The sequence below is a fragment of the Lactuca saligna genome, chromosome 1, assembly GCF_052625555.1.
Source record: "Lactuca saligna cultivar CGN05327 chromosome 1, ASM5262555v1, whole genome shotgun sequence".
Classification (NCBI taxonomy): Eukaryota; Viridiplantae; Streptophyta; class Magnoliopsida; order Asterales; family Asteraceae; genus Lactuca; species Lactuca saligna.
Genome location: NC_136417.1, coordinates 114,797,281 through 114,869,369, shown reverse-complemented (window position 1 = coordinate 114,869,369; position 72,089 = coordinate 114,797,281). Strand labels below are relative to the sequence as shown.

At 37.4% G+C, this 72,089-nt stretch overlaps 4 protein-coding genes and 2 long non-coding RNA genes across 6 annotated transcripts in view; 2 read left to right on the top strand and 4 right to left on the bottom strand.

Annotated features, from left to right (window-relative positions):
• Positions 1-18,266: 18,266 nt before the first annotated feature.
• LOC145043615 (uncharacterized) lies at positions 18,267-19,298 on the bottom strand. The gene is made up of 2 exons (XR_013681081.1): positions 18,993-19,298; positions 18,267-18,768 (listed from the first exon to the last, which is right to left on the bottom strand). It is a non-coding gene; the product is annotated as an uncharacterized LOC145043615 (long non-coding RNA).
• Positions 19,299-23,540: 4,242 nt separating this feature from the next.
• LOC145000670 (2,3-bisphosphoglycerate-dependent phosphoglycerate mutase) lies at positions 23,541-24,638 on the bottom strand. The gene is made up of 3 exons (XM_078959937.1): positions 24,470-24,638; positions 24,331-24,383; positions 23,541-23,757 (listed from the first exon to the last, which is right to left on the bottom strand). The coding sequence occupies exons 1-3, from the start codon at positions 24,558-24,560 to the stop codon at positions 23,641-23,643; spliced, it is 261 nt and encodes an 86-aa protein (XP_078816063.1). The 5' UTR covers positions 24,561-24,638; the 3' UTR covers positions 23,541-23,640.
• A 23,503-nt stretch (positions 24,639-48,141) lies between these two features.
• GFAT (putative glucosamine-fructose-6-phosphate aminotransferase) lies at positions 48,142-54,076 on the top strand. Its single transcript, XM_078992312.1, has 11 exons — positions 48,142-48,560; positions 48,977-49,149; positions 49,319-49,427; positions 49,682-49,827; positions 49,936-50,100; positions 50,525-50,885; positions 51,158-51,408; positions 52,109-52,223; positions 52,305-52,560; positions 52,659-52,824; positions 53,803-54,076. Exons 1-11 carry the CDS (start codon positions 48,332-48,334, stop codon positions 53,884-53,886), a joined length of 2,055 nt encoding a protein of 684 aa, XP_078848438.1. The 5' UTR covers positions 48,142-48,331; the 3' UTR covers positions 53,887-54,076.
• Positions 54,077-55,104: 1,028 nt separating this feature from the next.
• Positions 55,105-56,717, top strand: LOC145000662 (SUN domain-containing protein 1-like). The gene is made up of 3 exons (XM_078959927.1): positions 55,105-56,033; positions 56,122-56,385; positions 56,565-56,717. The coding sequence occupies exons 1-2, from the start codon at positions 55,263-55,265 to the stop codon at positions 56,383-56,385; spliced, it is 1,035 nt and encodes a 344-aa protein (XP_078816053.1). The 5' UTR covers positions 55,105-55,262; the 3' UTR covers positions 56,565-56,717.
• Positions 56,718-70,327: 13,610 nt separating this feature from the next.
• LOC145000656 (uncharacterized) lies at positions 70,328-70,905 on the bottom strand. The gene is made up of 3 exons (XR_013661328.1): positions 70,818-70,905; positions 70,617-70,732; positions 70,328-70,530 (listed from the first exon to the last, which is right to left on the bottom strand). It is a non-coding gene; the product is annotated as an uncharacterized LOC145000656 (long non-coding RNA).
• Positions 70,906-70,924: 19 nt separating this feature from the next.
• Positions 70,925-72,089, bottom strand: part of LOC145010658 (putative receptor-like protein kinase At5g59700) — a 5,566-nt gene continuing 4,401 nt past the window's right edge. Inside the window, exons 3-4 of the mRNA XM_078969174.1 lie at positions 70,990-71,060; positions 70,925-70,948 (exon numbers count right to left, since the gene is read on the bottom strand). Coding sequence (XP_078825300.1) covers positions 70,925-70,948; positions 70,990-71,060 — 95 coding nt within the window. The remainder of the gene's footprint in view (positions 70,949-70,989; positions 71,061-72,089) is intronic.

The window sequence follows — 72,089 nt, the reverse complement described above, 5'->3', positions numbered from 1 at the left end:
TTCTGGTGCCATCCAAAGGAGTACTTTTGAATTGTTTCTGAAACTCTGGTGACTCTCAGATACGTACACTAGTTGTATTTTCGAAGTTCTGGTGACATCCAAAGGTGTGCACTAGCTGCATTTTCGAACTTCTGGTACTATCCAAAGGCGTGTTTTGTTAGTAATAATCCTAATTTACGATTAGCATGAATCCTTCACAAATTATAAAATATAACATAGATTATAACATTTTATAATGAGATCTACAATTAATCTAGAAGCTAACTCTGCAAGTTAAACGGTTGGTCAATACGGTTTCAGTGTTAAAAGCATACGAAATATGAAACATTTCAAAAGAAATAATAAGTTTGAGTACAAGATTTCCTTGTAATTTTGCTTGTATTCCCCCCTCCCCCCTGAAAACATTGAAAAACACGAAAAAAGGTGTAGGGGTATGAACTCACCGGTCGAGAAATGTGTCGGCTAGGATGCTAAGTGTCAGTTCGGGGCTTGAATACACGCGAGGTTCCTATGTAATATGAAGAGATACATAATTGTATCTAATTAGAGTTTGAACTACTATTTAGATAAGAATATACACTCTGAGGCACGAAAACACTTCATTTCAAGTGTTAGGAGTGATCCGGGTAGCATCTAAGGGGGTGTATGGCCTAAATATGGAGTTTGCTCTTTAAGAGTAAACTCCTAATGGAGATTACGGCCCTAAGACCATATCCCCATGAGTTTACAGCCGTAAACTCATGGGTGGTGGGTTCTTGGTTGCTAAATGGCCTTACAACACTTGTGGAATGATGCTAGGCTTGGTTATAAGGCATTGGAAGGGGTTTGATCAACATATGGGCCATATAAGGGAGTTTAAGGCTGTAAACTAGGAGTTTACGGACATGAACTCTCACATACTCATTCCTTATGTGTTTTGGTGTCCCTAGGTGAAGCACAAGTGTTTCTAGTCCAAAGTACAAGCCATGGAAGGAAGTTAGGGCACCATTTGACCACCTTGTAGGAGTTTACGGCCCAGGAACCATTCCTTGGGGATTTTACGGCCGTGAACTCCTAAGGGGATGGTTTCTTTCATGTTTAATGCCCTTAACACATTGGTGGATGGTTCTAGACATTTTTCCAAGGCTTAGGAGGTGTTTAAGGGGCATCTTAACACCTTAAAAAGTGTGTACGGCATAAGAAAGGGTGTTTACGGTCCAAGCATGTTCTTGGGCTGTAAACTCATTTTTACCCCTCAAATGTTAAGGTTTTGGTGTTCTAATTCCAATCTTGTAAGTCCTTAGGTCATATCCAAGCTCTAGAAGTGATTTGGGAGGGTTTTGGGGCTTCAAAACCCCATTTATGTGTGTTTACAGTTTGGGGCTGTTCCAGGGCCGTAAACACATATTGTTAGTCCTATTTCATGATTTTGCCACGAATTTGAAAGCTAAACATGTTAATCTATGAGCTAGGATGGATAACTTATCGATTTGGAGCTTGAATTGGGTGGTTTTTGGATCAAAAGCTTGGATTTGTAGAGAGAGAGTAGAGAGAGGGTGAAAAAGCTTCAAATGAAGTTCTTTCAACTTTATATATGGTTTAAGTTTGAGGCCCGGTGGAATTCTACCTGATACTGACGTTAAACAAGGCTTTTGGTCGTACCCGATTTAATTGTTTGTAACCCGACGGAATAAAACTAAAAATTTTCCAAATAATAATTTGGGGTGTTTTCACATGTTACTAATGGATTTGAACACTCACGATGTCATTATAAAAGTCTTAAATTAAATGACCTAATCCAAAATGTTATCGGAAAAATTGAAAGATAAACGGGTTTTACTGACGGGAACGGGTTACAGCGACGGAATAATTTACGGGTTGTCACATTATCCCCCCGTTAGAGGGAATTTTGTCCAGAAATTTAGAAACAAGACACAATCATTGGTTCGGAAAGGGACGTGGTTATTTCCGTTTTATCGAGTCTTCGTGCTCCCAAGTGAACTCGGGTCCTCGCATGACATTCTAGCGAACCTTCACTTATCGGGATACGGATTTGTTTCGTACGTTTAATCTCTCGATCTATGATTTCGATTGGTTCTTTCATGCGGCTCAGACTTTCGTTGATTTTGGTCTCATCAAAGGGATTACTAGGGTTTCATCGGATAGGCACTTCTTAATAATAGAGATGTGGAAGACAGGGTGAATGTTGCTAAGTTCTGAAGGTAGTTGGAGTTTGTAGGTTACGGGATCAATCCTAACAAGGATTTCGAAAGGTCCTATGTACTTCGGGTTAAGTTTTACGCGCTTTCCATAGCGTATCATGCCTTTTTGGGGTAAGGCCTTCAACAGGACACAATCTCCAACAAAAGGGTACACCTTTCTGTGTCGAAGTGGTTAGGGGCTAGGCGAGTCTAGATGAATTTTGGATGAACCTACGATAGTAGCCAGCGAGACCCAAGAATTGACGGATTTCTGTGGGTGTCTTCGGTGCTGACTAATTCTCTATCGTCTGGATTTTGGACGGGTCCATGTGTATGCCTTCCTCGCTTACCACGTGACCAAGGAAAGTGGTTAGATTGAAGGGCATCACTACGATCTCGTAGTGACCATATCGAGTTCTGAATGTTGTCTTAGAAACATCATTCTCATGAACTCGAAGCTGACGGTACCCTGATCTAAGGTCTATCTTCGGGAAGTAACTGGCTCCCTGAAGTTGATCGCAAAGGTCATATATTCGAGGAAGAGGATATCGATTTTTGACGGTTTATTTGTTCAACTCGCGGTAGTCGATAGACATCCGGAAGGATCCATCTTTTTTTCTTTACAAACAATACCGGGGCTCCCAGGGTGAGGAACTCGGTCTGATGAATCCTTTGCGGAGTAGCTCATTAAGCTAACTGGATAACTCCTGCATTTCTGCTGGCGCTAAGCGATAGGAAGATTTGGCTACAGGATTTGCTCCAGGAATTAGGTCGACGTGAAACTTGACTTGATGTTCGGGAGGAATTCCCGGGAGCTCTTCGGAAAAGACATCATGAAAATTGCAAACTTCAGGGATACTCTCGAGGTCTTTAACTTCCTGTTTGTCGTTGATTACATACGCTAGGAATTCATGGCACTCCTTTCACGGAGGCTTTTGAGCTTTGATGCACGAAATGATGCGAAGGCTGAAACTAAGTTTATCGTCGTAGATTATGAGGGTTTGACCAGGGGGAAGGTTGAGATGGATAGATTTCTCGTAACAAAGGATATCAGTACGATTGAGGCTCAACGAATCCACGCTAATGATAACTTCAAAGCTCTTTATGGAAAACCGGCATAAGATCGATGGGAAAAGAATGATCGTCGCAGGTAAGGGTACAACTTATGAATATATCGCTAATGTTCTCTTTCTCACCGTTAGCCATCTCGACGTTAAAAGCTTAGGTTACTAATTGAGGACTATGATTAAAAGTTGTTTGAATGAATGGCTAACAGATTTTCTTTCAGCACTATAATCGAAAAGAATTGCAAGTATAAGGGCTGTCGAGGAGGAATATACATGTGGCAACGGTGGGATCGGCAGCTGCCTCATCTCATCCCATAGCTAGGACTCTTCCAGTATTGACAGTTGTTTCTGTCTTGGGGCAGTTTCGCTAGAAATGCCCGACTTCGCTGCAACTGTAGCAGGCCTGACTAATACCCGCTACGGAAGCTTGATTGGTTGATTGGGTTGGTGTTCTGCAGCTTCGCACAAGGTGACCCTCCTGAACACAGTTTTTACAAAACTTTTCATGACATGGGCCAGGGATACGATGGTGGTAACTGCACCTGTTGCACCACGGGAGAATACCAGCATATCCAGTGGTAGGTGCTTGAGCTGAGGAACCGACGATAGAAACAGCAGCAAGGGTAGTAGTAGCGTGGACTGCCACTGTGTGCTGTTTCTTTGAGGACTCCTGTGAAGATTGACTCTTCTTCTACTTCCAAAATTTTCTTTTCTCACCACTTCTCTCTGTTGGTTCAGGAGTGGTGGCTGCTTCCTCTAGGTCATCACTATGGTCGATCAGGGTTTGCGCTAGGCATTTGGCGCTGTCGTAGGTGTATGGCTTCACAGCCAAGACATTTCCCTTGGTTGGCTGGGTCAACCCCCAGACAAACTTCTTAATCTTTTTGCTTTCCGGGGTAACCATACCTGGATAGAGTAGCAGCAAATCATCGAATCTGGAAGTGTAAGCGGCGATATCAGAACCTTTCATCTTCAGGTTCCAGAGTTCATGCTCTAGCTTCTGCATTTCTCCCGGAGGGCAGTACTCCGCAAGCAGAAGCTCCTACATGAGTTCCTAACCCATAGCATTAGCTACAGGTAGGGTTAAGAATTTAACCCGGCCATTCCACCAAGTCAGAGCTTTATCGGTGAACGTGTAAGCGGCGAATTTCACCTTGTCGAATTCTGAACAGGCACAGATTTCGAAGATAGATTCGATTTTCTCTAACCACCGAGTTAGGGCTATGACACCTCATGTGCCATCGAAGGATGTGGGTTTCGCATTCATAAAGTCCTTGTAGGAACACTCCTTCTGGTGTCCCTGGTTACCTTCCTGGTTTTGGGGCTGAGTACCACCTCCTTGCCTACCTGAACCACCGGGGTTCATTTAGGACATGACAGCTGCCACAACAGCAGCAACAACAAGGGGTGCAAACGATCCGAGTCGAGCCCGAGCCAGGTCAGGCTCGGCTCGGGCTCGTTTAAGTTATACAAGGTTGGAGCTCGACATCGGATCGATTCGAGCTTTCTTTTACTGAGCTCAGCTCGGGCTCGGGCTTGGCTCGTTTGTCGTTTGATGTGCCTAAATAAGCTTAAGCTCGACTCAAGCTCGTTAAGAAGCTCGTTTGCTGATACCCGAAATCCATAATTTCCTAAATATGTTTTATTTTAATATATGAAAATAATAATAAATTATATTATATAAAGGCTTGTTTAGGCTCGCGAGCGTAATCGAGCTTAGTGACATAGGCTTGAGCTCGAGCTAGTTTAATAAACGAGCATAATATTAAGCTCGAGCTCGGATCGGGCTCGTTAAAAACCGGTTTCGAGTTGAGCTTTTAACCAACCGATCCCGAGTAGCTCACGAGTAGCTTGGCTCCTTTGCACCCCTAGCAACAACTGCTTGGAACATGGCAGGATCAAATGGAGGGGTAGATGGTGGCGGAGGAGGATTGCTATTCTTTGAGCTGGTTCTTTTCCTTAGAGGCATCTTGATCTAAAATAGCCAGGAAAGAGAGGATCATAAGTCCTCTGAATTTAATCAAGAGATATGGAACAGGGAATATCTCATTATGATAGATATAGGTCGGGTTCTATAAGCGATAAGTAGGAAAGAGTTATCAAAGCAGATAAACTATCGCTAAAGAAGGAATGAGTAGCAATACTCGGAATGAATTTCTACAACGTATTCGGTTTTCGGCTAAAATACTCCCGTAGTATTTTATGTTTCGTTGTGACGACGACTCATTGTTTGGGTATTAGTTAAGTTTTAGGCATGCTGCACACCACAGTCACTCCCAAGCACATGTTGGCCGTGTCTCGAATGAATATAGTTGATCAGGCTATATTGACCCTAGACACGGCTACATAACTGCCAGGTTCGACCGCAACGCACAACACCCAATTAATTATGTTTTGTTATACTCGAGGTTACGGATTCCGGCGATTAGGTATACTTGTATACTTTTGAAAATACTTATATTTTAAAGTATACTTTTAGTTCAGGGCACTTCGGCCCCTTAGTGTTTATAGTTATATACCATGTAAGGTTTGGTATACTTAGTTCACTATAAACCGGGATCTGATACCAATCTGTCACACCCCGAAACCGATGGCGGAAACGTTCCGGGGCGGAGGATGTCATGTAAAGTTTCACAACCAATGTACATACTAAGCGTAGTAAACACAACCATTACATTACATAGAAATATTTACATTGTCTGAAAACAAAGTGTTACAAGTGTTATACATATATATCATATGAACAAAAGTTAAGACGAGTCTGCTAAATGCTCCGTCTTCTCCAAAAGATCGTGGTGTACCTGTCTAATGTGGACCTGAGAATACAAGCAGTTTGAAAATCAGCATAAAGTTGGTGAGTTCATAAGCGGTTTGTTTTTGTAAAAGAACAAGTTTCCTTTGATTTTCTAAAAAAGTTCTTAATCGACCATAGTGATGACCTTGAAGAAGCAGCTACCACTCCTGAACCGACAGAGAGGAGTGATGAGATCAGAAAAATTGGGAAGAAGAAGAAAAGTCAGACATCGTAGGAGTCTTCGAAGAGGGAGCAAACTGTGGCAGTTCACGCTGCTACTACCCCTGCATCTACTTCTGTTGTTGGGTCCTCAGCTCGAACACCTACCAGTAGGTATGCTGGAACCCTCCCTAGTTGTGACAAGTGCAACTATCATCACCTCACTTCCAGCCCATGTTGAGAGGTGTTTTGCAACAGTTGTGGTAAAAAGGGTCACACAGCGAAGAACTGCAAGACACCAACTCAATCGACCAATCAAGCTTCCTGAATGGGCATTGGTCATGCCTGCTATGGTTGAAGAGAAGTCGGGCATTTTAGGAGGAACTGCCCCAAGGCAGCAACGACTGGCAACACTGGAAGAGTTCTATCAATAGGACGGAAGGATACAGCCGTTGATCCAACAGTCGCCTCGGGTATATTCCTCCTCAACAACTCTTACACTTGCAATTTTTTTTTTCGATTCTAGTGCTAAAAGAAAATCTGTCAACTATTCATTCAAACATCTTCTTAATCTTAGCCCTTCACTTGTAAATGAAACATTCACCATCGAAACGACTAACAGTGGGAAAGGGAACTTTATCGATGCCTCCATAGGTTGTACCCTTACTCTGAACGACCATCCTTCATCCATTGATCTTATGCTAGTTTCCAAAAATAGTTTTGATGTTATCTGTAACTTGGACTGGCCGAGTCCCAATCGTGCTGATACCCTTGCAAAAAAAACCATCCGTCCCAATCTCATTTCTGGTCAGACCCTCATGATCTACGATGGTAGATTCGGTTCCGACCTTCGTATCACTTCGTGCATCAAAACTCAAGAGTTTTCCCCGAAAGAAGTGTCATGCATTCCTAGCCCATGTGATCAGCGGGAAAAAGGAAGTTAGAAACCTCGACAACGTCCCCGAAGTCTGTGACTGTCCTGATGTATTCCTATATAGCTTCCGAGAATTATTTCCGAACCTCAGGTTGAATTTCGCATCAACCTAATTCCTGGAACTACCTCAGTAGCCAAATCTCTGTATCGCTTAGCTCCAGCAAAAAAATGCAGGAGTTATCCAGTCAACATGATGAGTTGACCGTCAAAACCGATATCCTCTTTCCTCGAATAAATGGCCTTTTCGATCCACTTTAGAGAACCAGCCACTTCTCAAAGATAAACTTTAGGTCAAGGTACCATCAGCTACAAATCCATGATAGTGATGTTCCGTAGACAGTATGTCAGACTTTATATGATCGCTATAAGTTCGTAGTAATGCCCATCGATCGAACCATTTTTCCTTGGTCATGTAGTAGACGATGAAGACATACATGTGGGATCCTCCTAAGATCAAAGCAATAGAGAATTAGTCGGCACCGAAGATACCCACATAAACCTATCAATTCTTGGGTCTCACTAGCTACTATTGCAGGTTCATCCAGATTTTTTCTGAATTGCCAAAACCCTAACTATTCCGACACTGAAAGGTGTACTCTCTTGTAGGAGGTCTTACTCTGGAAAGACATGGTACACCTTGGAAAACACGGAAAATTTAACCCGTGGTACATTAGACCCTTCGAGATCCTCATTAGAATCGATTCCGTAACCTTCAAACTCCGCCTATCTTCAGAACTTAGCAGCATCCATCCGGTATTCCACGTCTTTATTCATAAGAAGTGCCTACCCGACGAAACCCTAGTAATCCCTTCGATGTGACCGAAACCAACGAAATTCGGAACCTCATGGAGGAGTCAATCGAAACCATAGATCGAGAGATTTAACATACGAAACAAAACTGTATCCCGATAACGAAGGTTCGCTGGAACGTCATACGAAGACACGAGTTCATTGGGAGCGTAAAGATCTGATGAAACAGAAGTATCCGCATCTCTTTCCAAATCCATGATTTGTATCTTAATTCTGAATTTTGGGACAAAATTCTCTCTAACGGGTGGATAATGTGACAACCTGTAATTTATTCCGTCACAAAAACCGTTCCTGTTAAATAAAACCGTTCTTATTCATATTCTCCCGTTAACCTTTGTGTTAAATTAATTTAATCGCGACTGTTATTTCAGTTTCGTAAGTTTCAGGATGCGTTATAAACATTAAAATATTTTCCATAAATGTTTGGAAAATTATTATTTTTCATCTAAGTCGTGATTACGTCAAATTATCGGGTACGACCAAAAGCACCGTCTAACGGCAGTATCGGGTAGAATTCCACCGGGCCACAAACTCAACCCTTATATAAGGGATTGAGTGACATCATTTTGAAGCTTTTTCTCTCTCTCTAAACACTTTCTCTCACTACTTTCTCTCTCTAAAATCCAAAACTTAGCCAAAACCATCCAAAACAAGCTTCAAATCATCAAGGTAACTATCTTAGCTCCTAGTTTAACACATTTGGCCTTCAAATTCGTGATTTATATGAGGAATGGGACCATAAACAAGTGTTTACGGTCTTGGAACCTCCTTAGGTCGTGAACACATGTAATGAGGGTTTTGAAGCCTCAAAACCCCTCCAAAACACTTCTAAGGCTTAGATTCGACTTAGAAACTTGCATGCATGGACTAAGGACCCCAAAATCATGACATTAGATGTATGAACATGAGTTTACGGCCCAAGAACCTTCTTGGACCGTAAACCCCCATGCATGAATCATAAACACCTCTTAAGGTGTTAAAAATTCCCTTAAACACCACCAAAAGCTTTCAAACGTGTCTAGGACCTTCTACTCCATCATTTGAAGCACCAAATCATACAAGAAGGGACCAAACATGAGTTTATGGTCCAAGAACATGCTTGGACCATAAACCCTCATTCATAGACCTTAAACACCTTTTAGGGTGTTAGTTTGCCCCTAAACACCTCCAATGAACTTCCATGAGTGCATATAACCTTATAACCCTTCAAGAAATGCACCAAAACATTCATAAATGGGATAAACTAGAGTTTATGGTCCAAGAACATTCTTAGACCATAAACTCATTTTCCTAGACCATAAAAACCCCCCAAAGGGTGTTTAAGTGCCCTTATCACCTTGAATGGCTTGTATGTTGGACTAGAATCACATGTGATTAACCTACACACACCAACACCCATGAATCATAAACAAACATGAGTTTACGGTTGTAAACTCATGTGTTTAAGGTAGTAAACTCCCCAAGAACACCTTCATAGACCGTAAACTCTAATCCCAAGTCCATTTCAAGTCCCGATCACTTCCTAAGCCATGGAATGAACCCTAGAACTTTCCCGTGTGCATTGTAAGTCTTTTTGACATCCAAGAACACACCACCCATGAGTTTACGGCCGTAAAATCATGGGGATATGGTCAATGGACCGTAAAATCCTCAAAGAGTTTACTTTTGAATAGTAAACTCCATATCTAGGTCCTACACATCCATAGATGTCACCCGGGTGACTCCAAACACTTGTATTGAAGTGTTTTCACGTCTCAAGGTGTATATTTGTGACCTCCCCAAAATCTCGGCCAGAAAAGACCGATTTCATTTATGTTTTTTAAAATAATTTCAGAGTAAATCCTTTTGATTTAAAAGAGTTGCGGAATTTGTTCCCAAAAACAAAATATGATAAAATAATATTTATCAAAGCATTTCATCAAGAGATGCATTTTCATTATATAATCAAAACTCGGGATGTCATGTTCCGATACAAACCATAAAGCATACATTACAAGTCATTCAACAAATATATACAAATACAGACTTGTAAACAAAACAACTCGATGATTCATCATCTTATGCCCTTGCGCCACTTCCTGTAATACAAATAAAACTGAGTGGGTCAGGCTTGGGAGCCTGGTGAGCATATAGGGTTTTCAACTCACAATAAATAATTTATATTTAATTTCACCAACCAACAATAACCCGATTACCCATTCCCGTTATCCTCACTTTACGTCCCTAAAACAACATCTATCTCAAGGGACCTAATCTAGGATTTTCATCGGGACGGACATGACTGCTAAGGGGTTTCCTCAACAATAGATATCCTAAAGGCAACCATGAGGGGGATAGAGTACACCAGTGAACACATCGTTCACAACACCTACAGGTTATGAACCTGCTAGCGTTCCACAAGACTGTCTAGAAGGAGTCTGTGGTCGTTATCCATACACCGCTGAATAACTAGGTCAACAACAACAACATCGAGGCCTCTCATCTGTTTATCACACATCAACTATCTACCCATGTTCTACCCAACATATTAGTAGATAAAAATATATATTTTTATACATAGTTTAAAACCTGTATAGTATGTTCAATCAATACATATTCCACATAACAGACGAGGCACACACACATAACACATATTTCATAGAGAAAAAATCGGATCTATGAGATAGAAGAAAATGAATATACATTCACGTGTATAACAACCAAATATACACATAACACGTATTTCGCATAAAATACTTCATAATTATACGTTAGAAGAAGGTAACTACACACTCACTTGATCAGAAGATGATCGGACAGCACTACGACTTGTAGAAGTGATGACCTTGAAGAAGCAGCTACCACTCCTGAACCGACAAAGAGGAATGACGAAATCGGAAAAATTGGGAAGAAGAAGAAAAGTCAGACATCGCAGGAGTCTTCGAAGAGGCAGAAAACTGTGGCAGTTCACGCAGGTACTACCCCTGCAACTATTTCTGTTGTTCAGTCCTCAGCTCGAACACCTACCAGTAAGTATGTTGGAACCCTACCTAGTTGTGACAAGTGCAACTATCATCACCTCACTTCTAGGCCATATCGAGAGGTGTTTTGCAACAATTGTGGCAAAAAGGGTCACACTGCGAAGAACTGCAAGACACCAACTCAATCGGCCAATCAAGCTTCAAGAGCGGGCATTGGTCAGGCCTGCTATGGTTGCGGAGAAGTCGGGCATTTTAAGCGAAACTGCCCCAAGGCAGCAACGGCTGGCAACACTGGAAGAGTTCTAGCAATAGGACGAGAGGATACAACCGCTGATCCCACAGTCGCCTCAGGTATTTTCCTCCTCAACAACTCTTACGCTTGCAAAAAAAAAAATTCGATTCTAGTGCTAACAAAAAATCTGTTAACTATTCATTCAAACATCTTCTTAATCTTAGCCCTTCACTAGTAAATGAAACATTCACCATCGAAACGACTAACAGTGGAAAAGAGAACTTTATCGATGCCTCCATAGGTTGTACCCTTACTCTGAACGACCATCCTTCATCCATTGATCTTATGCCAGTTTCCATAAATAGTTTTGATGTTATCTGTGACATGGACTGGCCGAGTCCCAATTGTGCTGATACCCTTGCAAAAAAAAAATCGATCCCAATCTCCTTTTTGGTCAGACCCTCATGATCTACGACGGTAGATTCGGTTCCGACCTTCGTATCACTTCGTGCATCAAAAATCAAGAGTTTTCCTCGAAAGGAGTGTCATGCATTCCTAGCCCATGTGATCAACGGGAAAAAGGAAGTTAGAAACCTCGAGAATGTCCCCGAAGTCTGTGACTATCCTGATGTATTCCTATATAGCTTCCGAGAATTCTTTCCGAACCTCAGGTTGAATTTCGCATCAACCTAATTCCTGGAACTACCTCAGTACCCAAATCTCCGTATCGCTTAGCACTAACAAAAAATGCAGGAGTTATCCAGTCAACTTGATAAGTTGACCGTCAAACCGATATCCTCTTTCCTCGAATAGATGACCTTTTCGATCCACTTCAGAGAACCAACCACTTCTCAAAGATAAACTTTAGGTCAATGTACCATCAGCTACAAATCCATGAGAGTGATGTTCCGTAGACAGTATGCCAAACTTGATATGATCGTTATAAGATCGTAGTAATGCCAATCGGTCGAACCATTTTTCCTTGGTCATGTAGTAGACGATGAAGACATACATGTGGGATCCTCCTAAGATCAAAGAAATAGAGAATTAGTTGGCACCGAAGATACCCACATAAACCTGTCAATTCTTGGGTCTCACTGGCTACTATTGCAGGTTCATCCAGAGTTTTTCCTGAATAGCCAAAACCCTAACCATTCCGACACCGAAAGGTGCACTCTCCTGTAGGAGGCCTTACTCTGGAAAGACATGGTACACCTTGGAAAGCATGGAAAATTTAACCCGCGGTACATTAGACCCTTCGAGATCCTCATTAGGATCGATTCCGTAATCTTCAAACTCCGACTATCTTCAGAACTTAGCAGCATCCATCCGGTATTCAACGTCTTTATTCATAAGAAGTGCCTAACCGACGAAACCCTAGTAATCCCTTCGATGTGACCGAAACCAACAAAATTTGGAACCTCATGGAGGAGTCAATCGAAACCATAGATCGAGAGATTTAACATACGAAACAAACCGTATCCCGATAACGAAGTATCCGCATCTCTTTCCAAATCCATGATTTGTATCTTAATTCTGAATTTTGGGACGAAATTCTCTCTAACGGGGGGATAATGTGACAACCTGTAATTTATTCCGTCACAAAAACCGTTCCTGTTAAATAAACCGTTCGTATTCATATTGTCCCGTTAACCTTTGAGTTAAATTAATTTAATCGCGACTGTTATTTCGGTGTCGTAAGTGTCAGGATGCATTATAAACATTAAAATATTTTCCATAATTGTTTGGAAAATTATTATTTTTCATCTAAGTCGTGATTACGTCAAATTCTCGGGTACGACCAAAAGCACCGTCTAACGGCAGTATCGGGTAGAATTCCATCGGGCCACAAACTCAACCCCTATATAAGGGATTAAGTGACATCATTTTGAAGCTTTTTCTCTATTTCTAAACACTTTCTCTCACTACTTTCTTTCTCTAAAATCCGAAACTTAGCCAAAACCATCCAAAACAAGCTTCAAATCATCAAGGTAACTATCTTAGCTCCTAGTTTAACACCTTTGTCCTTCAATATCGTGATTTATATGAGGAATGGGACCATAAACAAGTGTTTACAGTCTTGGAACCTCCTTAGGCCGTGAACACATGTAATGAGGGTTTTGAAGCCTCAAAACCCCTCCAAAACACTTCTAGGGCTTAGATTCGACTTAGAAACTTGCATGCATGGACTAAGGACCCCAAAATCATGACATTTGATGTATGAACATGAGTTTACGGACCAAGAACCTTCTTGGACCGTAAACCCCCATGCATGAATCATAACCACCTCTTAAGGTGTTAAAAATGCCCTTAAACACCACCAAAAGCTTTCAAACGTGTCTAGGACCTTCTACTCCATCATTTGAAGCACCAAATCATACAAGAAGGGAACAAACATGAGTTTACGGTCCAAGAACATGCTTGGACCAAAAACCCTCATTCATAGACCTTAAACACCTTTTAGGGTGTTAGTTTGCCCCTAAACACCTCCAATGAACTTCCATGAGTGCATATAACCTTATAACCCTTCAAGAAATGCACCAAAACATTCATAAATTGGACAAACTAGAGATTATGGTCCAAGAACATTCTTAGACCATAAACTCATCTTCCTAGACCATAAAAACCCCCCAAAGGGTGTTTAAGTGCCCTTATCACCTTGAATGGCTTGTATGTTGGACTAGAATCACATGTGATTAACCTACAAACACCAACACCCATGAATCATGAACAAACATGAGTTTACAGTTGTAAACTCATGTGTTTAAGGTAGTAAACTCCCCAAGAACACCTTCATAGACCGTAAACTCTAATCCCAAGTCCATTTCAAGTCCCGATCACTTCCTAAGCCATGGAATGAACCCTAGAACTTTCCCGTGTGCATTGTAGGTCTTTTTGACATCCAAGAACACACCACCCATGAGTTTACGGCCGTAAAATCATGGGGATATGGTCAATGGACCGTAAAATCCTCAAAGAGTTTACTTTTGAATAGTAAACTCCATATCTAGGTCCTACACATCCATAGATGTCACCCGGGTGACTCCGAACACTTGTATTGAAGTGTTTTCATGTCTCAAGGTGTATATTCATATCTAATTAGTGGTTCCAAGTCTAATTAGATACAATTGTATATCATTTCATATTACATAGGAACCTCGCGCGTTATCAATCCCCGAACTGACACATTGCATCCAAACAGACACGTTTTCTCGTCTGGTGAGTTCATACCCCTACCCTTTTTCAATGTTTTCAGTGGAAATAAAAGCAAAAGTACAAGAATATCTTCTACTTAAATTCATTATTTCATTTGAATGGTTTCATATTCAGTACACTTTTAATAATTGAAAACATATTAACAAACTGTTTGACTTGCAGAGTTGTTTTTCAAACCGATTACGATTCTTATTATATAGTGTTATAGTTTATACTTCACAATTGATTGTTCACACATTTACTGTTTGAAATCATAGAACTTTTGTATTGTCCTTAATAAAACACCCTAGATACGAGTGTGAAGGACAGGTATCATTGGAACTTAGTCAGGTCCTAGTTAATACTCCCCCTAGATGCGAGAGTAAAGAACCAATAAAATAGGATTTCCGTATTAATAATTTCAGTTTTAAATTCATGAATCTTAAGATTGGAGACACGTCCTTTGCAACACTTCCCCTAGATACAAGAGTGGAGGACTATCCCTGTAACCAGAATCTCTGGAATGGGAGAGCGTGACTTGAGTGTATAGATCTATATGGGATTGACTATCCCGCACCTAGCTGCTAGCTACAGCCGAACCGAAAGGTTCAAGGGTGACAAAAGTCATAAAAGATATTGGCCCCATCTCGAGTCATATCTAGTTTGTAGTATGGTTATGGAACTCGCAATCAAGATTATGAAAACTTTATACTTATTTATTAGTTTTATATAAGTGTTATAACTAATGTACATTTAAAGGTAACCAAACTTTCAGGAAACTTCATACACACACTTTAAGTATGGTAGATACTTGTACGTTACTTTCAGATTCGATAACACTTCACAAACATTTTAGGAACATATAGGATTTTCCTGGGGTAATAACTATTCATAACCAGATTTGTGTAACATAACATAAAACTAAACATTACTTTTAAGAAAATATGGGATTTTCTTGTGTTCGTAACTTTTTTAGAAAACTGGAAGGAAACTTAAACATTTTTAGTAAACAAAACCGCTTATGAACTCACCAGCTTTATGTTGATTTTTAAAATGCTTGTATTCTCAGGTTCGCATTAGACAGGTACCCGAAGACCCTTTTGACCAAGACGGAGTGCGTTGAAGACACGTCTTACTTTTGTTCATATATATACATATGTATCATACTTGTACAACTTTACTTTTGAACAAATGTAAACTCTAATATGTAATGTAATGGTTGTTTACTTTGCTTACTATGTACATTAGATTTGATACTCAACGTGGAGTCCGCCCCGGAAATGTTTCCGCCTTCGGTTTTCGGGGTGTGACATCCAGGGCCATAAACACATGTTCTTAGTCCTATTTCATGATTTTTCCACGAATTTGAAAGCTAAACATATTAATCTATGAGCTAGGATGGATAACTTACCGATTTGGAGCTTGAATTGGGTGGTTTTTGGATCAAAAGCTTGGATTTGTAGAGAGAGAGTAGAGAGAGTGTGAAAAAGCTTCAAATGAAGTTCTTTCAACTTTATATATGGTTTAAGTTTGAGGCCCGGTGGAATTCTACCCGATACTGACGTTAAACGAGGCTTTTGGTCGTACCCGATTTAATTTTTTGTAACCCAACGGAATAAACTAAAAATTTTCAAAATAATAATTTGGGGTGTTTTCACACGTTAATAATGGATTTGAACACTCACGAGGTCATTATAAAAGTCTTAAATTAAATGACCTAATCCAAAATGTTATCGGATAAGTTGAAAGATAAACGAGTTTTACTGACGGGAACGGGTTACAACGACGGAATAATTTACGGGTTGTCACACTAGGTGAGTCTCCTCACCATACCAATGGGTCTAAGGCACCAAATCCAGCCCATTTTATGATATGTGGTACACTAGCTGAAGATGTATTATATGGCATGTTAACTGGTTATGTGCTAGGAAGTATGTTAGTGGTATATGTGGCATGCTTGTATGGAAGACCATGGGAGAGCCCATGACACTTGGATGTAAGATCATGTTGAGAGCCCATGACTTTCCTACTATGTTGTAGTGTTTATTATAGATTCACTACTGATATGTCTGGTATATATATATATATATATATATATATATATATATATATATATATATATATATATATATATAAGACCATGGGAGATCCCATGGCACCTGGATGTAAGACCATGTGGAGAGCCCATGGCTTTCCTACTAAAAGACCATGGGAGAGCCCATGTCACTCAGATGTAAGACCATGTGGAGAACCCATGGCTTCCTATTAAAGACCATAGGATAGCCCATGACACTTAGGTGTAAGACCATGTGGGGAGCTCATGGCATCCTGGAGTAAGACCCTGGGGGAGCCCACGGCATCCGTATATGTTTATATGCATGTTTATGTGATTGATATGGTTTATGTAGTTGTTATAGCTGATGTGGATTATGTGGTTATGTGGATTGTGTGGGGTATGCACTAGGGAACTCCCTAAGCTTCGTGCTTACAATTTTGTTTATTGTTTCAAGTGTCATCGGTTTTGAAAAGAAGGGTCTGAATTGATCGCAATTCACGCACCCATGTTTTCCGCATTGAATGATTTTGGGATGGACTCTGATAAATGTTTTAATTAATAATGTTTTGGATGTTTGGAAATAATGATTTCTATGTTTTGACTATATAAATGAAATTTTTACCCTTGATTTTTGGGTCGTTACACAGACAAGTTTATATTGAAATCAAGGACAGCAAAGACATCAAAAAAAGTCAAGGAATTTAACAAATTTAAATTCCTGATTTTGTTAATTTGGGCAGAAGACCCATTTGAGTGACTAGCTCTCAAATTTAATTTTGAAACATCAACTGAATCATGATGTAAGGACTCAGAAGTAATCATGTGTTGACTTGCTCCTGAGTCAAAAAACCATTTTGAAATATTGGAATTTAGAAAAGAATTACATGAACTACCTGCCATCTTGTCATTAACAGACGACTCATACAATCCTTGCTTATTTTCACCAATGAGACTAAGAAACTTAGCATATTGCTCACTTATAAGATAATAACAATCAAAAGCTCTAGAACCAGAAGACTCAGGTTTAAGATCAGAATGACTATTACCTGAAAATCCTTTTGATTGATTATTATACTTAGACCTTGGTTTATAATCTTTGGGATATCCAATTATTTTGAAACACTTTTCTATAGAATGACCCTTTAAATCACAATTCTTACATTGAGGAACTGGGCCATTAGATTTAGTTTTCTTTTGATCAACAAACTTAGACACAAAAGCTGAAGAAGTGTTCTTATTGTTAGAACTTAATAGATTTGACCCGTGTTTTTTATTAGACTCTTCACGAGACACCAAAGAGAAGGCAGTTTTAACAGATGGAAGAGGATCCATTAATAAAATGTGACTTTTAGCTTGAGTGTAGGACTCATCTAAGCCACTTAAAAACTGCATTAGCTTCATTAATTTTGAATGACTATTATAACTAGCAGAAGCTTCACAGGTGCAATCAGTTATATTAGTTAAGCCATCAAATTCTTTCCAATAAGAATCCAGTTTATTAAAGTAATCTAACAAAGATAAACTGCCCTTGATAAAAGTGTTAATTTTCCGATGTACATTAAAAATGACAAACCTATAAGCTTTATGATAAGTTTCAAACAACTCTGCCTAGATTTCTTGAGCACTCTCAAAACAAGCATGATTAGCATATATATTTTCAGAAATGGACCCAAGAATCCAAGAACAGATAACAACATTAGCTCATTCCTATTTGGATGCTTTAACATGATCATTAACAGGTTTGGTAACAGTTCCATCAGTAAAACCGAGTTTGTTTCGAGCTTTTAAAGCTCTGATCATGGAACTATGCCAAACTCTGTAACTCTCAGTTCCTAATAGTTTGAAGTTAATAACACTAATAACTGCATTATCAGAAGGATGCACATAAAGAGGATCATCTATATTAACAACAAAATCATTTTTACCTCCACTAGAAGACTCATCGGTTGGACCAGCCATAACAACAACTAATCAAACAAATTAAGGAAAAAACACAGTTAACTGCGATGACTAAGTCTAGATGATATCCACAGTGTGTTAGGATGCAGGACCGTCAAAAAACAGATAAAACAAATCAACAATCAAAAAGTAACAGGTGTACTCAAGACACTAGGATTTCCCACAACTATACTAAGAATGAGATGTTGAAGGGAACAAGATACTCTTACATAGTTCCGATTGGACGCCTTGAAGAATAGTTAATTTTTACAGACCGACTCTCGTTATTCTATTCCCTCTAGAGTTATACGGTGACAAAATCCGTTCTCTAGAGAGTTATTTCAGAACATAACTGAGATTAATCGATCAAGAAGAGATCCACTGTGATTCACCAAAGGAAACACGAACCTAGTCTAACAATCCATTGCGAAGCTCCAGATAATCTGAAAAAAGAAACATAAAGGCACGTAGTAACCGAGATCTTAACTGAATAAGAAACAAGAAGGAAGATTTGACTTAGGGTTTTAAAAAAACGAAAACTCTAGATTGGAATCAACGTCTAGATTCAGACAAATATTTAGAGTTTTTCTTAAACAAAACTCTAAACAACTTAGATTAAAAAGAACAAGGATGATTAAAAAAATGGAAGGAGTGAAAAGAACTGTACCTCTTCAAAGAAACGCCAATAACTGATTGGAAATGCAAATTGAAACACGAAGCTCTGATACCATGAAAAAACTTTGAACACGTAAATACTTTCCCAACATCATCAACCCTTATATCATTAGAATATTAAGAGTCGGAAGGTTTACATCAACATACATAGAAAACCTCACTACAATAAACCTACACTACTCTCACAATGAATCACACATCCTAATCAACAACGATCTGAGAAAGAACGATTAACATGTAGAAACCCTAACTAGTATGAACTCTGTGAACGAGAGAAAGAAGCTCTGTGAGAAATATATGAGTTGTGAACCTGGAACATCTCATAACAACAATATATAGTCGGGTCAAGGATGACCCGAAGACCTGCGTACAAACCCATCTGTGAAATAAGCAAATGACAACTTGCACCCTTCAAATAAGCAACTAAACAAAAATACACCCTCAAATTCAAAATGTTAGTTTGACAAAATATAAACCTTATTAATTTTAACACCACTTTCATGACAAACGGTCACGACCACTTTCTTGACAAGGGCTCACTATCACTTTCGTGAGCCTTAATCCCCCCCCCCCCTCTTTCGGCATGTAGGCTCACAACACAACACCTGTCTCGATATCATCCCATACAAAGCATATAAACCTCACGTACAAACAAACAAGCAAGACTCCACTAGTCTGGTTAAGCCTACAATTATATTATTACACATACATCCTATACACAACGGATCTAATAATGACATAAATAATACATCAATTCTTTGAAGGAATTGATGTTTGAATGTGATAGTGAAGCTAGAGTAATTATAATTTACATGAGAATTGTAATCTAAATAACTTTAATAAACAATGTAGAATGTAGACTTGGCAATGTGTGTTCTTGTGTCGTGCATACTAGTCGGACACAAATTTACATGATTTGCATTTGTAAACACAATCACGGAATGAATTGTAAAATATGTATTGGTATCAAACACAAACACGATATGTAATTAGTTTACGTTAATGCTAACAGTAGATAACCATACACAAGAATGCATGCTAATAGTGGCTATATATCTCTTAATGATATTCAGATAATGTTTATGCAAAACTCATACATAACCATTAGGGTCTTTCAAAAAAGCAAAATTCTAACGTAAATAGTAGGAATTTTTCAATAAAGAATATTTATATAACACAATCCAAAAACAAGAAAACGGTGACATTAATATATACGGGATAGAAATACGATTCATATAGTGAAAAAGAAAACTCTATTCATACAGTGAAAAGGGAAAAAGGACTTATTAATCATACCAAAGTGTTTGATGCCATGTAATCTAAAGAATCTATTGTGGAAGCGTGGAAGAAACTCTAAAATGAAGCTAGAAGAGATCCAATGTGTATCTATTTCGGAAAAGATATGATTATGTGTCTATGCAATGAGAGTAAATAAATACGATCTAGTGGTCAGGGCCAGGCCAAGACGATTGGAGGCCCGGAGCAAAATAAAAAATGGGGCCCTTTCGAAAATTTTATGTATTCGTATATTACACTATTTTATACATACATAACAATACATTTAAATTCGTACGCCATAAAATGGGGAAAACTAAAAGTACAATGCTATTAGAAGTACAAAAATACTAAAGTATCATCCCCTTTGTTTCTTCATTAACTTGTACATATGTTGTTGACCTCCAACTGAAGTTGATTTATCATCGACAAAAAGTTGTTAGGTGAATTGCTTAAATCCAAAATATTTGTTGTTGTTAATAACCTGGAAGTAGTTGAAAAAACTATATAACAATAGAAAATTCTATATATATATATATATATATATATATATATATATATATATATATATATATATCAAAAACATAGAAATAGAAATAAAAAAGAGTACCATTCACAAATCAAAAATAAGAATATTAACATTACAAATCGAAATTAAGCAATAAAGTTCAAGAACTGTCTCTAACTAAAAAAAATATTAACATTTGATTATGTCTCTAACTTGAACAACCTTATAAAAATTGAATTTCAAAAAAGAATAAGAAATTTCAAGAGCGATAGAACATACAGAGATTCACAGTTATATTATCAGAAATCAATTTCACCTCTAACAGTCGACAACAAGAAGAGAAACAATAGAGTTTCCCATTTTCTGAAATCGTGAAAAGAACCAGACACAATCAGTCTCTCAATTCTAAAATAATATTCGATTCACTAATGGTTATTGTGGACGAATTTAGAAAATCAGAAAAGAATGAAAGAAATCGTTTAACTTAAAATCTTGAATAAGAAATAAAAGAATGATCGTTAACTCTTACTTTTGGAGAATATTTCGTTTGGATTTTCCATGACAGTGTTTGGATTTTCTATAGAAATCTGACTGTTGAAGAGTTACGACGCCTTAGAATTAGGATGCATGTCAGGTAAGTCTCGTTCTCTCCAACACTTCATCTTTTGGATTAGTTCCTGGATATTGGGGTTTGAAGTAGTCCAATAGGCTAAAAAGTAATGGGTTGTTAATATATAACCAAAATAACAAGTTAAAAATTGGGGCCCTGTAGCATTTGGGGGTCCAGGATGGTAGCCCAGCTTGCCCATGCCCACGGGCCGGCCCTACTAGTGGTCCAATTGTTGTGTCTATGCGATGAGAATACATAAGCACCGGTTGAATAACAGAAGAAGTAAGAATCGCTTATTGTGTTTACGTCATGAAACAGTGAAAGAGAAGAAATTATGGGGGTGTTTAGGATTGTTTTTTTAACTCTAAAAAATGTTTTTAGAGATAAGTGTTATTGATTTATAGTGGTTGGTAAAATGAGTTTTTTAAAAGTGTTTCGATTAATTTTTATGATGAAAAAGCCATTAGTCAATAAGTTAAAATGTGATTGGCTTAAAATCTTCTTTTTAAAGGTATGTTGGTTATAAAGTCAAACCCATTTTCAAAAAGTCAAGTTTTATATGTTTTTTAAAATTGGCTTTTTGAAACTAATAAGGAAAAAGTTATTCTAAAAAGTGTTATTGAATTTGTCAAATATTTTTTTTATTGGTTTTTCAAAAAGTGAACACCCTTATGTTTTATTAGTGTATGATTGGGTGAATAATCACGTTAAAAATATATAGAGAAATTTGGTTAAAAGGTTAAATTGACAAATCGGAAAATTTGAAAATTTCATTTTATCTGTGTTTATATGGATTGTGTGTCACATTTATATATTTTTTTCATGTTTACACGGATAAATTCTTGTCAAACACGTGTAAGAAATGAAACACAAATTTGAAATTCATGTCAACACAAAACACAAATTTTCCAAACTCATACATGAAAAACATGTGTCTGTGTATTGAAATTCCAATTCTAGTAGAATGTATGAATGTGAAGAAAGAATGGAATTATATTACTTATGAGTGTCATAAAGAACAATAACCGGTTAACCCATAATAGAATGTTATTATTCACAATTATGGGACAAGAATTTGAATACTAAACAAGTTGTTTGGAATCATTGTACATGTTTGTAAGTGAATACCATTCAAAGGAAATATCAAGGTAGAAGTTAGTATTAGGCTAACTTCCTAAGATGCAACTTCAAGAGATTGAGGTCTTGGCATCTATTTTCTAATTGTGTAAATGGTTGATAAAGACTAGAAGAGAAACCGAATTTGATCTTATTTATTGAGAAGTTTGTTTCATGCTTACCCTGTTAGTTTCTACTACTACAATGGAGAAGTCATTTCAGCAATGAACATCATTAAAACAAGGTTACTGAATAAAATGGAAGATGATTTTTTGAATGACTCATTCATTGAGCACTTCGAAAGAGAAGTTGCCGAAAAAATCAATTTAGTGATGTTTCACCGGCTATATATTGGAACTACATACAATATGTATTTATTGATAAAGAAAAGAAAGAAATCCGATTATTAACTTGTACAAAATGAAGTGAAGATCTCAATGTTTAAGAACAAGCTTAATTTGTCTGATTTAGAGAGAATGAAAACGAATGAAGAATTGAATGACATAGACAAAGAATTGTCTAGTTTTAATTTGACTTAATGGTCAAATCAATTAATTGCAATTATTTGTAAATGTTCAATCTCTAATTTGCACCATAAATGTTATTAAGCTAGTAATAGGTTTGTAAATGTTCAATCTCTGATTTGCACCATTAATGTTATTAAGCTAGTACTAGGTTTGTAAATGTTCAATCTCTTATTTGCATCACAATTGCAATAGGTTTCTTTAACAAATTAGTGGATGTTTAATGTTGTTAATGTTTGAGAAGACCCTTACCCAACATGTCCTTTTAAACATCAATTTCACATCAAATCTTTACATGTAAATGTTGTTTCTCTTCCTAATATAAACAAGTCAAAAGCTTCCTCATGTGTTCACCTAACCATATGCAAGAATGGGCAATAAAGAAAAATCAAAAGCCAAAAAGTATATGATATTATTAGTTTTTGGCTCACTATTTGCAACTTGCATATGCAATGAAGTCGGATGTTTTAACCATTTATGCAAACTATGTGAGGTGGGTGAAATAAGTGATTCAAACTAGTAAATTTTATAAAACACAAAAAACAATTGTTACAATTTTAATAACATCACGTAATTCATTAATCATAATCCAAAATTTTGTTACACACTACTTCTTTTTTGCACCCTCGGTGTCATGTTTGACTATACTCAATTGACCACCTTCTTTGTTAGCAGCAGTGGCTGCTTTCACCTCATTGCAGTAGTTAATAAACTTGCTCAAATCCTGTTAACAAAACAAAATAACACTTTAATAAGGGTATTTATGTCATTGCCAATTTTTATGATGAGAATGATAAGGGTATTTATGTCTTTTGCACAACAAGATCTTGAATGAACAAAAGTAAGAATGCAAGAATGCTTAAATTAACAATCTTGTTTGTTAACTTTTATCAATCTTCGTGCATTCTTCCAACTACAAATGAATTTTCTTCTTTCCTTATGAATTCTTAAACATATAATGGCTAGTTAAGACATCCATCTAGACCAATTTTGTGTATTTGGTCATATTTGTTCTTAACATGCATTTAATCATTGACATAAAAAGAGGTTCAGAATCGATGTTTTTTGGTATTTTCTGTAAAGTTAGCATTGGAAAAAGGGGAATTAGATTGGTTTAAACACGTAATTAACAAAATGCATTTTGTAGTTACAACTTATACTTTCCTTGATCAATTTTGAATTGCAAAATCAGATGACCCGATATCCAAAATAGGAAATCAACCAATTTGGGGACGAAGTGGTAATCGCTACACACAAACGACATGTAATCTAATGAAGAGAAGGATAAGAAACTTACACGATCAGAGTCCATCTCCTTTGTGACAGTAGCAGGCTTCACAACTCGCTTTCCTGCAAATTCGGAAAGTCAAATTAAACGAAAACAATTTTGAGTTGTAAATGTAGGGGAAACACAAAGAGAGTATTTGGATCTAAACCTTTGCGAGTTTTGGGAGCTTTTCCATGGCGACTAGGAGGAATCGTTTTTCTCTTCTGCTGGCCTTTGAAGAGGGTTGCTTTCTGCGTCATTTTTTTGTGATGCGAGACGAAGGGTTTTGGTGCGTTTTAGGGTTCTGAAGCTCTTGAAGGAGGTTAGCGGCGTTGGGTTAAATGGCGTTCCCCTTTTCGTAGTTTTCTAGTATTCTAACTTTTGCCACGATACTTTCTATTACTTACATACTTACCCCCTTTAACTTTAAGCTACTAAAAAATTCCATCAAGAAAATAGATTTTGAATTTGTTTTGTTTAAAACTTCAAATGAAATGTTTTGTTATTTTTTTACATCTACCGATATCGTTGTAAGAATTTTAATGTGGCTTTAACAATACTCAAAATAATAAAATACTAAAACTAAAATCAAATACATGCTAAAATTAATACAAAAATTCTAGTATCAAGTCATATGCTGATAAATGAGTTTTATATCTTACAGATAAATGAGGGTACCTATTGGAACCAATTTTCCTTGTTCTTTAAAGAATCAATGGTCTTTGGAATGAAGGGAGTAAAGATAACTAAAGAAAATCATGAATGAAAAACTAGAAAGACAAAAAATAAAGATGAATCTTGAAGAATAAGAGATACATGAAGTCTTTGGGGAGTAAAAGATCTCCTGGAAGCAATCATAAACTCATAAATAAAGAACTTGAGAAAAAACATTATATTATTTCAAAGTTTCTATTGCTTTGATCTTGTAAGATGAAAATTTTAGCAATTTTAGAGTACACAAGTTACATGAAAAATATGAAATAAATCACATTTGAGAAGATATATAAATCATCAAGGTCTTTTCATATCATAATGAATATGATGATGATGTAAGGTTTCATGGGATTTGTGATATAAGATGTAAAAAAAGGTGTTGGATGGATTTTCTTCTCCACAAGTTTGGTCTTTTATGATTGTTTTATTTGAACATGTTAATAAACTCAATGCATTTTTCCAAATATTGCATATTTATGGTCTTTCGTATTTTTTTTTTTTTGTTTCTCACATAATTTCTCAAAACTTCTTGTATTTCTCATTTCTGTATCTATTATGTTTTCTCACAACCCGAAGTGTTGATAATATATTCTAGATTACTTAAAAACATTTCATCCCATTTTAATGATGATTACATATAAAAAAATGTCCAATAATTTTCCCTATGTAATAGTTGTTGAAATAAGGATATAAAATTAAATATTTTAAGCATATCACAAAATTCTCATAAAAATATTTTTCAAAATTAACTTCCACTATGTGATTATTGATTTAATCATCGAAGTTTTATTTTTCAGTATACTTTCTCTCTGTTTTTTAAAACAGACAATTTGTTGGTGTTTTCGATTTTTAGGAAATACATGATAAAAAGACTTGATAATTAATAAAATAGTATGAAAATATTCTAAAGTTTGAATAACATTGTGAGAATAAATGGAGACTTATATATTTCTACAAATTGCAAAATTCACTTTGAAAGAGCATGACTACATTTACTTGCCAAAAATTATAAGAATATGCGCTTCTAAATTAAAGTCATAATGTTGACTTCATAGGGTAAACAAATATATATCTCTAATTATTCCCTAAAATACTTGAAACACAATTAGCAAGACGAAAAACGTTAACCTGATCATACTCACATGGTTATTCATATATAAATCTCAAATCCATACATGAATGATTTCCCTCACTGTTCCCCTCATATTCAGTAGACACTTAAGTATGCATTGATATGAACTTATACAAATATACGTTACTTAATTAACTCCTATAGTATAAATAATGAGAAATTAAATATCCTCCTACCTTTTCTTCCTACCAATCATCTTACCCATTAAAATGACGATATATATCATATTAGTATCTTAAAATATCATTAAATTTCATTAAATATTACACATGTCACCATTTAATTAGGTAAGATGATATGTAGGAACAAAAGATAGAAAGATATTTAATTTATCATAAATAATTAATCACAAGGACTAGGTTTCAACATTACTCGCAGGGTTTCTTCACCCAAGTTATTAATGTCTACACTCATCTCTCCGTCGATAATAATTATAGAGTGGCTTATCACCATTGTTGTATAATTTGATTATGAGCTTTCATTGGTGTTGACTACATTATACCATAAATGAACAATTTTTTGCAACTCCTTTAATGATACAACCTTATGTTAATGAGTTTTAAAAAAATCACAATGTTTCTTCACTTAAATTCGATTGTCGTTCTTGATTATGCTTCACTTTATGATTTGAGATCTTCAATTTCATGTCTTTTTTCAATTTTTTTATTATACTTGATATTTATTGATTTCGCTTGGCTTCATTTGACTTGCATTTCCTTGACTTTTCTTGTTAAGTTTCTTTAAATTTGCGTTTGCATAGATTTTGTAATTTAATTTTCTAACTATCCAATTTAGATTTATCTTTGAAATGTTCTTCTCATATGATTTATAATTTAACATTGAAAAAGAAACACCTACAAATAAAGTAAAAGTCTTCTTGTTGATGGATCATGTGATCTTTAGTCTCTAGAGGATGGGGTTTGTCTTCATAATATAGGTAAAAGGATGACATATGATACGTTTTGTATGCATGTTGTCATCGATATCATCCTTGATTTTTTGATATTTGCATATGAGAACATATCATCAAGGCACTAAAACGTAAATCTTGTAAAAAAAATACGCCTTAATGCCTTGGCCCTCAAGAAATGAATTCATTGATGTTGATGAGGCTCAAGTTCTCACAAGGTTTTTGGTACCATCTGAATCATCTAACCTTGTCCTTATATGTGCAAAATCTCAATTTTTGAAACATGTTTAAAGGGAATAGATTTTAACATACATTAAGCATTACAAAAAAAAAGAATTATAACTACAATTTATAAACAAAACTACTCATAAACTTTCCCTTTTCGAATTTGTACCTGAAATACAAGTCATGAAACTTTTAATCATCAATTTTTCCTAAGGTTTATAATTTTAATGGCTTCTTAAAAGTCACAATTGTAAAAAAAATTCCATAATTTCTTCTTGAAATATCAATATAAGTGTTAACACATTTTTTGGTTGTTATGATTTTACAATGTAACCTTCTGGGACTGTAAAATGGAAAATAGATTCGAATTGTAGCACCTGGTTCTTGGTACGTATTTTCTTATTTATATTTTTGCATTTTGACCTTGGACTCGGCGAGTTGAAGGACCAACTCGCCGAGTAGAAGCGTGATGAGGTGCAGGGTTTAAGCTGTGGACTCAACGAGTCGGGTCCCGGACTCGGCGAGTAGGCCCTGTCTGGACAAAAACCCTAACCCAAGGGTTTGCACCCTATTTAAACACCTTAACTTGGCCTTCTTCGTCTCATTTGCTCCTAGGAGACCCCCAGAGCAAACCCTAGCCGTTCTTGAAGCAATCTAAGGCATTTTGAGTATTTTAGTGCTTTTGTGACCCTAGGAAGGAAGGAGAAGCTTGAAGGATCAAGAGGAGGCTAGAAGGATCCGAGTTTGAGCATCATTTGCAGTCTTCAGAAGGTATAAAGTCTATACCTTGTTAGTTCTTTTGATAGATCCCATTTTGTGGAGTTTTAGGGCTTTTCTAAGCCATTTTGGTCACCAACCATGATTGCAAGCGTGGTTTGGAGTTGATGTTTCGAATTTAGGCCTTTAGAGGGGTTACAAGGCAAAAAGGAATGGCTCTTATACTCAAAGAAGGCCCCATGCATTGAAAGAGCTTGTTTAAGGACATTTTGAGCTCAAAGTCCCATGCAAGCCCGTAAAGGTTGTAACTTTACATGCTAAATTGATTGTAGAAGCATAGATCTATCTTTTGATCAAGGGTTGTACATCAGAAATCGAAGATTTAGTGAGTGGATGTGACCAACTCGACGAGTCCATTCTTAGACTCGACGAGTTCAAGGTTTTGTCCCATATCAGTTGAGGGTCATAAGGACCCAGTTGAGTATGGAAAGGTTTTAAGGGGGTCCCGGGGAGTGACCCAACGTTCTGGACTAAGCCATTGTTTTGGAAGTTCATGGGACTCGGCGAGTGCATGAGCAGACTCGATGAGTCCAAGGCAAACTTCTTAAGGATGAAGATGAACTCGATGAGTTGTTCATACAACTCGGCGAGTCAAGGACAGGACCTGTATATCAGTTGAGATGAACTCGACGAGTTGTTCATACAACTCAGCGAGTCGGATGAGGATTCAGTCGATGTTCATTTAGAAGGAAAACTCGTCGAGTCATCGCCTAACTCGACGAGTAGAGACAAGTATAAGGACAGATGGAAGGATAGGGACTCGGCGAGTTGGCGAGCCAACTCGGCGAGTCAGGTCACTAGAAGTTGACTTTGACTTTGTTTTGGTCAGAGGTAAAATGGTCATTTTACCCGAAGAACAAGTTAGCAGTGTATGACTAAGTGTTTTGTGGGAATTATAGCCGAAGCATTCCCGGAGCAGCAGCGTCACCAGTCAGAGGATTCCCGCGGAGATCAGTAGCTACTACGAGGTGAGTTACCTTCCAGTAGTGGTGGGTCTACGGCCACAATGTCGACCCACCAGTAAGAGTTGTATGATTAGATGATTATCTTTGTGATAACATCTAGGTTTGCTACTACCTAATATGTTATATGCTGGCATGATATGTTATATGTGATAATAGTAGAGTTCGGTTGTTAGGACCGAAGGGTAGGTCGGACACCCCAGATACGTCTGATAATATATGTTGATATGTTATATGCTGGCATGATATGTTATATGTGATAGTAGTAGAGTTCGGTTGTTAGGACCGAAGGGTAGGTCAGACACCCCAGATATGTCTGATAGTATGCTTATGTTATGATATATGTGATAGTAGCAGTAAGGGGTGGAATAGTCCCCGAGGGTCGGTTGTTAGGACCGACGGGTAGGTCAGCACCCCATAATGGCTTGACATGGGTAGGTCAGCACCCCAGAATGGCCGCATGGGTAGTACGACACCCCATAATGGCCGCATGGGTAGGTCGGCACCCCATAATGGCCATACTGGGTAGGTCGGGCATCCCAAAATTGTCCGGCAGTATGTATGCTATGTGTTTGCATGTTGTGTGCTATGATGGAGGAACTCACTAAGTTCCGTGCTTACTGTTTATAGTTTTGGTTTCAGGTACCTCTTCAACGAAGGGGAAGGAGCTGGCGCGGTAGCAGAACATCATACACACACTTTTTGTTTTCCGAACTATGAGTTATTCTGGGATTTGTACTCTGACTTATTATGTTTTTACGATTTGGTTTTCAGATACAAGACATGTTTTATTAAATGATATGATCAGATGATATTTTGTTACAAATGGTTTGTAAATCACTTAATCAAAAAATGAAATTTTTGGATGTGAAAAATTGGGTTGTTACACGAATAAGCCGATTAGATGAAAATGAAAATTGTAGTACTCATCGATGTGAAACCGAGGATAAAAAGAACGTCGAGAACGAAGCCCATATGCGGAAGTTATGATTTTTCAAGATTTAAAACCTTACTTGCGAAGTTGATCACGTAGCACCATAAGAATTCGCCACATGTCACCAACCAAACGTCGCCATGTGGTGCTACCATGTTCAACCCTTCCTCCCCAAGATTGATGACGTAGAGAAACAACATAGTGACACATGGCACCACAAAGGATTAACTCGTCGACCACGACGCGACACACCTGTCCAAAACCCCTATAAATAGAGACATTTTCTTCTAGTTTTTGGCACCAATTCTCTCTCAAAAAAATCCCACACTCACGATATCAGATTTCTTAATTTTTAGCATGTTAGCGAGACGTTGCGACATCAGAGACCTGGTGAATGAGAGTTTTCGATATCGAAGTTTTGCCCATGCAATTTTTGATTTTTCTCTATGAAACCTGTAAGTTGAGTTATGCTTACCGTGCTTTAAGTGTAACTTATATTTATGTCCGTAGTCGTTATTATGAACTTACAAATAACTTACGTGAGTGATGTCTATGCTAGATCTATGATGTGGTTAAAGTGGACTTTCCAAACGGTACATCTTTTTACTAAACGGATCCTACCTTTAGATGATCTTACCTAGTCATTCCTTATTTGCTAGAACTCGATATTCATTTGGGATTACTGATAAAATCTAAAATATTATTATTTTAGTCACGAATAATATAATCAATAACTGAAACTTAGTAATATGTATATCTAGGTCATTTAAAAGAAAAAACTGAAGTGTTAGGTGAAGCATGGACGTAATGAATAGTCTTTCACCTTTTACCAAGTGAGTGTGTAGTTACTATCAAGAACATAATTTTAATTAAAAGTATCCGTTATGAAAAAAATATTTAATATACTTATTAATTTCTTATTTTTTGTTTTGTCCAAAATGTATGTCCTGTATTATGATAGTATTTCATGAATAGAAAACTATATTGAAAGTCATCACTTGTATTGTAGTCGATTTAGTTATAAACTAATGGTTGTAAATGATGCTTAGTTCAAAGTAAGTTGAATAAGTAATCTCAGTTAGGGTATTGTGTAAGATTCAAACGAAGTGTAGTAGTCACCATCTTTCTAGAAAGTCAGGAACGGTGGGAAAGTTTCAAACAATTGGTAGGTATGTCTAAGTCATCCCTCGGAATAAGATGACAACACTTGATTATTCTAGACGGTCTTGTGAATTCCGTTGCTAGTGTGGACTTATAACACAGAGACGTAGATAAAATGAGATACCATATTTATCAAATAATATAAACATTGTTGCTTTTAATAGGGTTAATGATCTAGAAAGGTAACGAACTTTGGTCTTTGTTTACATTTTGGTAATCATGTTTTTTTCGTATACATTTGATTATTGAACTTGTTTGACATGTTCAAAATAGGGTAATATGACGGGTAATTAGCGGTAATACCCTATTATGAACAGGTCAATCAAGTTTACTGGTCAAATGTGTACGAAAAAATATGGTTACCAAAATATGGACAAAAACCAAAGTTCCTTACCTTTTTGGTAATATTGGATTCTTTATGCTAAGCGTAATATGTGACATGGAATCGGGCTACTATGAATTTGGGTTCTCAATACATGCACTCTTCCCACCAAAATCGTTCTTAGTCTAAGAGAAACCATCTCCTCATAACTTGATTGTTGGAGCCTGATCCCAAGACACAGTCCAGGAGCCGGTTCCAATAGTTTTGTTGTATGATGACACCTAAGAATCAAGTCAGGAACCCAATAACAAAACCTACTTTAGACATAGCACAAAGACCTGATAGCCCAATTTCATATCACATCAGTTGGGTATTATGATTACTTACACTTAGCATAAAGAACCCAATATAACCAAAAAAGGGTAAGGAATTTGGTCTTTGTCTATATTTAGGTAACCATATTTTGTTCGTACACATTTGACTAGCAAACTTGTTTGACCTATTTACAAAAGGGTAATATTACCATAACTACCGGTCATATTACCCTATTTTGAACAGGTCAAACAAGTTCAATGGTCAAATGTCTAAGAAAAAAAATTAGTTACATAAATGTGGACAAAGACCAAACTTCATTACCTTTCTGGGTCGTTAACCCTTTTAAATGTATAACGCCTCGTTCATGGTACGTATTTATTTTGATTAAATGCTCTTTTAGGAAGAGCTACTCGGCGAGTTGTAGCCCTAACTCGCCGAGTAGATGTCGAGTTGGGTACGGGTTGTAAGTGATCTACTCGGCGAGTCCACGCATGGACTCGGCGAGTAGGCCAATCAGGAGGGGACCCTAATTATTAGGGTTTAGAACCTATTTAAACGTCCTTATAGCCCCCATTTCGGCCTCCATCACCCTCAAAGCATTCCTTATCAAACCCTAGCTGTTTCTGTGTGTGTGTGTGTGTTTATTGCTTGTGAAGGCATCTTTGGAGTAAAAAGGAGAAGGAGAAAGTTGGAGAGTTCAAGGAAGAGGAGGTAGATCCAGAATACACACTCTATTGGCCATCTTTTCTGGTATTAAATTCTATACCTTTCCTATTGATCATATAGATCTATGTTGCTCCTAAATTGTGGTTTCTAAGCCCAAAAACCCTAAATTCCTTATGAATAGGCCTTGTGGTCGGGTTATATCTCAGATCTGGACACTCATGGCATGCTAGAAGTATAAAGTTTTGGTTGTGGTTGTGATTAAAGTCCCCATTGAGCCTAGAACCTCATTAAGAGCGTATTTTGGTCATATGAAGCCCTTAAAGCCATGCATGCACGGAAAGTTAGCAACTTTACGTGAAAAACATGCCCTAGAAGTCTAGATCCACGATTTGTAGTAACTGCATGGCTCAGATCGAACCTTGTGACAACCCGAAATTTCTAGCTTACATTCTTCTTTTATATCAAAGTTAGATTCGTTTTGCTATTTTATGTTGAAGTTTTGGGTCTAAAAGAGTGCTTAAAGCTTAGTATAATTGAGATACGTGTCGGAGGATGGGTTAGTTTGGTTGTAGCATTGGTAAAACGAGCCAAACACACCAAAACTGGTGTGTGCGGCCAGCCAGCCGCACACAGGCCAACCACACACACCTCCAACCGCACACACCCTCCTATATGTACTATCCTTGGTCATTTTGATCATTTCTTACACTCTTGCAAAGCTAGGACTCGAAAATCCTCTCAAGTATCATCCGGAAAGGTAACATCTTTCACCAAGAACACCATATTTTCTCGCAGCACACCTGGCCGCACACATGTGCTGGCAGCGCACCTGGCCGCACACACACTTATAATGTGTATTTTGGCCATATACTCTCTTGTATAGCCTTTTTAACCCTTCGTACAATCATTTATGGTTGTAACACTTCAATATAAGTGTTTACTAGTCCCAAAGGTGGTCCTAATTCGTTAATTAGTTGTTCATAACACTAATTATTTTCATATATGTGCCAATATATGCTGAATAGGATTCACGTGTGTACTCAAGTCACCACTTGATACTTAGCAATAGATCCAATATTGTCATTAGAACCACTCACTACAGGTGAGTTCATACCCCTAAAATAACCCTTGAAATGTTTTAAAATGCTTTTATGGGGGGGGGGGGGGAATACAAGTTGAACAATTATAGTTATTATATCAATCACATGTGATTAATGACTACCAAGCAAATGGTTTACTTACTTTCCAAACTATTTATCAAACTGTTTTACCTCAAATTGTCTTACAAACTCCTTCAATGGTCAAATACTTTTACTTAAACTCTTTTAAACTTATATTATGTGTATCTGTATAAATATAGTTATATAAGTAGGATTGAAAGGACTTAGGACTGCTAGTCTACCCTGCTTCCTGTTCTTGTTTGATGTGGTCTTAGGGGTATCCAGGTTAGTTGTCTGAAGGTCGTTTGAATCCTAGTTATATATTATGTAAATGTATATAGATATAAAAGGTTATTTCTTTCATCCAAATCCATGCCCTTGGGTAGCAAGGGCATACAGACATGTTCATACTTTACTAGTAAGCTACCATAGGGGTAGTTTAGGAAGATACTATTACTAGAACAATGAAACATACAAAGAGTCAGTTCATCCATGAGTCAGTACATACTATGATGAGAATCAAACATGAAACAGATTGAGGAGAAACAAACAATAGACACTATAACGAGAAACAAACATACAGGCTAGACAAGGAAAGAACGCACAATACAGCTAGCACACATATACATTACATATACATTAACACAGTTATGTGAGCCATTAAACAGGGCATGACACCACCTGCCATGACTGTTTTTGTATCAGAATCTCCTTCATTGGGGAGAGTATAAGTTTGAGTATAGATCTATAATGGATTGACTATCCTACACATTGCTGCTCGCTACAGTGGGACTTGCAAGTCTACGGGTGCCAAACGTCATTTTTACGACATCTTACATTGTCGTTTTACTATTGAGTCGGTAGCAAGATACATGCCGATCACATGTTACCTTAAAAATTACAATTGCTTAAGGTATTTAATACAATAGTAGTTACCTAGTACAACACTACAATACTATAATATTTCCCCATTGTATTCACTTCGTGATCATGCACACGATGCACGGTGATGCAAAAACTATATTTTTGGTTAATGATAGTCGGAGTTGGGAAAATACACTCTCTTACATGAGACACACACACAGGTACTAGATGCCTTGGTAGAAGGCTAGTTTTAGTAGAAAACATAGGGTTTTCTAGGAGAGTTCAAACAAATACAAACAATACAAAACTTAACAAAACTTATACATTACAAAACATCTTACTAATGATTTCATACAAACACAGACACTAATATACTTATGATCTCACCAGCTTTAAAGCTGATATTCGCTTTCAAAATAACTTGTATTCTCAGGTCACCAGTAGACAGGTACAGGTGCCGGATTTTGAGAAGAAGGAGCGTTTTCAAGATTCCTCTATTATTTTGATGTATATAATTTTGGTGTCTATATAACTTGACAGAACACACTTGTATGAAATATTATACTATTAATGCAATGGATGATGTTGTTGCTTGTTTACTACTTTACATTGTTGTGATACTGTACATGACGTCCTCCACCCCATAACGTTTCCGCCGTTCACCGGTTTTGGGGGTGTGACAGATTGGTATCAGAGCATTGTTTATAGTGAATCGAGTGTATCAACCCATAAAAGATATACGAACTATAAACACAAGCGGGATTAAAATAATCTGATAAAGAGTTTATACTTTTAAATAATAAAATATTTAATTAAGTATACATGCTTGCATTCATACTAAAATCAGTGTCACTAGGACAGTACAAAAGTATTACGATTGTTGGACTGCACAAGTAGACTTAGAGACATATGGTCAACCCTGGGAAGATGTAGCCTGATCAACTACATTATCCGAGGAGTGATTAGCATGTGCCTAAGTATGGTTGTGAAGTTGCAACAAGTCTAAAAACTTACCAACACTACTACAACGAGAACAGTAGAACATAACACTAAACTTAAAATACTATAGGAGTATTTTGTGTTACAATAATCGATTATGTGAGAGTTAAAGATCTTTATTTGTATGTCAATAGTTGCTTAGTTGATACGTTACGGGTATATTTTCCTTGGATGTCATAGCCTAAGAATCTGTAAATCTTTGCTTTACTTCCTATTCTTGTTTGATTGTGGGCTTAAAGTTAGGATTCACTTATTCGAAGGGCTATCCTATCATGAGTATATATAGCTGGTATGCACTAAACAAGTATTGGAGTAACTAATAAAGATCATCTAATAACTATCTAGTTAGTTTGTCTATTACTTATTTCCTTATCCCTATTCTCTCATAGATTAAATGGTTGGATTCCATATCCCCGTAGACCCGTACTTCCCCAATCACGGCAATGCGGGATGGCTAGAAGAGCAACCGAAAGATGATCACCCAATTCCTTTGGATGATCATGAAGCTGAAGGCTTTTCTGATGACTCTGACTCAGAGCCTGAAGTCAACAACCTACCTCAAGTAGGTCAGGCTCCGAATAATAATCCCCGACCTGCATTTCAAGGACCCACACCTCTGTGGGCAACCAACTTGAATACTTGGAGCCATGAACAGGGTCAACCCATTCCATACAATGGAGACAGAAGTTTCTACAACCTCACTGATGGAGGTTCTGCTGACAGAGTTCTACCCATCATGGTTAGAAGGATGTCTCGGAACACGATACTGGGGCAATCATCTATCAATCGAATCTTGGAGATTGATGCCAACACTGGTGTTAACACTGTACATATTCGCCAACTAGAGTCTGCACAGGAACGGGCTCAGGTCAGCAATGCAATGCTTCAGAGGGAGCTTGCTGAAACCCGAGCTGAAGTCAGGGAACTTCGAACTCAGCAGGCAAGATCGGATAGGCGTATAAGGGACATCGAGTGTCTTCTGTCGGATTCGAGAACTCACTTTAACAGTTCTCGTTGCCGATAGAATCTTATTAACTTTTCTTTTTGGATATAACCTAGTTATCTAAAACTTTAGGCTAATTTCCCATCCTTGTAAATGTTAGACCTATTAGGTCTTGATTAGGTCGTAGTCTGTCAAAATTTTCCATTATGGTTGATGTAAGGCCTCTTTATGTTGGCCGCTTTTCCCAAACTTGTTACATCTACAATTCCAGTAACATTGACAGATACCTAATCTTATGGGAATTTTTATCCAAATGTCATCATCTATTAGTTCTAGACCTACATTAAATCGTATTGTTGGGCTATGTAGAGTTAGTCCACGAGTCATATTCACAAATTCTTCCATTAAATTCTTATCAATGTTTGCATCTTCATAAACTTATAGATCAAAGATGCCGCCTCGCAGAAATCCAAGGAGAAACCCTAATAACGAAACATCACCTCCTCAACCACCTACTCCTTAGTTCGACACGATAGTCTTGAATGCTGCTGTAGCTGCAGCTGTGGCTACAGCCATGGCTCAATACCATTCATCAGGTTCCACTAGAGGAGGAACCCTTTTTCAGTCTGTTCAAGTTGAAGCCCCTATGCGCTCGAGAGAGTGCTCCTATAAGGACTTCACAAACTGCAAACCCTTGTCCTTCAATGGGACAGGCGGAGTCATTGCCCTCTCGCAATGGTTCGAGAAAACTGAATCGGTTTTCGAAATCTGCTCTTGTTCCGAGGATAGCAAGGTGAAGTACGCTGCTTGCACCTTCGAAACTAAAGCCCTAACATGGTGGAATGGCCATGTTAAGTCACTATCTATAATAGTGGCAAATGATATGGGTTGGGGATCTTTAAAAGACCTCATGATAGAGGAGTACTGCCCGAGGGACGAGATCTAAAAGTTGGAGGAAGAGCTATGGGGCCTAACCATGAAGGGCTCCAATGTAGTCGCCTACACCGCCAGGTTCTGTGAACTGGTGGCCCTCTGTCCCAACATGATTCCTTTAGAGGGAAAGAAGATCGAGAGATACATATGGGGACTGGTGCCCCCATACCAGGGAAATGTATTGGCTTCACATCCAGCTACATTTGATAGTGCCAAGCGATTAGTACAGCGGCTAATTGACCATGGGGCTCGTACCCCGACTGCAACAACAACAACTACCCTGGCTATCTCAGAGCCTGCAAGAGCCGCTGAGTCCAAGCGGAAATTCTGGGATGACAAGAAAAAGAACAAGGCTGCCAAGAAGAGGCAGGTCGTGGCAGTACATGCGGCGACAGCACTTGCCACTACTGCTACTCCGTTAAAGCAGTATTCTGGAAGCCTATCGCTCTGCAACAAATGTAACTACCACCATGTGGGATCCTATCGGGAAATGCAGTGTGTAAACTGCAAAAGGAAGGGGCACACTGCCCGTTTCTGCAAAGCTCTGGCGAGGCCAATCACCCAAGTCCCCGGCGCTGGAGTGGGCCAAACTTGCTACGGATATGGCGAGGTAGGCCACTTCAAAAGAAACCGCCCGAAGGCAGGCTTTACCGGTGGATCGGCAAGAGTTCTGGACATAGGTCATGAGGAAGCGGTTGCCGACCAGTGGTCACTGGTACGTTCCTCCTCAATAACTCTTATGCATGCATTCTATTTGATAGTGGAGCAGAGAGGAGTTTTGTGAACCAACAATTTGCTCATTTACTTAGGCAAAAATCATGAGCACTTATTGAACCATTCACTATAGAGATGGCTAATGGAAAGACAGAAAGCACTAGCAGCATATTCATAGGGTGTACCCTAACTTTAGATAGCCATTCATTTTCGATCGATCTCATGCCGGACTCAATTAAAAGTTTCGACGTCATTATCGGCATGGATTGGTTGAGTCTTCATCGTGACGATATCATGTGTTACGAAAAGGCTGTTCGCCTCAATCTTCTGTCTGGCGAAACCTTAGTAATTCATGGAGACAAACCCGGCACGAACCTTTGTATCATCTCGAGCATCCAAGCTCAGAAATTCTTGTGAAAGGAATGTCATGCATTCCTCGCTCATGTGGTCGATGTGAGCCAAGAAACGAAGGACATTCAGAACATCCCAGTAGTACGCGATTTTCCTGACATTTTTCCCGAAGAACTTCCAGGATTACCTCCGCAACGTCAAGTCGAGTTCCGAATCGACTTAGTTCCAGGGGCTACTCCAGTAGCCAAATCGCCCTATCGTCTAGCACCTGCAGAGATGCAAGAACTGTCCGGTCAACTTAACGAACTGCTCAGCAAGGGATTTATAAGACCAAGCTTCTCACCATGGGGAGCTCCAGTCTTGTTCATCAAGAAGAAAGATGGATTGTTTCGTATGTGCATCGACTACCGGGAGCTCAACAAGCTAACCGTTAAGAATCGTTATCCTTTGCCAAGGATAGTCGATTTGTTCGATAAACTTCAAGGGGCGAACTTCTTTTCAAATATCGACTTAAGATCCGGGTATCACCAACTATGAGTGCTAGGGGAGGATGTTCCGAAGACAGCCTTCCGGACTCGTTATGGATACTATGAATTCGTAGTGATGCCGTTTGGATTAACAAACACGCCCACAGTATTCATGGACTTAATGAATAGGGTGTGTCGTCCTTACTTGGATCAGTTCGTCATCATCTTCATCGATGACATACTTATCCACTCTCGAAGTAAGGAGGAACATAGCCAACATCTACGATTAGTCTTAGAAACCCTGCGCGCGGAGAAGCTATATGCGAAGTTCTCGAAATGCGAATTTTGGATTCGACAAGTCGAATTCTTAGGGCACGTGGTTAGCAAAGAGGGAATACACGTGGACCCTTCCAAAATTAAAGCCATTGAGAGCTGGTCAGCACCAAAGACGCCTACAAAAATTCATCAATTTCTAGGCCTCGCTGGCTACTATCGTAGGTTTATTCAGAACTTCTCCTGCATAGCTAAGCCTCTTACAACACTTACCCAGAAGGGCGTATCCTTTAACTGGGAAGAGAAGCAGGAAAGAGCATTTCAAACGCTCAAACGAGCCTTGTGCACCGCACCAATACTATCCCTTCCCGAAGGAATAGAAGACTTCGTGGTCTATTGCGATGCATCGAATCAAGGAATCGGATGTGTTTTGATGCAGCGAGGTAAGGTCATCGCCTATGCCTCGAGACAGCTGAAGACACATGAGGTCAACTATACGACCCATGATCTTGAACTAGGAGCAGTTGTGTACTTGTGTTTGCTCTGAAGATCTGGAGACACTGCTTGTACGGTACGAAGAGCACTATCTTTACAGACCACAAGAGCTTACAACACATCTTCGACCAGAAGGAGCTCAACATGAGACAACGAAGGTGGGTTGAGCTACTCAGTGACTACGAATGCGAAATTCGTTATCATCCCGGTAAGGCCAATGTAGTAGCGGACGCCCTAAGTCGGAAGGAATATTCTGGTCGTAGGGTCAAATCATTGACTATGACTATCCATTCATACTTATCCACATAAATACAGGCGTCCCAACTCGATGCTTTGAAGCCTGAAAACGTGGCGAGTGAATCCCTGAGAGGAATGGATAAGAACTTGGAGGTTAAGGGTTGCGGAGCTTATTATTTCATGGACCGGATCTGGACCCCGAAACTAGGTGGTTTCAGAGACTTGGTCATGAACGAGGCGCACAAAACTCGTTATTCCGTCCACCCAGGTTCAGATTAGATGTATCTGGATCTTAAAAAGTTATACTGGTGGCCTAACATGAAAGCAGAGATTGCTACCCTCGTAAGTAAATGCATTACTTGTGCAAAGGTCAAGGTTGAATACCAGAAACCCTCAGGCCTCCTACAACAGTCGGAGATCCCAGAACGGAAGTGGGAGCGGATCACTATGGATTTCATTACCAAGTTGCCCAAGACAACGGGTGGACTTGATACCATATGGGTCATCGTCGACAGATTGACCAAGTCTGCACACTTCCTGCCGATCAAAGAAACAGACAAGATGGAGAAGCTTACAAGAACTTACATTAGGGAGATAGTACGACTGCACGGTGTTCCCATATCCATCATCTCGGACAAAGATAGTAGGTTCACTTCTAGGTTCTGGCAGTCGCTACATAATTCCCTAGGAACTAGGCTGGACATGAGTACAACCTACCATCCACAGACAGACGGACAAAGTGAGAGGACTATTGAAACCTTGGAAGATATGTTGCGAGCCTGTGTGATCGACTCTGGGAAAGCATGGGATACTCATTTACCCCTTGTTGAATTTTCCTACAACAACAGTTATCACACAAGCATAAAGGCTGCTCCCTTCGAGGCCCTCTATGGCTGCAAGTGAAGATTCCCTCTATGTTGGGCTGAGGTGGGTGATACCCAGTTAGCTAAGTGATGAGTTCCTGAAAGCACTCTCACAGGTCCGGAGATCATACGGGAAACAACGGAGAAGATCGTTCAGATCCGTGAACGATTGAAAGCCTCTAGAAACCGACAGAAAAGCTACGTTGATAAACGTAGAAAACCGTTGGAATTCCAGGTGGGCGACCGTGTTCTATTGAAGGTCTCACCCTGGAAGGGCTTGATATGCTTTGGAAAGCGTGGGAAGCTAAATCCAAGGTACATTGGGCCTTTCGAGATTCTTGCCAGAATCGGCCCCGTAGCTTACAAACTCAATCTACCGAACGAACTTAGTAACGTACATTCTACCTTCCACGTATCAAACTTGAAAAAGTGTCTGTCCGACGAGACTCTTGTAATCCCACTCGACGAGATCGAGATCAACGAGAGCCTCAACTTCGTGGAAGAACCAGTAGAGATAATGGATCGAGAGGTCAAGCAAACGAAACAAAGTCGTATCCCAATAGTAAAGGTTCGTTGGAACGCCAAGTGAGGACCTGAATTCACTTGGGAACGAGAGGATCAGATGAAACTGAAATACCTCATCTTTTTACTTAATTTCTTGTAATGACTTATTTGCTTAAATTCTAATTTCAGGACGAAATTCCTTCTAAGGAGGGGCTGATGTGACAACTCGAAATTTCTAGATTACATTCTTCTTTTATATCAAAGTTAGCTTCGTTTTGCTATTTTATAATGAAGTTTTGGGTCTAAAAGAGTGCTTAAAGCTTAGTATAATTGAGATACGTGTCGGAGGATGGGTTAGTTTGGTTGTAGCATTGGAAAAACGAGCCAAACACACCAAAACTGGTGTGTGCGGCCAGCCAGCCGCACACAGGCCAACCACACACACCTCCAACCGCACACACCCTCCTATATGTACTATCCTTGGTCATTTTGATCATTTCTTACACTCTTGCAAAGCTAGGACTCGAAAATCCTCTCAAGTATCATCCGGAAAGGTAACATCTTTCACCAAGAACACCAAGAAAACCAAGACGTAGATTAAATGAGATACCATATTTTTCAAATAATGTAAACATTGTTGCTTTTAATAGGGTTAATGATCTAGAAAGGTAACGAACTTTGGTCTTTGTTTACATTTTGGTAATCATGTTTTTTTGTATACATTTGATTATTGAACTTGTTTGACATGTTCAAAATAGGGTAATATGACGGGTAATTAGCGGCAACACCCTATTATGAACAGCTCAATCAAGTTTACTGATCAAATGTGTACGAAAAAATATGGTTACCAAAATATGGACAAAAACCAAAGTTCCTTACGCATTTTGGTAATATTGGATTCTTTATGCTAAGTGTAATATGTGATATGGAATCGGGCTACTGTGAACTTGGGTTCTCAATACATGCACTCTCCCCACCAAAATCGTTCTTAGTCTACGAGAAACCATCTCCTCATAACTTGATTGTTGGAGCCTGATCCCAAGACATAGTCCAGGAGCCGGTTCCAATAGTTTTGTTGTATGATGACACCTAAGAATCAAGTCAGGAACCCAATAACAAAACCTACTTTAGACATGGCACAAAGACCTGATAGCCCAATTTCATATCACATCAGTTGGGTATTATGATTACTTACACTTAGCATAAAGAACCCAATATAACCAAAAAAGGGTAAGGAATTTGGTCTTTGTCTATATTTAGGTAACCATATTTTGTTCGTACACATTTGACTAGAAAACTTGTTTGACCTATTTACAAAAGGGTAATATTACCATAATTACCGGTCATATTACCCTATTTTGAACAGGTCAAACAAGTTCAATGGTCAAATGTCTAAGAAAAAAAATTAGTTACATAAATGTGGACAAAGACCAAACTTCATTACCTTTCTGGGTCGTTAACCCTTTTAAATGTATAACGCCTCGTTCATGGTACATATTTATTTTGATTAAATGCTCTTTTAGGAAGAGCTACTCAGCGAGTTGTAGCCCTAACTCGCCGAGTAGATGTCGAGTTGGGTACGGGTTGTAAGTGATCTACTCGGCGAGTCCACGCATGGACTCGGCGAGTAGGCCAATCAGGAGGAGACCCTAATTATTAGGGTTTAGAACCTATTTAAACGTCCTTATAGCCCCCATTTCGGCCTCCATCACCCTCAAAGCATTCCTTATCAAACCCTAGCCGTTTCTGTGTGTGTGTGTGTGTTTATTGCTTGTGAAGGCATCTTTGGAGTAAGAAGGAGAAGGAGAAAGTTGGAGAGTTTAAGGAAGAGGAGGTAGATCCAGAATACACACTCTATTGGCCATCTTTTCTGGTATTAAATTCTATACCTTTCCTATTGATCATATAGATCTATGTTGCTCCTAAATTGTGGTTTCTAATCCCAAAAACCCTAAATTCCTTATGAATAGGCCTTGTGGTCGGGTTATATCTCAGATCTGGACACTCATGGCATGCTAGAAGTATAAAGTTTTGGTTGTGGTTGTGATTAAAGTCCCCATTGAGCCTAGAACCTCATTAAGAGCATATTTTGGTCATATGGAGCCCTTAAAGCCATGCATGCACGGAAAGTTAGCAACTTTACGTGAAAAACATGCCCTAGAAGTCTAGATCCACGATTTGTAGTAACTGCATGGCTCAGATCGAACCTTGTGACAACCCGAAATTTCTAGCTTACATTCTTCTTTTATATCAAAGTTAGATTCGTTTTGCTATTTTATATTGAAGTTTTGGGTCTAAAAGAGTGCTTAAAGCTTAGTATAATTGAGATAGGTGTCGGAGGATGGGTTAGTTTGGTTGTAGCATTGGAAAAACGAGCCAAACACACCAAAACTGGTGTGTGCGGCCAGCCAGCCGCACACAGGCCAACCACACACACCTCCAACCGCACACACCCTCGTATATGTACTATCCTTGGTCATTTTGATCATTTCTTACACTCTTGCAAAGCTAGGACTCGAAAATCCTCTCAAGTATCATCCGGAAAGGTAACATCTTTCACCAAGAACACCAAGAACACCATATTTTCTCGCAGCACACCTGGCCGCACACATGTGCTGGCAGCGCACCTGGCCGCACACATGGCCGCACACACACTTATAATGTGTATTTTGGCCATATACTCTCTTGTATAGCCTTTTTAACCCTTCGTACAATCATTTATGGTTGTAACACTTCAATATAAGTGTTTACTAGTCCCAAAGGTGGTCCTAATTCGTTAATTAGTTGTTCATAACACTAATTATTTTCATATATGTGCCAATATATGCTGAATAGGATTCACGTGTGTACTCAAGTCACCACTTGATACTTAGCAATAGATCCAACATTGTCATTAGAACCACTCACTACAGGTGAGTTCATACCCCTAAAATAACCCTTGAAATGTTTTTAAATGCTTTTATGGGGGGGGGGGGGGAATACAAGTTGAACAATTATAGTTATTATATCAATCACATGTGATTAATGACTACCAAGCAAATGGTTTACTTACTTTCCAAACTATTTATCAAACTGTTTTACCTCAAATTGTCTTACAAACTCCTTCAATGGTCAAATACTTTTACTTAAACTCTTTTAAACTTATATTCTGTGTATCTGTATAAATATAGTTATATAAGTAGGATTGAAAGGACTTAGGACTGCTAGTCTACCCTGCTTCCTGTTCTTGTTTGATGTGGTCTTAGGGTATCCAGGTTAGTTGTCTGAAGGTCGTTTGAATCCTAGTTATATATTATGTAAATGTATATAGATATAAAAGGTTATTTCTTTCATCCAAATCCATGCCCTTGGGTAGCAAGGGCATACAGACATGTTCATACTTTACTAGTAAGCTACCATAGGGGTAGTTTAGGAAGATACTATTACTAGAACAATGAAACATACAAAGAGTCAGTTCATCCATGAGTCAGTACATACTATGATGAGAATCAAACATGAAACAGATTGAGGAGAAACAAACAATAGACACTATAACGAGAAACAAACATACAGGCTAGACAAGGAAAGAACGCACAATACAGCTAGCACACATATACATTACATATACATTAACACAGTTATGTGAGCCATTAAACAGGGCATGACACCACCTGCCATGACTGTTTTTGTATCAGAATCTCCTTCATTGGGGAGCGTATAAGTTTGAGTATAGATCTATAATGGATTGACTATCCTACACATTTCTGCTCGCTACAGTGGGACTTGCAAGTCTACGGGTGCCAAACGTCATTTTTACGACATCTTACATTGTCGTTTTACTATTGAGTCGGTAGCAAGATACATGCCGATCACATGTTACCTTAAAAATTACAATTGCTTAAGGTATTTAGTACAATATTAGTTACCTAGTACAACACTACAATACTATAATATTTCCCCATTGTATTCACTTCGTGATCATGCACACGATGCACGGTGATGCAAAAACTATATTTTTGGTTAATGATAGTCGGAGTTGGGAAAATACACTCTCTTACATGAGACACACACACAGATACTAGATGCCTTAGTAGAAGGCTAGTTTTAGTAGAAAACATAGGGTTTTCTAGGAGAGTTCAAACAAATACAAACAATACAAAACTTAACAAAACTTATACATTACAAAACATCTTACTAATGATTTCATACAAACACAGACACTAATATACTTATGATCTCACCAGCTTTAAAGCTGATACTCGCTTTCAAAATAACTTGTATTCTCAGGTCACCAGTAGACAGGTACAGGTGCCGGATTTTGAGAAGAAGGAGCGTTTTCAAGATTCCTCTATTATTTTGATGTATATAATTTTGGTGTCTATATAACTTGACAAAACACACTTGTATGAAATATTATACTATTAATGCAATGGATGATGTTGTTGCTTGTTTACTACTTTACATTGTTGTGATACTATACATGACGTCCTCCACCCCATAACGTTTCCGCCGTTCACCGGTTTTGGGGGTGTGACAAACCTGTATGGAAAAAGGGCTGAATGAACTCGGCGAGTCCACAGGTCGACTCAACGAGTTATATGAAGTTAGTCGTCGACTCGACGAGTTGGAAGAACAACTCGACGAGTTGGAAGAACAACTCGACGAGTTGGAAGAACAACTCGACGAGTCCGATGAAGTTTGCCTTAGAACTCGGCGAGTTGTATGAGCAACTCGGTGAGTCGGATGAGTTTTCCCGAGCAAAGTGGTGTTTGAATAGGGAGGCTTCATTCCTCCGTAGTTACATGTAAAGTTAGCAACTTTATGTGTTCAGATGGTTCCAAGATTTCAGATCTACGAGTTAGGAACCATAGAGCGGATTCGAATGTAGTTGTATGGAATCTGCTCGACATAACTCGGCGAGTAGTTCCTCAAACTCGGCGAGTCCGGTCAACTGGAGGTTGACTTTGACCAAGAGGTTGACTTTGACAAGGGGTAAAATAGTCATTTTACCCTCAGTTCAATTATCAGTAATTGATTGAGTGTATTTATGGAAATTTGTAGCCGGGGAGATACTGGAGCAGTAGCAGTCGATTTCCAGAGCAGTTCATTTAGCAGCCAGTGTACGAGGTGAGTTTCCTTCCAGTAGGAACGGGTCTAAGGCCACAATGTCGGCCCGTTTAGCTAGTAGTAGTTTCCGGACTTCGGTCCGATGCAGTTTTAGTATGTTTGATGCCTTCGTGGCTCAAACAGGATTTATGTGTTATGTGTTCCGGGCCACAACCCGATGCAGTATGCAGTTTATGTGTTCATGCTAATTGATATGTTGTGCTATGCTATGTTATGCTCAGTCAGATTCCGGATTTCGGTCCGATGCAGTTAGTTCTGGACTTCGGTCCGATGCAGGGGACAAGGTCCCATCCAGTTCCGGACTTCGGTCCGATGCAGTGGGCAAGGCCCAATATGTGTTTATATGTTATTGTATGGTGTGTGGTAGTTTGGGGGAGCTCACTAAGCTTTGTGCTTACAGTTTTAGTTTTGGTTTCAGGTACTTCCGCAATTAAAGGGAAGAGCTCGGGTTGATGACATCGCACACACCACGGTTTCAGTTGTCCTGGGAGTTGTTTTTTTAGCTTTTCATAGATGTGAATTGATACAATCTTGATACAGTTCCTCGTAATACTTTGCTATTGTTTTTGAGATATTGACGTACGAGTTTTACTTTATGATATTAACATTGTGTTTTTAGTAATTATTAAACAAAAAATTTTGGGTCGTATTTTGGGATGTTACAAAATGACTTACATTAACCAATGAATCTCGTAGATGTGTAGTCCGACAGTTTGTTATTGACAAGTCTCCAATCGTGATAGTGCGAATTTGATTATCAAGTTCCATGGCTTTTGCGTGTTTACTCATAATAGGTTTTATATGTTGATCTAAAATCATAGGTGAAGGTGTCCTTTTTAAGTGTCATTTGAAGAAGCGACATAGATATAGTTCCATAGATTGGTAGTTTAACTATGAAGTCAACTTTCTTTCATTCATGATCAGTAGGCTTCAAAGTCGGTTCATCATAGGTTTCGTTAATGTGATCGACAATGTCAAATTGGATGCAATGGGTGGAGAAGAGCTCCCTCCACGCGTCACAGTTTAACCATTCGAGGACGAGAAACAACAATATGTAAGATTTGATGTTGGCAATGTCAAAAAATTTATTTGGTGGTGGTGGGACAACCATGGCAGAGGTGACGAGGAAGACCTAAAAAACGAGAAAGGGTTAGCGTTGCTGGTAAAAGGGAGAAAGAAAAGAGATAATTTAGTGAAGATAAATTAACAAAATCTCTGACCATCGTTCATTTTGAATCGGTTACCTCATTGTTAATTCTATTTGGAGCCTTATTGTTAGGTGGTGTGATTTTGATTATCCTTCTCTTAATATATTTGTGAATGTTGCTTCTTCAAGGACATAATCAAGCTAAGCGCGGTTCAAAGGAAAATCTTTGATGCCCATTATCACCTCTCCAAGTTCTTTGAAATTTCAAAACAACACTTACTTGAAACGGTCAAGTCTACAAAAATGGAGATCTTAATAAGGGTCTTTTACTAGTATCTTTGGATTTTGTAATAAGACAAAAAGTATAAGTTAAATTGGATTGGTAAGTTGCACGATTTTAATTCACCTATCTCCCTATCATATATTTTTTATTAATTTAATTGTAAAGAAAAAGAAATCACCGGTTTTTCCTTATTATTTCCATGTGTAAAACCCAAATAAAGTAACTTTTTTCTTTCATTAGTCGTTACCACCTACAAAAATTTCGACATGACACGAATTACACAATATCAAAATATCAAGTTATTACCAAATCAAGGCAAACAATATTGAATATTATCTTATCTTCATGCTTTTTATTTTCCGCGTATAAAATAATTCCACTTCGCCAACCGCAACTGACCTGCGAAAGTTGGACCAATCTGTAAATACAAAAATCAAAGAAATTTCAAAAGCCGAATTTTACACCGGCGCCATCTCACTATCTCCAGCTCCATTTCGGTGTTTTTCTCCGATCTCTGAATTCACTTCAATCGGGAACAACAACTGATTGTTTATCACCAATTCAATTCACCAAAATGTGTGGGATTTTCGCCTACTTGAATTACGATGTCAGTAGAGAGAGACGCTACATCCTCGAAGTACTCTTCAATGGACTCCGTCGTTTGGAATACAGAGGCTACGATTCCGCCGGGATCTCTATCGATTCTTGCTCCGTCGCCGGTCCCGTTCAAGCACCATGCGATTCCCCTCTCGTGTTTCGTCAAGAGGGAAACATCGAATCCCTAGTCAAATCTGTCTACCAAGGTATATCTATATGTGTTGTAGGGTTTTATATAAAAATGTCATGTGAATTTACCCTAATTTTTCTCAATATCGCACTTCTATGTCATAGAAATGTTAGTTGATCGCTACTAGGGCATAATTGTAGTAACTCCATCTGTTACGATCCTAAATTTTTTGAATTTCAAGTCGGAAAAACCCTGTATAACTACAATTGTAAACTCTTTGAGAGTTTATGTTATCCTAAACCTATACTACAATTCTTCTGGAGTTTTGACTAAAGAGGTACTTCTTAAGTACAAAGTGTTTTTTAATAATCTTGTAATATCCTACCTCCTACCTAAATATGATCATGTTTTCCCTTGCAATTTGCAAAAGTATTATCGCATTATTGTGTACTAGAATCATAATCCTTATCAGCTTTCTAAATTGTGTTTCAGAGGTCTCTGTTACTGACCTAAATCTGGAAGAATCCTTTTCTATTCATGCTGGAATAGCACACACCAGATGGGCGACCCATGGAGAACCATCTCCAAGGAATAGTCATCCTCAATCATCTGGTGCTGGAAATGATTTTTTGGTTGTTCACAATGGAGTTATTACCAATTATGAGGTCTGTTTCCAATTTGTATGAATTATTGCATATTGTTTCCACTTCTGCATGTATATATTCTTTCCCTTCTTTCATAGATACATCAATTTCTGTATCATTTCTCTATTTTATTTGTTGTAGTTACTTTTTTTTTGGGAATATGATGTTTTATCTTCTTAACATACTGCAGGTGTTAAAGCAATCCCTTCTTCGACATGGGTTTACTTTTGAATCTGAGACAGATACTGAAGTGATCCCAAAGCTTGCAAAATTTGTTTTTGACAAAGCAAATGAAGAAGGTAATCAAAGTCTTTAAAGATACAAATTTTCTCACATAATTCATTATTCTTTTAGACTTTAATGTTATGCCTGCCTCTTTATTTCCAAAGTGGTGTAGGACAAAGAAACAACACCCTTTTACAAGTTTAGAACAAGATATATGATGAGATTTCAGACAGTTTTTGTAGACTAGTTATTAGTTAAATTGAAAATACCAAAACTACCCTTATGAACCAACTTAATATAGAATTGAATGAATCTTTTACTGCTGTAGGTGAACAAACTGTCACGTTTAGTGAAGTTGTACTTGAGGTTATGCGACATCTTGAAGGAGCCTATGCACTTATTTTCAAAAGCAGACATTATCCAAATGAATTGGTTGCTTGCAAACGTGGTAGTCCACTTCTTCTTGGTGTGAAAGTAGGTTATGCTTCTTATTTGCTATTTATCAATAATATTATAATATTACTTCATTTCATTTCTCACCTTCTTCTGAACTGGTATTGAGAAAGGAATTTCTTTTTGCAGGAATTTGCTGAACAACAAAACAAAGGAACATCATATAATGATTTGAAGTTTATTTCAACAAATGGCCACCCAAAAGAACTTTTCCTATCTAGTGATCCTCATGCCCTTGTTGAACACACAAAAAAGGTCTTGGTGATTGAGGATAGTGAAGTTGTTCATATTAAGGTGCATACCCTGCATTCATTGTTCAGCTTATAATTTCTTTTTAGTGTATTGTTTCATGTTTTCAAAAACCCTTTACACCTTCTTTCTCTTTCATGCTTGGCTACTTGAAATATTGTAATATTACACATTAATGTGCTAAAATAGTTTCCAAATCTATTTTAGTTTCCATGTTTTAGGAGGTTTAGTTTGTCTTTATATTTTAATTTCCACATTTTAAAGTTGGGTTAATGTTCTTTAAGGTACTTAACTATCCAAAATGTTCACTTTATTCCCTCACAATTTCTATACGGGTTATTTCTGCTCTACTTATTGGCTTCAACTCTTGTTATTGACTTATTTCATTCATGTTGAGTTTTTTTTTTTTTTTTTTTTTTTTTTTTTTTTTTTTTTTTTTCTTTTCTTTTCTATTCGTTGTTTGTTACAGGATGGAGGAGTGACTATTCTCAAGTTTGAGCAAGGCAAGGGCAAAGATGGAAAAAACATTTCAAGACCAGCTTCTGTCCAAAGGGCACTGTCTATTCTTGAGATGGAGGTAGAGCAAATAAACAAGGGCAAATATGAACATTATATGCAGAAAGAGATTCATGAGCAGCCGGAATCTTTAACAACCACCATGAGGGGCCGCCTTATACGTGGTGGTTCCAGCAACAGGAAGAGTGTTCTGTTGGGTGGATTGAAGGATCATTTGAAAACTATTAGGAGGAGTAGAAGGATTGTTTTTATTGGATGTGGAACTAGCTATAATGCTGCTTTAGCTGCTAGACCTATATTGGAAGAACTTTCAGGTAACTCATTGTTAATAACTTAATAATATATCATCAAATAATCATACGAAGGTATTACGCATTTACCCTTTAAAAATCTTCTCAATTATAACAAAGAAAGTTGCTTTGTAATCGGATGTTATAGCTATAAACTATAAAGACTTAAAAGCAAGAAACAACATACTTTTATTGATACATTTATTAAATCATGTTACTTTCATTTCTTTCATTGAGATCAAATTAGGTTTAATTAGTATGTAGTTTTGTATTGAATTAGCTTCATGTATTGATAGGTATACCTGTAACAATGGAGATTGCAAGTGATTTATTGGATAGACAGGCACCTGTGTATAGAGATGATACAATAATCTTTGTTAGTCAATCTGGTGAAACAGCTGATACCTTAAATGCCCTTGAGTATGCATTGGGGAATGGTGCTTTATGTGTTGGAATTACAAACACTGTTGGTAGTGCTATTGCCCGAAACACACATTGTGGTGTTCATATTAATGCTGGTAGTGAGATTGGTGTTGCAAGTACCAAGGTATGTAAATTTCTTTCAGAAAATATCCCCAAAATACCCTCGAAAAAATATACTCACTAGTGCCACGCTCTGTTCTATATCCACATCTTTGCTTTTGTCCCGAAAATACCCCCATGAAACCACATACCACACTTCTCTTTCAAGTCTTAAACTGTGTGTTGGTGGTGGGGGTTGTTTCTGAGGGGCATTTTCGTCATAACAACAGAAAGATTGGCGTGGCTGGTAGAAAACCTTTTCAAAGTGAATTTGAAGAATTATGCTCAATAATACCTTGTCTTGAAAAATATCCTTATCTTTGCTTTTGTGCTAAAAATGCCTCTCCCAAGCTTGTTTGAGGGGTATTTTTGTCATAAAAACAACGAGATCTTTTCAGAAGTAAAATTTAAGAAAATATACGTGATAACACTCTCTCTTGCAATAATATGCTCACTAGTGGCCTTCTCTGTAATATATTCCCAATTTTGCTTTTATGCCTAAAATGCCCCTCTGAAACCTCCATACCATCACTTCATTTCCAACTGCCCCCAATTGAACTCTATGTGTTGGTGTTTTCCGAGGGGCATATTTGGCACAAAAGCTAATAAATGGATATACTTCATCAGTGAAGATATTCTTTCTGCTTGTTATTGGGCATGTTTTTTTAATTTTTTTTTTTTCAAAATTAATTTTTACAAGAATTGTTTTGGGTGTTGACATTTAGGCATACACAAGTCAAATAGTGGTGATGGCTATGGTGGCTCTAGCAATTGGAGCTGACACAATCTCTTCTAAACCACGAAGAGAAGCAATCATAGAAAGCCTTCTACATTTACCAAGTATGATCCATTTTCATTTCCATATTTCTAAATAAAAAACAGGATCTCTAACTGATTAAAAAAATCAATTTTTTTTTAAAGGCAAAGTGAAGGAAGTGTTGAAACTTGATGAAGAGATGAAAGATCTTGCAAAATCCTTAATCTCAGAGCAATCACTTCTCATGTTTGGAAGAGGGTATAACTATGCAACAGCTCTTGAAGGTGCATTGAAGGTCAAAGAGGTGGCACTCATGCACAGTGAAGGAATACTTGCTGGTGAAATGAAACATGGTCCTTTAGCTTTAGTTGATGAAAACCTTCCAATTGTTGTCATTGCTACTCGTGATCAATGTTTCAGGTTTGTTTTTTTGAAATATATATAGATAGACAGAAGGGTAAATTGGTCATTTACTTGCATTCAAATATATTTAGAACTGTTTTTTTTTTTTGAAACAGCAAACAGCAGTCAGTTATTCAACAACTGAAGGCTAGAAAAGGGAGGTTGATAGTGATGTGTACAGAAGGAGATGCAGCAGCTGTTTGTGGGCCATCTTGCAGAGTAATTCAAGTTCCTCTTGTTGTTGACTGCTTACAGCCTGTTGTCAACATAGTTCCATTGCAGGTATTTTTTTTTTTTTTTTTAAAATAAACTATACTCTTTATTTATTTTTTGTATAAAATCACCTATCATGTATTATGTGTTTGACTGATAAAAAGACCACTGTTATATGCAAGAAAATATTATAGCTCTCTACAAAAATTTTACTATGAAAAATCTACATATAAAGACTATATTTGGCGTACTAGCTGAAAAGCTAGCTGATAGCTGAAAAACTAACAGATAAAAAATGACGTTTGGTAAAACTAGCTGAAATATATAAAATTACATAAAAGGACATTTAAGAGAATGTGTCTCTATAATTAATTAAAGGGTATATTTGGAATTTTTTTAAAAAGCTCCTAAAAACTAGTCTAAGTAGTTATTCAAAAAGCTAGCATATAAACTATTTTTTGGCTTCCCTAACACGACAACATAAAAAAACTCGAAAAATAAGCTAACTTATCAGCTAGCTGTGGCGCGCCAAACACAGCCAAAGAGTTAAAGTGACTATTACTCTATTAGAAATCTCTGGAGTAAATTACACAAATGATCCCTATGGTTTGGGGTAATTTGCGCATTTGGTCCCTAACTTATTTTTTTAACTCGGAAAGTCTCTGCTGTTTGTTTTTATTACGTGTTTGCTCCCTACTGTTTGTTTTTGTTACGCACTTGGTCCCAGTCTTACCTAAAAAGACTATTATTTAAATAGGAAAAAATGGTGGAGTAGGTAAGGTAAGGTGAGGGGGTTGGGGTTGGGGTTGGGGGTGTGTTTATTTAAATAAATTGAAAAGTCAAGGGCAAAATAGTTTTTTTAGGTAAGACAAGGACCAAGCGCGTAATTTACTCAAATCTTTGTAATTGAGTGTCATTGCAAAGTAAAAGTAGATTGGTAAGTTCTTCATGCTAACCAATTTTTGATTTATATATTTTTGATGTTATTATATACATGTAAATTGATGTTTTCTTATTTATTTATTTATTTATTTATTTTAAATGCAGTTGTTGGCTTATCATTTAACGGTTCTACGAGGCTACAATGTTGATCAACCAAGGAATCTTGCAAAGAGTGTTACAACGGAATAGAAAATCTATAGATTATTGGCAATTGAAGCTAACATAGGTCACGTTGCATTTAGAGTTCCAATTAATTGGTGTGTTTCAATATATACAATTCTAAGACTGGCTTAACAAAGACATACTATCTCGATATAGAAATTTACATCTTAAGATTTTTTTGATTTTTTTTAATCATGTATATCATAATCTTTTCTAATGATTGTTCTCTTTTTGTTGTTTTTCATTAACATTTAAATTCTCATTTTTGTTTGGACACAAGATTTGGATTATATACTAAACGATTACCCACTAAGGCTGAATACATGTTAGGCCCATCTTTCATTCTAGGTAGTTTAATTTTGTACGAAGATAACAAAATGGTTCAAGTTTTGTCTATCTTATATTCATAAACAACTTAAAATAGAGTTATTACAATTGCTTTGATCAAGTTATATGCTATACCACAAGTAAAACTTAGAAACTCATTGTTAGTATAATTCTACAATCGGATAAAAATTTGGTTATAGAATTGATTTTTTTAATGGATTTATGAATATGGCTGAGTTAACTAAAATTTCAAGTCTATGAATATTCATGATCAATTTATTTGATTATAACTTTTTAAGTCTATAAAAAACAATTTCATTTCCTTTCATACGGTGGTATAAACTAAATAAGTACATAAATAATAAAATAAAGGGAAATTTTGTCAAATAACAAAAAATGAGGTGGGGTTGAAAAATATAACCAAGAAAACCTGATTTTCATAAAATGGCCAAGGTTTCTGTAGAGACGAGTTCTACAGAAGCCTAAATTCTCTAAGTAAGTGATGTGGTAGGATTAAAATCATAAAACCATATAAATAAAATACTATTACTGCAGAGGCCGTATTATTTCTGCAGAAACCGTGGAAATGTCATACGTAAAAAATGCTTATTCAGCTACCATTTACGCAGAACATTAATATTTTCTGCAGCTCTACGAAATCGTCCCGTCAGACGTCAGTTTTTGTCTTTTTTGCACAAGTGTCCAGTTCCTCGGAAGCTTTTTTTGCAAAGTTTGTCTATGTGGAAATCTTGGTATTTTATGAAAATACAATTTTTTGTCATATTTTTCAACCCCATCTCATTAAAAAAAAAAAAAAAAGAAAGAAATTTTTCCTAAAATAAATTACAATTAAAAAAATGAAAATCCGCCAAGATTTTATACAACTTATAATTCCCGTTAAGGGTAGTTCGTTCCCGCCCTAATGCCACAAAATGTTCAATTAGGAATTCCGATTTTCAACGTAGTTGCAATTCTCAAACAAATTTGGTTTCAATCTCTACACTTTCATCTGCAATCGAAGATCGGTGGTGACTGTTAGAGATACAATCGTTTCTGCTTCTCCTGTTGACGACGCGATGGTGAAGGAATCAACACCGCCTAATTCAAGAGCTAATCTGAAGAAGCCTCCATGGCAGACTGTTCTCACTTTTTTCACCAAAAACTACGCCCTTCTATTGGTAGTACTGCTTTTGTCTGAGACGATTCTGCGGTTGCTATTTGGGAACAATGACGTTTATCCTTTAGGGCTCGATAGACGGACTGCTGAGGAAACCAAGTCCCTGTTACATACGACAACCAAGATGATGCAGGTTCAGATTGAAGCTGTGGACAGAAAAATCGAGAAAGAGATCGAAGATTTAAGAAACGAATTGAGTGAGAGAATAGACGAGAATGATTTCTTCTATGGGGCCAGATTGCGTGATTTTGGCGAAAGGGTTGATAGTATTGGGCGATCATTGATTAGCGAGGAAAGGTTATGGAAAGATGAATTCAACAAAAGTATAGAGAAATTAAAGTTCAAAAAGGGGAAGGATGAAGGGGATTTTAGGTTGGATGAAATGAAGGGTTATGTGAAGGAGATGATTGAGAAGGCAATCGACAATCATGCTGCTGATGGACTTGGTACTATTGACTATGCGGTTGCTTCTGGTGGAGGAATGGTGGTGAAACTCTCTGAACCCTACAATTTGCAAAATGCGATTCATCTGTTTGCTCTGAAGATTCTGCAACCTAGTTTTGGTGAACCTGGTCAATGTTTGCCTCTCAAAGGGGACAGTGGTTATGTTGAGATCAAATTGAGGCAAACCATCATCCCAGAGGCTATAACTCTTGAACATGTTGCAAAGGTTTGTTCTCTTATCTTGTTTTCTCTGAAGATTCTTGTTGATTTGTTCACTTAATTTGTGCATTTTATGGTGTTATGAACATGAACAGAGTGTGGCATACGACAGATCTATGGCTCCTAAAGAGTGTAGAGTGTTTGGATGGTTGCATCCTGATTCCAAGAAGATGGTTTTGCTAAGAGAGTTCACATATGATCTTGAAAAAAGAAATGTACAAACATTCAATGTTTGGGAGAATGGATATGCTGTGAACATGATGAGATTTGAGTTCAAATCAAACCATGGAGATCCCACTCACACTTGCATATATCGCTTCAGGGTTCATGGTTATGAGCCTGATTCTCTCTCATCATAGGTAACACACTCAAGAAATTATATGCTATCTCTTTATCTTATTAGTTTACATAGATTTCATGCTTAGGTTAAAATTGAAAATTAGTAATTGGTCCATATAATCAAGTTTGTATGTAATTTGATTATGATCCTTGAAGCCTGGTGCTAATGTGTATTATATGCTTATGTTTTTGGTTGCAGATTCTTCAGACTAGTAAAAATGAGTCAACTCTTACAAGTGAAGTGATGATGAATATATTGGAATAACAATGAGAGGTAACTGTAGCAACTTTTGTAGTCATATATTTTGAAAATATACCATAACTTGTAGTAACAGTCTTTTTTTTTTTTCTTGTAAAAAGTTAAACCATGTTTTTCCATTTCTTTCATAAAATCTCCTTATAAAATTCATCTTTACATGTCAACTCAGTCATTCCATTCCAAATATGACACAGTTATTATTAAAGTTTGTGAAATGGCAAAATGGGGAGAACTTGTAAGCAACACCAAGAGAAATTCAGATTGTCAAATTCTAATCAGATTATGTTGAGCAAGTTATAGAAATGGTTAAAAATGGAAATTTATATTTTTTTGAATGAGAAATATGCATGGAATATCATATGATATGATTGATATCATTCTAGTTGTTTATTAAGCGGGACAAAATGATAAATATGAGAGAATTATTTTAAAAACAAAATTAGCATTTAAAAATCTGTAAAAGATCCTTATTAAGGTTATTGTTAAACATTAGAAAATCAGGCACAAAGTGAAATATCACTTGAAAATGGTTTGGATCACCATATAATATATATTAATTTTATTTTATTTTTTATATTAATGTTATTAATTTAATGTAATTAGTATGTGAAATTTAAAATTTAAAATTTGAAATGAAAAATCAATTATTAGTTTAATGTAATTAGAATAAGAAATTTAACATTTAAAATTTGAAATGAATAATTAATAGGTTGACATGTGGCATTATAGGTGACATAATATTAATGAGAATTTCTAATATTATGACACTTGTCAATCTATTCTAATAAATGAAGGTTTTTTTGCCACATGTCATCTTCTTATTTATTTGGACACATGGCATTTTATAGAATTTTTAAATTTTATATTTTTCACTTGTCATTTTATTGTATTTTTCATTTTATTAAATTAAAATTTCACATTTAATATGTAAGGTATTTATTAAAAATGATGTATATATGTAATGTATTCAATACATTAAAGTCTCATTAATATTAATAATTCAAAAAATTTCTTATTTTTCTTACAAATTCAAAATTTTCAAATTGTTAAAACTTCATATTTATTTTTTTTAAATAAACCTATGTAATACATGGGTCTCACACCTGGTATGAGAATAAACTTATTTATTTATTAGAACAGAGAGAAAAGAGATATGGGTTATATAATACATATAATCTACTAGGTGTGAGACCCGTGTATTACATGAGTTTATTAAAAATAAAAATTTAATATAAAAATTTAAACATTAAATATTTTATAAAATAATACTTTTATATAACATAATGTAATTTTTTTTGGAACATTTATAAAAGAAATCAAATATTCTTTAGAACATTTATGAGACTTTATTATCAAATTAATAGAATGATTCTCTTTCGTTATATGAAATTTTATTTTAAAAAAATAGAAATTCTCAAAAAATGACAAGCGGAAAATAATAATTCTAAAACTCCCACAAAATTACATGTGGCAAAACTCTTGAGAATTTGACAAGTGACAAAAAAAACCTTCATTTATTAAAAAGACAAAACTGCACAAATGGTCCCTGTGGTTAGCAGAAAATTGCCACTTTGGTCCAAAAAAGTTTGGACTAGCACCAGAAGTCCAAACTTTTCATTTTCTTGCGAGTTTGGTCCAATTTGCTTTAAACATTTTTATAATGACAGTTTTGCCCCTGAATTTATCCTTTGTATTTTCTTTTTTAAATATTTTTATTATAGAAATTAATAAAATACTCTCTCTATCTCTCTCTCTCGTTGAAAGTCAATGAACAAATAGAGAAACTGTAAACTTCTTTCCCTTCTGATCAAAGTAATATACACAAAAATATGTAAACCTTTTTTCTACATAATCCTCATCTTCCTTTGACTAATTCACCATTAACCCACCTCGTCACCACCAACAACGGAAACCACCATCGTCACCATCTCTCTTATCTTTTGACCGGAGCAACCCGAACTGTTGTGTCTCTGACCACCTGATAACACCTAGAACAACATCACCACCACTCCTCCGAATATGTGATGCCGACGAGAGGAGAAAACGGGCAAACACATCGACCACAGTCGATTGTGGCAGTTCTTTTACAAATCGAGTCCAAAGAGCCATTGCTAAGCCCAATTTACGAAACCCTAGTGTTAGAGAAGAAGGATTCTACATCGACGACAGAGAAGGATCATCGCAGCAAACCCTAGCTCATCCTTTTCTTAGATCTTTCATCATCGGAGAAGAAAGGTTATCTGAAGGCGCACAATCTGTTTAATATCTATTCGATCTTCGTCTCCGACTGTGTATCTTTTTTCTTCTTCTATCTCGACCGGTGAGCAACGGGGGTGCACCGATCTTCTACCTCACTGTATTTGTGTATGTTTATCATTTATGGAATTTGATTTGTGTGTGAGTATTTATCCCTAAAAAATCAATTTGTTTGTGGGAATCATATCAGATTCCAAATTCTGATGAAGGAATTATTAGAGCACCTCTAGTGTTCACTGGTTTGTAGAGGGAATAAGGACGAAAGCAACAAGGTGTTAGTGGAAATCTCGACGGTAGCAGGTGGTGGTGGCTGGTTTTTACGTTGGCAGCGGTGGCAATGGGGAGGCGAGTCTGCCTCCGCTAGTTTTTTGTTCGACGACAAATGAAGAGGGAAAAGGGAGGGAATCAATTAGCAATGATCGGAGAAGGTGTGGGTGGGCTAATCGCAGAAAACAGTGGGGAAGATGGGGTAGTGGCATCGGTGGTTTATGGCGGTTAAAACTCGTCGTGTGTGGGTTTTTCTTCAACTGAGAGAGAGAGAGAGGACATTGTAACGGGGAGAGAGAAAGAGAGAGAGAGAGAGTATTTTATTAATTTCTATAATAAAAATATACAAAAAAGAAAATATAAAGAATAAATTCAGGGGCAAATCTGTCATTATACAAATGTTTAAAGCAAATTGGACCAAACTTGCAAGAAAATGAAAAGTTTGGACCTCTGATGCTAGTCCAAACTTTTTTGGACCAAAGTGGCAATTTTTAGCTAACCACAGGGACCATTTGTGCAGTTTTGTCTATTAAAAAAGATGAATCGACTTTTAATTAAGATTTGCAAATTGAGAAACAAAACGACAAAATTGCAAGTTTGGTCCCTGTGGTATGTCAAAAATTGGATGTTTGGTCCAAAAAGTTTTGGGATTGCACCGATGGTCCAAAAGGTTTGATTTGTTGTGGAATTAATCCAAAGGCTTAACAGCCGTTTGTGCCCTCCGTTTGTGTAAGGGTATTTCTGTCCAAAAGGATTGATCTTGTAAATTATTTGTCAAATAAGGGTAACTTTTGAATAAATTAAATTAAAATTTGATTCCACTTTGACTTTTGACTGGTCAAAATAGGAACCCGATTAGAAAGTGGTCAAGGGATTTTTTTTTGTTCGTCATTTGATCGTGTCAAGGGGAACGCAAAGGAAACGAATACAAAACACGAAGGGAAGAACGAAGGCATAATCGATTGGAAGGAAGAGGAGATTGGAACGGGAATGAACCGAAGGCAGTCAAGAAGAAGGTACACAAAGTTAGCGAAGGTTCGATCGTTCTTCTGGCTGAAGGAAGGGGGTCCGATGGCTTCTGATTTTTCGTCGATTGATTCGCAATCGGTGATGGCCTCCAGGGTTCGACTTAGGCCTAAGAAGAGGAAGGGAAATGAGGAGGCATCGAGGGGTGTTAGGAGGCGGTAGTCGACGACTCATTCTTCTTCTACTCCTGTCGTGTAGTGCGATGGGTAAAAACGAAAGGCATGATAGTAGCGACTGGCTGATCTGTTGAGCTACCTCCGATCTACCTTCCTTCTATTCGAGTTTCACCGTCGGACAGAAGAGAGAAAACCGAGCCTATAAGATCAGCCCTCGTAGGAAAAGAAATCGGTCAAGGAGGCCGCCAGAGCAACCCCCTCGCCATCACTTTTGTTGACAATAGTCACCACCGAACCACTCTTCTACTTTCGTTATCCTTTTCCTTGTACAAACAATCACAGGTGGTGCCCTCCATAGGATCGACAATTGTTGCTGCTTTCATTCCCTTTTCTTCTCCGATCAGACACGAAGGTGAAGAACCACTCTTCCATCGTTTGTGTTACAGGACCAAAACAATCATTCCCTTTAAGATGATGACCGTGTTGGTCCCTTTACCCAGATTTTGTATCAGATTGGCAAAATCAGTCCCTCTAGTTGTAGCTTTAAATTAAAATTAGCCACTTGGCATAAATTTTTTCAAAGCATGTCCGAATTTAATAAGATATTAAAAGAAGATGTGTGAATTGATAGAAATACCCTCACACATACAGAGGGCACAAACTCCTGTTAAGCCTTTGGACCAATTCCACAACAAATCAAATATTTTGGACCACCGGTGCAACCCAATAACTTTTTGGACCAAACATCAAATTTTTGACATACCACAGGGACCAAACTTGCAATTTTGTCGAAACAAAACATAATATCTATCGGTCGACTTTTAAGAAAATACTACAAATTTAGTCCTTGTGGTTTGCAAAAAACTTTGGATAGGGTCCAAAAAGTTTTTGACTTGCATGGACGGTCCAAAATCAAAACTTTTCCTTGAATTTGGTCCAAATAAATATGAAAAGACTATTTTGCCCTTATTATTTCTTTTTTACATTTTCTTTGTTTATTTTGATTGTTTTAATATAAAAGAAAAAAAAAGAAACGCGCATGACCGGTTGACTACACAATACCCATACCACATATCGCTCTCTCTTACTCATCAAAAAGACTTCCATGATCAATTCGTTTCCATATCTATCACCTTCCTTTCCCGTCAAGATGCCCTACAACAGTCGTCTACCCTTCTCGCTGGTAAGTTTCTTACCTCACACTGTCTCCATTCCCCTTTATTCTTCTCAAGCCAATGGGTTTAAGTTTTGGAGCTTGAAGCCTGCCATCTAGACTGAATCCTTGATAAATTCGACAGCTTGAAACGTGTTAACTTCTGACAGCCTACTAATCTCTTTCCCTCAGCCATCGAAATCTTTTAAGGTTCCATTTTAGATTTGATTTTGTGTTTTCTGAAAATTTCTAGGTTAGCTTAGAATTTTGATTTTCAATTTCTACAATTCATGTTTATTATTATGTGGGTAGGTGTAGATTTTCTGGTAAAGAGATTTTCTAGGATCCATTCATTATCTCAAAGATTTTGTGAGTTTCAATTTCATCAAATTTTGTTCAATTTCAGCAATTCGTGTTTATTAGTGAGGAATTGGGAGTTTTATGTGAGATTAAATTGATGAATGCAAAACTGATGGATTGAAGATTTTAAGGTAAGTTTTTGTTGGTTTTTTGACAACTCGATTCATTTGAAGGAAACGTAAAACCGATGTCCCTGGAACATTTGGAGATTGATTTTGAATATGTAACGGTGGGTGTTTTTGATCCGGTTGTAGGTTAGAGGTGGCAGTCCCCAGTGGGTCTTTTTTATTATTATTTTGTTTAGGTTTTCCGACAAAGAAAAGAGGATGGAGGAATAATTGGTTGCAATGTAGCTTACACTCAATATTGAAGTGGATTTGTGTTTTGTTGCAAGTTTTAAAGAAGAAGAAGAAGAAGAAGAAGAAGGAGGAGGATTAGGAGAGAGAGAGAGAGAGAGAGAGAGAGACGATATGGTGGGGTGTATATTTTTTTAATTTCTTTTTATTTTGTAGTTATAAAAACATTATAAATAGTGAAAATAATGTAAAAAAGAAATTAGAAGGGCAAAACCGTCATTTCAGGTCTTCCAAGGACCAAAACCACAAGAATCTTCTAATTTTAGGACCAAAATCACGCAAAAGTTTTGATTTTGGACATTACATGCAAGTCAAAAACTTTTTGGACCCTATCCAAATTTTTTAACAAACCACAAAGACCAAGTTTACAGTTTTGTCGACTTTTAATTAAGATGTCCAAATTGAGAAGCAAAAAAAAATGAAGCTAATTACATATTGATATGAAAGTATTTGAAATCTAGAAGCACAAGAATGTTCATGTAGATAGAAGTGTACCACATCTCCTTCATTATGATAATTTAGAAGTTAATTTGGAATTAATTGCCAATTAGTTAATTTGGCCTTAAATTTAGGAGTTTTGAAATTAAAAGAAAGATATGCATTTTTTAAAAAGATTTGTCATTTATTATCACATTTATTATATTCCCATCTATGATGTATAAAAAGAATGACGATATGTGACAATAAAAAAACATCACCAGCTTCGCAATGATTTGGCAGAGCATGTATATTAAGTTAATGAAATTGATTTAAATGAGTCAACAATGATATCAACGAATATTTGGACCGGAAGATTTTATGTTATTTTGATTAGCATTTCTACGTTATTAAGCTAGTTAATTTAAATTTCGTTTCATGTTTGTTAAATCAAACGTAATGTTTTTAAATTTTAACGAAATATGATGTTATTTTAATTAGTATTTATTTTTTGTTTTATGTGATTTTTATACTTTTGAATTAAAAAAAAAGGAAAAAGTTGATAGGTAAAAACATCACCACACCCTACTTATAGATAAATTGTTGTAAAAATGGTAACAACTTACATGGTGCCTATCTGACACCTTTTTCATAGGTAAAAACTTTACAACACCCTTTAGCCTAAGAAATAATGGATTAACTATTTTCGATATGTAAATCTTTCGTTAATTTCAAGTTTGTAAAACAAATGAACAATAGTTGATACTCAACAAACTTGGAATTTTCTAATTATATTACACCATTGAATACATTCCGAATTACCAAATCAATGCAAAGAGAAGAATTTAACTTGATTCCTTAAATAATATATTATCAAAGTTGAAATGCAACTGTAAGCATATTAAGCAAACACAAATCGTAAAATCATATTCAACTTACCTACTTGAAATTGAGATGTGTAATCTTCCATACAGAAATAAAAGTAAAAGAATCTCCTTTTCATGTGATCACTTTAAAGAAATAAGAATCAACGGATTAACTATTTCCAATTTGTAAATCTTTAGTTTCAAGTTTTTAAACAAATGAACAATAGTTGATAATCAACAAACTTCGAATCAGTAAAAGTATGATGCTAGTAATTAATTTGTATATAAAAGAACAATATAGCAGTGCACTTTCATCTAATCTTTATTATAGTATCCTACTTACACACACGTATACAATAACATACATAGTAACATATAAAGTCAAACATACACAATCACATACACACATAGACTCAATGGAATACAATCACATACCAGGCGATTGTTACCTAGCTATGTAATAAAATTATAAGTCCTCCTTTTCCCATGGCCTCGATTCTCCCCTTCTCTTAGACCATCTTTGTTTCTCTTGTCTGCATAATAGGACACACAAACACAAAAAGGGGAAAAGGTTAACCCGAGCTTGGTTCCCTTGGCCTACTCAATCCATCGATTAATATGTCTTCTTAACCATCGAGCTTGGTTTCCGGTTCTATAAAATCTCGTTAACCGGTTCCGGGTTTTCCGGGTCCGGGTCCATCCGGTCCGGCTTTGGACCCACTTTCATCCCCAGTCGGCCTGGTCCACTCTCCGAGCCTCGACACGTCTGGTCCGCCCTCTTGGGTCCTACAGCCTATCCAGACCGCTCGCTGGGCCTTCGGGATAACCGGTCCGCCCTTGGTATGTTGGCCTACAACACAAAGCAGGACCCGCCTCAACCCAACCCCAACCATGTGCACATAAACATTCAAACATATAAAAATTCGCATTCAATCAAACCGATCTAGCAGATCACATAGCATACCCTCATCCTATCCAAGATACCGACCTAACCGGTCACTAACATAGCATCATCCTATATACCAGGATACCGACCTTAACTAGGTCTATAACATATACCATCCTGACTACCAGGATGCAACACAACAAAGCAATAACATAACAACGATACCCGGATCTCAATCCGATAAAGGGCCGGCCTTAGTGCCGTAGACCCTGTCGATATAGTGAGGATAACTCACCTCGCAACTGCCGACTGAACAGATAAACCCAAGCTGCTCTGACCACTGATACGATCTCTACCACTGGCCAACACCAAAACACTAAACTCAAAATAAATGCCAACAATTACCAAAATGCCCCTGGAAAATCAACTAGTCAACCCTTGGTCAAAATCAAAGTCAAAGTCATTCTCCTGACTGACTCTACTCGCCGAGTCAACCCGATGACTCGCTGAGTTCCCATGCTCAGAACTTTCCCAATCCGCGACTCAACTCGCCGAGTCACCCCGAGACTCACCGAGTCCAACAACTATGAGTCCTTTCCCACTCAACTCACCGAGTCATCCCTCGACTCACCGATTCACGGCTCAACCAGAAGAGAGTTAGGACCTTACGACCAGACTCGACGAGTCCAAGGCTATCTTCAACAGGCTCGCCGAGTTGTTCTTCCAACTCGTCGAGTCCATGCCTATCTTCATCCAAGTCGTCGAGTTCCAGCCTATCTTCAAGCAACTTGCCGAGTACACCCTTGTGACTCGCCGAGTACCCCTAGATCTGAAACCATACAGAGGCTTTCCAAGCCATGCAGAAGCTCTAAACCATAGATCTACCCTTCTACAAGCCATCCATAACGTAAAGTGGCAAACTTTACGGGAATCCATGTAGATCTAAGCATGTTACACTCTAGGGTTTGGGTTTGGGACAAAAGAACTTCACCAACAACTCTTAAGCATAGACTTTATGGCTTTCTGGATCATTAGCAACCTAGATCTGAGGTAGCAACCTCAGATCTTACACCAAACTTGAGATGGACCTCATTTATGCCCCAAAACCCCCCCACAAATGATAGATCTAGATGCACAAAAGCTCAAACAGAAGATTATTACCTCAAATAAAGGCTCCCACTGATGAATGAACCAATTCTCTGCAAAGCCCCTTGCTCCAAACTTCTTGCTCTTCAATTTCCTTCCAAGATTACCTCCTCCAAGGCTCTAATCTGTCACCAAGGAAAGCTCACACGAATTTAGGGTTTCTGGAACTCAAAGGGAAGGTAAAGAGGCTGGGGAAGAAGTGTTATGTTCTTTATATAGGGCTCAACCCCCGAAATTAGGGTTTTCTCTACTCAGCACCAAATCGTCGAGTCCACTTGTGGACTCGCCGAGTTGCCCTTTCACACTTACCCTTTTAGCCCTTCAACTCTACTTCTAATATTCCGGGATGTTACATCCAAGATCTAAGGTGGAAAGCAATAATGCTCGAAAGCTGTTAACTTAAAGTGTAGTATTTTCATATATAAATGAGTGTATTTGGGACAAAAATCGTGTTAAAGTGATTAACAAGTATATATGTGCAATAAGTTTTGTGATACTAAAAAATGTACAAAGATACTAGAAGATATCTTAGTGATTTTAACAATGTAAACAAATGAATAATTGAATAAAGTAGAGAAATAGGTTGTTGTCGATTAAACAACAACAAATAAGTAAAGTAAATGCCATAACACAAAGAGTTAAGAGGAAATTCCTTAATCCTTTTTTTTTTATCTCTGACATAAAACCTTAGGAGGTGATGAAATCACCTATCTTAGAACTTATATTATATAGAAATAAAATTACACGTGCTAGATGATCTTAGTATTAGTGTGAATGTTCTCAAATGTCGAGAGAATTAGAGAAGAAGTCGTAGTGGTAGAGTCTGTGTGTATCGATCAACTAGTATTTATATTCATAACAATAATAACTATAATTTTGACATTCTTGGGATCTTCCTTGATCCTTGCTTGACCTAGATTTTATGAGGGCCTGCAAAGTTCATTGCAAAGTTCATGAGGCATTGACCATGTGAGGTTTGACTTGGTCCATTACTTTTTTATTGAGCCTTAAGTACATGCATATGATTTCATAAAAAAACACGATGGCAGTCCAAGATCTTAGGCTTGCCTGGGATGTTAGTATAGGTTAAAGATATAGAAATAGTAAGTGTAATGTGCCAAAATTCAAGACTAAAAATTTCTTTTAATAAAACATCACATTAAGCAAATTCATCTTTTCAAAACATAAACTGAGTAATAGTTTCCAAAATACATGATCGTTATCAGAGTAAACATTCCCAGGCTGACTAATTTATGGTGTGTGCCATGCGATCACCCCGAGCTCCATCATCCGCCAACGGAAGTACCTGAAACCAAAACTTAAAACTGTAAGCACAAAGCTTAGTGAGTTCCCCACCCTACCACATACTGCACATACGGGGCCACGCCCGCTATCCTGGGCCTTGCCCACCCCTACCTCGGGCCTCGCCCGCTACAACAGCCCCGCTGCTCCAGGCCCCGCCTGGCTTCGAGCCCCGCTCGGATACAGATCTGTTTCATTTAGGCCTCGCCTATCACAGGGCCTCGCCCACTAACATACAATAGCACATAAACATATCACATCACATCGCGTAAGCTTAACACATTCTAACGGATCTTGTCCTGAGGCCTCGCCTATCTCTGGGCCCCGCCCTTGTCCCGCTACTGATGAGTCATGGAACCCCGTCCATACTCCTGCTGATAGTGAGGTACGGTCCCAGCCCACCCTCACTCCTTCCCTACTTGGGCCTCGCCCCTGATCTGCTGCTACTGAGATGTGGAACACCATCCACACTCTGCTATTGGTGAGATACGGGACCTCGCCCACACTCACCTCCCTACCAGGCACATACAAGTATCACACAAACAACAAGTATAAACTATCACATAAACCATTCCTTGGGCACCCGCCCTCTATCATTGGACCTCATCCCGAATATCATACTAGCATACTGTGCCTAGGGCTAACCCCCGGGTCTTCTACTCATAACTACATGGGCCGACATTGTGGCCGTAGACCCATTTATACAAAGGGAAACTCACCTGCACTGGCTGAACTCGCTGATGATCCCACTGGCTGCTGACCGGTAACTCTCTGAACTCCTACTCCACTAGCTTCTCGAGCTACCAAAATCAATGCAACACTTAGCCTAGCTGACCCCCGACAGTCAACCAAGTCAACTCCGGTCAAAGACAAAGTCCTGGTCAAAGTCAACCTTCCAAGTCAACCCTACTCGCCGAGTCACCCTATTGACTCGCCGAGTTCATATGTTCAGAGTTCTTCCATTCGCATCTCGACTCGCTGAGTCAGTCCATGACTCACCGAGTCTACCGATTTCCGAGTCCTGACCTGTCCAACTCACCGAGTCTCCACTAGACTCACTGATTCGAGTCTCAACTCGAAGGGTTTGGGGTTTCGCGACCTGACTCGCCGAGTCCAAGAACAGACTCGCCGAGTCCAAGACAACCTTCAACAGACTCGTCGAGTTGTTCATCCAACTCGCCGAGTTCCTACCCAACTTCATTTGACTCGACGAGTTGTTCATCCCACTCATCGAGTTCCTCCTCATCTTCATGCTACTCGCCGAGTCCACTCAAAGGACTCGCCGAGTCCATTCAGATCTCTATACATGCAGAGGACTTTTGAGTCATGCATGGACTCCAAACCGTAGATCTACCCTTCCCAAGCCTATTCCTCACGTAAAGTTGCAAACTTTACGTGTAGAGAAGGAGATCTAGGCAAAATACACCATAAACTAGGGTTTAAGGCAAGGAGGCTCCATAATCAACTCAAGGGCTAAAACTTTATGCTTCTCAAGACCATAGTATGCTTGGATCTGAAGTAGCAACTCCAGATCCGGCTTCTAACTTAAACGGATGACTATCCATGGCTTAAAAAGCCCCAAATCTCACAACCAAAGAAGATCTAAAGGAAAGAAACGACTTATTACCTTCAATAACTCAGAAAGGTTCTACAAACTCTAGATCTAAGGCCAATCCTTGAGACTTCAATGATTTCCCCCTTTCTTCTTCCTTCAGTTCACCCAAAAATGACTTGGAAGCTTGAATGCACAACAATGGGGCTTAGGGTTCGTTTTCTGTATGAGGGAGGCTCTAAGGAACCCTAATGGAGAGAATAAGGAGTTTAAATAGCGCCCAAAGTCCCGGATTTAGGGGTTTCCTCGAACAGACCTGACTCGCCGAGTCTCCTTGGCCGACTCGCCAAGTCGGTCACTTACTCCTCGACCCGGATCCCGCTTGGACTCGCCGAGTCCCCCCCCCCCTTAAAGTTAGGGTTTTCTTTCCTTTCTTGGCCTTCAAAACTTTGGGTGTTACAGTAAGTCCAAATTTCTACCCACAACACCTTGAATTGTTGTCATATGATTGCCAACTCCTTAAGATCCCAACAAGTTGCATTAAGTCAGTAATGTCATGTACCGTCCCAAGTTGTCTCGGTCACTCTTTCTTGTACTATCACGCCATAATCATCATATTACAATTTCATAAATATGTCAATGGCTCACCTTCTAGTGTCGTCAATCACATCAGAGTATTTCTTTCATCTAAGCATGAAGTTCGTGATTCCATTCCATTCTTTACTCAACCAACTTACTTGTAAATTAAAGTTCTCATCCCTATGTAGTAACATAAGCTTGTCCTAAATAGACAACTTCAACTAGTTTTTTAATCATAAATATGGAGTTCCAATTCTTGTCCTATTTTAGACATTTACCAAAAGTCAATTATGTCCCCTTTTAGCCAATGGAATCCTAATAAATTAAATAGCTTAATTTGCTTCATTCTTTGGTGTTTCTAACTCACTAATAATTGTACTTAAAGGGTACAATTCAATTTTGAACATATATCAAACGTATACCAATAATTTTAAATTCTTATACTAGTTGTTTGACTTTGACAGAAAATTCAAAGCTGTAAAAATTTTCCATTATTCATTAGCATGCTTTAAACTCCTTTATGCCTCTTGTTTGTCACAAGTTGTGTGTTCAGTAAGTTCCTAACTCACCCGAATCCCTACCACATTCATGCTTCGATCGAATTTGAGTATTTTCATGTGTTTATAATACTACGAGCCCTATATTATTATACTCATATCATACATAACCGACCTTGACTTTGCCACTTAGGAGATTTTGATCCATTGCTTTAGACTATCTATACACTAGTATTACTTTGAATACTCACTTTAGAGGCACTACATGTAGCATTCTACAAGTCCATTTAACTTATCTTGCGTTGCACAAACATCCAGCATGACAATTCCTTTGTATCACTTGTTGGACAAGAGTCTACCTAAATTAAGGCATTATAATCCTATAACTCATTCATACTTTCCATAACCAAAGTCTAAGCCTAGGAGTGGAATCATTCAATCTGAATTCTCTTAAACTATGGTTTTGATACCAAACTATAACACCCCAAATTATTCAATACTTAAAATGCAATGGTTATAAAATAGTTTTCAGAATTAACTAGCAATTACTAAAAACTCGGTCCCACAAATATATTCATAATTAAATCATTGGGTATTAGCAATAAGCATCGATATAACCATATCAAGTAAATACAAATTACATAAAAACCATTAATAATGAACTTGACAAGATCCACTCCATTCCCTATCTCTTAACTTCTAACTTTCATCTCTCACCTTTTATCCTTAAGTACAACACGAGATACATGACATTAAAAAGAGATACGTAAGACAATAATGTTTTGTGAGATACACGGGTTTGTGATCCGAAACATTTCAAAACATTTTCAAGGAAATTCATTTCATATATAACATAAGTGGTGTATTACATTAGCTATTTTCCAGTTGTGGATGGATAGCAAAGAAAGACTTGGGATCTATCAAAGTAGGTTTAATTAACCGAACAAAAACCGGTTTCAACAAAATGGAAAAAGAGAACAAAAATCCTAAAAAAATCAGGCCATGAAGAATTATGGCTTCCATCTTTCTCCCATTGGGGAAGAAAAGTCTTAAGATTCTTATGAAACATGAATGTATATAGCTCTCAATGTAAACTCCTCAACAACCTTGTTCTCTTCCTTATCGAACTGCAAAAGAAAACACATATATTTTTCAAGCTATGATCCACCATATATTGTTTCACTATAAAAAAGTTATTGTATAAATAAATCACCATGCGGTTAGTTATGTTATTTGTAGTTGCCCCATTAGGTGCTACAACGGCTTTAACTTTAAACTTAGATTTGCACATCATGCCAGGTGGTGCCTCCTTTACTGCTCTCTTTATAACTACATAAGTTGCATACAAAAATATATTATTGTTGTGCTAGATAAGTAGAGAATTAGAATTTTGATCACCTGCTGCTACATTTACCTGTGATATTACAAACTGATCTTGGTAATATAATTCCATTGTTTGGACGAACATTGCATTCCAATGGGGTCGTTGTTTGAATCTAAAACCAAAAAAATAAAAGCTTCTCAAATTTTATAAAAGAACAATAACTCAACCACCAGAAAAAAAAATTTATATACAAATATGGTACCTTAAAGGCAATAAACTGGTCGGTCTTGTTGGTCAAATGTAAGGAACATAAACTATGCTTCTTCAGTTCCACTAAAAAAATGAATCCAAATTTATTATTACCCATAATAGCAGATACAACCATACAAAGAAGGGAAAATACCGTAAATAGTCAAAAAAAAAAAAATGGGGGTATTTTCAAAAAATAGACATAAAAATGGACTTTTCCGGATATAAACATGCATTCCGCGGAATCTACTGTAGCTCTGCGGATGGCAAAATCGCAAATAAATCAATGTATTAAAAAAAAACACTAAAGATCCACACCTCCGCGGAATGGATCTTTAGTTTTTTTTTTTTTTTCACATCTATTCTTCTTGGTTTATATTCATTTCCCAAACTAATTATTTTTTAAAAAAGATTATCATACTATTATAATCTTTACTTGAAAATAATTAGTTGGAGAATTAATATAAACCCCGAAGAATCGATGTGAAAAAAAAAAAAAAAAAAAAAACCCTCAAGATCCATTCCGCGGAGATGACGTCATTCCGCGAAGGTCCGCGGAGCGTCCTCCGCGAAATGTATGTCTATAGCTGGAAAAATCAAATTTTATGACTAAATTTAGAAATTCACCCTATTTTTTTTGTCTATTTGTGGTATTTTCCCTACAAAGAAAATAGATAAAAGTATTTGTAAAAGAAGGATGCAAGCACCAAAACCTAAATTATTTGGTTGATTTATCTTTAAGACCACACCAAAAATGCATTATTTAAAAGAAAACTAATGCTTTTATAAAACTTCATTTAAAAGTCCATACCTTTTTCATTTTATTAATTACAATAGAAATCTATTGCTCCATTAATGTAATCTTCCTTACGGATTCATCTCTTGATTATGAAGTATAAAAACATGTAAATTACCACTTATTGATAAAACACGCAAACAAACGATTAGTCAAACACACTAAAAGGAACCCATAATGAAATCCGATGTAAATTGATCAAACTAAAACACATAGTTCACTCTCGGATAGAACTTAAGAGTACATTAAACAATTGGTATATAAAAAAGTTCAAAGTTACAATAAAAGAACTCTAATAATTATAAAATCAATAGTAG

Coding starts and splice junctions, on each gene's coding strand:
- LOC145000670 (XM_078959937.1), bottom strand. CDS start 24,560: ATGACGCAGAAAGCAACCCTCTTCAAAGGCCAGCAGAAGAGAAAAACG. Junction 24,384..24,469: donor AGCTCCCAAAACTCGCAAAG/GTTTAGATCCAA, acceptor CCGAATTTGCAG/GAAAGCGAGTTGTGAAGCCT. Junction 23,758..24,330: donor AGGAGATGGACTCTGATCGT/GTAAGTTTCTTA, acceptor TTTTGTTAACAG/GATTTGAGCAAGTTTATTAA.
- LOC145000662 (XM_078959927.1), top strand. CDS start 55,263: ATGGTGAAGGAATCAACACCGCCTAATTCAAGAGCTAATCTGAAGAAG. Junction 56,034..56,121: donor CTCTTGAACATGTTGCAAAG/GTTTGTTCTCTT, acceptor GAACATGAACAG/AGTGTGGCATACGACAGATC.
- GFAT (XM_078992312.1), top strand. CDS start 48,332: ATGTGTGGGATTTTCGCCTACTTGAATTACGATGTCAGTAGAGAGAGA. Junction 48,561..48,976: donor AGTCAAATCTGTCTACCAAG/GTATATCTATAT, acceptor ATTGTGTTTCAG/AGGTCTCTGTTACTGACCTA. Junction 52,561..52,658: donor ACTCGTGATCAATGTTTCAG/GTTTGTTTTTTT, acceptor TTTTTGAAACAG/CAAACAGCAGTCAGTTATTC.